Source organism: Protopterus annectens, chromosome 7.part0 (assembly GCF_019279795.1).
Source record: "Protopterus annectens isolate FY-2018-M chromosome 7.part0, PAN1.0, whole genome shotgun sequence".
Classification (NCBI taxonomy): Eukaryota; Metazoa; Chordata; order Ceratodontiformes; family Protopteridae; genus Protopterus; species Protopterus annectens.
The window spans coordinates 356,513,370-356,585,458 of NC_056739.1; the positions used below are offsets into that span (position 1 = coordinate 356,513,370).

The 72,089-nt window shown below is 38.6% G+C and overlaps 1 non-coding gene across 1 annotated transcript; it reads left to right on the plus strand.

Moving 5' to 3' along the window:
* The first annotated feature begins 43,323 nt into the window (after positions 1–43,323).
* On the plus strand, positions 43,324–43,395 carry TRNAE-UUC. Its single transcript has one exon. It is a non-coding gene; the product is annotated as a tRNA-Glu (tRNA).
* Positions 43,396–72,089: the final 28,694 nt, after the last annotated feature.

Consider the following 72,089-nt stretch of genomic DNA (forward strand, 5'->3'; position numbering starts at 1 on the left):
AGACAAAAAACACTCACTTTAAAAATACTACATCAGGAAATGACATATTCCTGTTTCCTGTTACCGAACAGTTGTATTTAAAAACACATACAAAGTGCTAAAAAGTTAAAGACATCCCACATTTAGAATCATTTTTAAAAGTAGCACACAATAATAAGAAATGGATTCAATTATATGAAAAAAGATCTCAGCGACTTAACAATAATATAGATGACAAAAAACAGATGTATTTACTATTTACAATAAACTACTATCCAACATGTGTAAGTAGATCTATCGAAAAATATACTCTGATACCCACTTAAAACATTAAAAACAAATTTGCCTTATATGAGGTGTGTATAAGGGATAAATACTGCTCATATTTGCTCAGGCTTAGTTTATTAAACATTCTGTTTATGCTGTAACCATGCAGGACTAAGGAAAAAAGGTCGCACGTATTTTCCACAGGGCAAAGGATACTTTTCCCTTTCCTTTCCTCCCCCCCCCCCCTTTTTTCCTTTTTTTCCTTTTTTCCTTAGTCCTGCATGGTTACAGCATAAACAGAATGTTTAATAAACTAAGCCTGAGCAAATATGAGCAGTATTTATCCCTTATACACACCTCATATAAGGCAAATTTGTTTTTAATGTTTTAAGTGGGTATCAGAGTATATTTTTCGATAGATCTACTTACACATGTTGGATAGTAGTTTATTGTAAATAGTAAATACATCTGTTTTTTGTCATCTATATTATTGTTAAGTCGCTGAGATCTTTTTTCATATAATTGAATCCATTTCTTATTATTGTGTGCTACTTTTAAAAATGATTCTAAATGTGGGATGTCTTTAACTTTTTAGCACTTTGTATGTGTTTTTAAATACAACTGTTCGGTAACAGGAAACAGGAATATGTCATTTCCTGATGTAGTATTTTTAAAGTGAGTGTTTTTTGTCTAACTTGTTTCTCTGAAGAAGCTGCAGTGGTCTGTAAACGCTCTTTGGTTTGTTCAAAATAAAAGCGTTAAGAAGCTTTTTGACTCGGAGGCGTTTCTGTCTGCAAACAAGGTTCCTCATTGTTTAAAAACCAGTTTTCTTTTCCTGTTCTAACTTACAGTTTTGGGGTGATTGATTGACCCCAAAACGTATTGGATCACTTGGACACTAAAACAAGAAAAATGCTTCATGGTTAGCAAATGATAAGTAAAAACTAGTTTATACCAAGCTTATATAGTCATCAATCAGAAAGAGGTATGGGTCTCCTCATCGATCTGAAGGAGGTATGGGTCTCCTCATCGATCTGAAGGTGGTATGGGTCTCCTCATCGATCTGAAGGAGGTATGGGTCACCTCGAAGCTGATTACATGTATAGATCTACAATCATGGAAATGCATACATATCTGCTGAACTCATCAGAGCCAAACATAGTGAAAGTTTTAAAACATGACAAAACAAAGTCTACGATGGCATATTTGCTTAGTTTAGCAGAGGCATTTCAGAATCAAGCAGCAATAGAATTCAAACCAGAAGTAGATAACAATCAGAAAGCAATGAATGTGCCAAAAAAAAACAAAACAAAGAATACAAGAAAAAGGTTCAGACAAGAAGGAAAGAATTTGGAAAATCCACAAATAAAGTTGCAAATACAGAGATTTCTTAGAACAACCTCATATTGACCAAGATCTGACACAGGAATGGTTAAGGATTGGTGAACTGAAACCAAACAATGAATGGTTAATAATGGCATCCCAGGGTAGTGGACCACATACATGTTGGTTTACAAAGTCCATTGAAAAGGTGGGATCAACAGACAAATACAGGTTTTGTAAAACCGAACTGGAAATGGTCACAGATATTGTTGTTGGGTGTGATACATGCATAGCAGAAGGCCTGTATACTGAAAGGTACAATAATGTGTCAAGATTATTGCACTGATGATTGTGCAAACACTACAATATAGAAGTAGCTGAGAAGTATTGAAAGCATGAACCACAAAACATTATAGAAAACGATGAAGTTTATATCACATGGGATCACCTATTACCAACCATTCCAAAAATAAATGTAAGAATAACAGCTATTTTAGTTAATGTAAAGAAGACAAAATTAACATCGATCATTGAAATTACTACACTCAGTGATTACAGTGTGAGACACAGAAGTCATAAAATACCAGAATGTGCAAGCAGAAATGAGAGCACTGTGGAAGAAAGATACCCAGGCAGTTCCAATATTAGTAGGACCAACAGTTTTAATACAAAATAATTTGCAGCCATACTTAAGTCTGTTTACTATTATAATGTTTAATGGCAAAATGTATTTTACTCATAAGATGGAATTTATTTGTTGAATTTGGTAATACTGATAAGGTGGAATGTTGAAAACGAATACCACAAAGGTTGACATTCGAAAATATTCAAAATGAATGTAAAACAGTGCAAGTGTAACCAACAACTCCTGCACTTCAGTAACACTTGTTCTTTACTGACGATCACCTCTGTAAGGTGCATGTCAAATGTTCGAGTGTCCGGACACTCAACATCCTAGACCCTCTTAAACAAACATACAATTGTACTTGTTTTCACATTTTTGCAGGGGTGGGGGGCAAGCCACCCTGCACCACCTACACCTCTTGCAAATTACATATGCCAATTCCGGGTTCGCAGTACAGTGAGAAAAAGGGTACATTTCCCATTCCACATTTGTACCGTGATCATCATTCATAATGTTGACTTCACATCAGCAAATGCATACTCACCTTCCTTCAATTTCAGTTGAACACTTTCAGTTCGTAACTATGGAAACTTATAAATGCACATTCAATTAAACATTATTCCATCTAATGCAATTCACATTTCGATAGTAAACCAATTAAATATGTTACCAATACATGTAAGCTCATATGAATTACAGAAGGAGATCATTTTGGGCACATTGCAGGTACTGAGAAGAGCATTCTTGGCTAACATCAAAGACTGAGACAGTATATTAGTTGCATGACCTCTAATCATGGGGTCAAATCCTGTCATGATATTAGAAACCCAAAACACTTGGAGAAATTAAACTCCCAGAGCAAAAATATGAGACAAATTTGTGGACAGTTAAGAGGCATGGACAAATGTCAGAAATGAAGCTTTTTATCTTCTTTATCTGCTCTTTGCCAGCCAGAGTTATCTGTTGCTAGTACCTGCCATGAGACCTGATCAGAACAAAGTTTAACAGTTGGTACGTACCACCCCAAGCATTGTTATGATCAGGTATCACTCTGGAGAAGTGCTTAGCAAGTTTATCTTTTTCCAGAGATCATAGCATAATTTCAGCACTCCAAGCACTAAAACTCATTATTGATTAGTAGGGCAAACATCCCGCCCCCAAAAAACAATAAGCTAATACAACACATACTTTAAGCAGCCATCTCCAAATAGAATATTTATTTTATTTTTATTTTACATTTGTTTACTGGGTAGTGTCCTACTGGGCCAGAGAGCCCGTTTTCAGTGGCGACCCGGGGAGAAAAGCTCCGCAACATATAATACAATTTAGACAGTAGACAAAAACAATATGAATCAATACAAATTAATCAGTTTCAACAGACAACAGTACCACATTTATAGTATTTGAAATTCGAGTACACATCAGTGTATATTATATAATGTTAAAATTAGCTAATAATTTATATACATATAAATTAAGAATGTGAAAAAAAGACAGATAGCTAATATCTAGATAGATTTGTGAGAAAATAGTATTAGTGAGTATAAGATGGTAAGACTAAAGAGATGCAAAGTGGAAGAAAAGAAGGACTTCAAACAAGAGAAGACTGACAATTCATGCAAAAAGAGAGAAAAGCTACGGTCTGTATATAGGAGAAAAGGCGAGGTGGAGCTGAACCATTAGAAAAATTATCCATGAGAGCAACGGGGGCATAGCCAGTTGTTTTTAAGGTGTTCTTTTAGTTTTAATTTAAAAGCATGATAGGAGGGATTACTTTGTATGTTTAGTGGAAGGGAATTCCAGTACTTATCAATTTTGTTGAATAGAGGGAGTCTCCGTGCGAGTTATGAGACTGTGTAATTTTGAGCAGTGGTCTATTGGCAGACCTGAAGTGTCTGCTGCTGACATGTAGTTGGACAAGGGTTGAAACTGCAGGGCAGTCATTTGGGTTTTGAATAATTTTGTGGGTAAGGTTAAATTGGTTTAGTGTTAAGAGGTTTGGGAGTTTCAGCCAGTTCAGTTGTTTAACAGCAGTACAGTGATGAGCTTTATGAGGGAGATTGGTGGTAAACCAAGCTATTTTGTTGTAGCAGGACTCAAGGTTTTGGAGGTTGGCTTTGCATCAGCTGATGAAATTTTGTGATCATTATAATAGAATAGATAGAAGCTGAGATCTGGCAGTTGCTACCCTGTCTTGTGGTGTTCGATAAGGATTAGCCCTATAGAAAACACCGAGTTTAGCATTGACTTTTTTGATTGTTTGTTATATATGGATGTCAAATTTTAGTCGGTCATCTATGGTAATAGCTAGGAGTTTGGCCTGTTTTTTTGGCTCAGTTTTAGTGCCATTTGTGGATAGAATAGAGAGGGGCGGGGAGTTGTTTTTGTTAGATTTGTTTGTGAATATAATTAACTTAGTCTTTTTAGGGTTAAGAATGAGTTGGTGGCTAGAAAGGAAAGATTCAGTTTCCTGGAATGCTTTTTGCATCTTGTTTTGGAGTTCAAGGGAGGAGGGAGTTGATACAATAAGAGTTGTGTCATCGGCGTACTGTATGAATGAAGCTAGTTGGGTAGCAGACAAAAGGATATTTGTAAAGATGTTAAAGAGAAGGGAGCACAGTATGGACCCTTGGGGTACACCAGTGTTGACAATCAATAGAGGGGAGAGGTTATTGTCCCATCTAGTAGCTTGTTGCCAGTTTGATAGATAACTATGGAACCATGTTAGGGTTGAATTACTGAGGTTGTAAGTGGCAAGTTTGTTAAGGAGTAGTTGGTGGGAGATGGTGTCAAAGGCTTTTGACATGTCCAGGAAAATTACAGAGACTAGCTGACCATTGTTCATAAGGTGGTGAATAGAGTTTTTGAAAGCTATTAGGGCATTGTTAGTACTATGCTTGGGGCGGAAGCTATGCTGGGTGCCTGCTAGAAGGTTATTTGATGTAAGATGGTTTAGGAGTTGTTTCTGAATGCATTTCTCAAGGATCTTGGCTAAGGGAGGGAGGATTGCTATGGGGCAGTAGTTAGCAATTTCTCTAGAGGGGGCCAGCCTTGTGGAGGAGAATGATGTGAGCGATTTTCCAGAGGTGGGGCACATATTGTTCGGAGATAGAATGATTGATTAGAACTGATACAGGGTAGGCAATGGATGGGGCTGCCATTTTTAGGAACTCATTTGGTAACTGGTCAGCAGCAAGGCAGCGGGGTTTTAGTTTGTGTAGAAGATTTTTTATGTAGGAAGTTTGAATAGGTTAAAACAGAAGGATTCTATTGTGCCAGATACTGGGGAGAGGATTGAGAGTGGTGGATGTTGATGGCTTTGTAGGAGGCCGGAGATCGAGTTAATGAAGTATGAGTTGAACTGTGAGTCTAAAGGTATTTGATGTAGAAGGAGAGGGGGTGGTGGGTTTACCAGGGTTGTGGAGGTAGTTGATTGTTTGTCAGAATTTTATGGGTTTTAAAAGTGCCTTTGTTGGGAGGACTGGCAGTAGTATTGTTTATCACGGTTGATTTTTTTTCTTAGTTTTGTTTCTGAGTTGCTGGTATGTGGTAAGCTTGGTTTTGTCTTTGGAGGATAGGTGTAGGGCTCTGGCTTTGTCTCTTTATTCAATTAATAGTTTAGTATCTGGAGATAGCCATGGAAGTTGTTTTGCCTTGGTGCGCATTTTTCTGGTGGAGGCAAGGCAATTTAGGATTTCAAGGAATTTATTATTAAAGAGTTCTACTGCAAGGTCCAGTTGTAGGTATTTTAATGGTGACCAGTCACAATTTTGAAGTAGTTACTTAAATAAGTCAGGGGAGAAATGTTTTTTTTACTGTGGATGTATTTAAATAGAGTGTGGGTTTTGTTTTGCAGATTATTTCTTAGCAGATATGTAGGGGTATGCTCACTAAAGTTAATGGGTAGACAGCCAGATTGGTGACACAGGTTTGGCTTATTTGTTAATATCCAGTCCAGTAATGATTGTTTTTTATTGTGTTTATCAGTGTGAGTGGGACAATCTATAACGTGGGAGAAATTAAAGAGGTTGATGAAATTTGTAGGATTGTCAGAGGAGCAGGAGAGCCAGTCCAGGTTAAAGTCACCTAAGATGATAGTTTCTTGGCTGAAAAAGGAGGAAGATCAGAAGAAGAGAAGTTCTATGCTGTGAAGATTGTTTCCAGGGGACAGATAGGCGGCAATAATAATTGATTTATGGGCATTTATTTCTAGGCAGGTGATAAGGATTTCTGCAGTGGGGATATCTGGTGATGTACAGTCCAGTTTTTCTACTTTTAGGGAATCTTTAAACATGACTGCTACACCACCACCTCTTTTAATTAGTCTGTCTTGTCTAATTACATTATAACTCTTGTATGTACTTTCTGAGTCTTTGATGTGTAGTTTTAACCAGGTTTCGGTAATGACTACTATGTCTGGAGAGTAGGTGGCCAGGATAGCATGAAATTCAGAGATTTTGTTTACAGTGATTCTTAGATTAAAGTTAGTTATTAGTAGGTCACAGCCTGACATTTTAGGTAGGGAGGAATGAAACATGGAATCAGAGAGATCTTGGTTAGGTGAGTATAGCTGGTGTGGTAGAGTAGTGGGTAATACATATTTAGGGCCTAGGTTGGGATGAATGTCTGTCTGTAATTTTATATGTGATAGGGAAATTGAGTAGAACTTTTTTTAGTTTGGAGATAGCTAGATGGAATCTGAGTTTGGGATGGTGAGGTTGTGGGAGTTGTGTGTGTTTGAGAGAGAGAATATGAGGGAGTTTGGAGTGTGGAAAAGTTGGGGGCATATGTCACTATAGTGTAAAAATGGTTGCTGGTGAGTAGTGTGTGTTTGTGGGGGGGTTGTTGGTTATATATTTCATAATTGTGTAGGCCAGAGGCAGTAAAGGTTATGTAGAGAAGGCATGATAGGATAAAGATGTAGGGAAGTGTGAGATGGAGTTGCATGTTTGGAGTAAGATTGGGGATTGAAGTTGTCCAGAGATTTATGGGAGAGATGGTAGAGTCCTAAGGTAATGTAGGGGTAGGGATGTGGAGTCAGTAATGTAAATTGGGGAAGGCAGGTGGGGAAGAAGAAAAGATCTAGGGAGTGTGGGTTGGGTGACTGGGTGGGGAGAAGGAAGAAAGAAGTTGCATAAGCAGGAAAGGGATTGGCTATGAGACTATAAATCTATGGAAAGTGGGGGTGGGTGAGAATAGGGGTAGGGTTGGGGAGCAGAATGAGCCCAAGTGTAGTGAGGGTGAAACAGAGCGTGTTGGAACCTCACTGAGTAAATGAACGGAGAGGAAGAAAAACAATCAGTTACTGCTGTCTGCACAGGTTACCACTGTTGCAGAGTTGTGGAGGTAAGTTCACTTGGTTTGTTGGTCATATTAAATGTATCTAAGACTCTACAGCAAGGAAATGTAGAGAGAATAAATGTGGAGGGTGTAGAGTAATCCCTTTTGGGAAAATATATAATTGTGGGGAGAAACTCACAGATATCCCCTAATATTACATTAGAAAGGTTGCAAAAGACAACTAATATCATTTGACCATCATGAACTGTGGAACATATGTAAAACAAGTAAAATAAAACTATATTACATCTGAAATGTAAACCAAAGAATCTTTGCAAGCAGGCTTCAGTGTGTATATTGTATTATTCCTGAGATGTTGTGGCCTGTGAGTTATTTGACCAAGTCATTTCAGTTTCTTGAACTACATCTGTGGTGGGTTCTGGGGTTGAAAGCTGCATTATATGACTTTTATTGTCACCCTGCTCAGTAAACAGTTTTAGATGATCACACCTATTTTGGATACACTCTGTAGATTGAAATAGCTGCTGTTTACCCCTAGATATTTAGCAGGATTCACATCAGACTTATTGATGGATGAAGCAAACTTGCCCTTTTCTCTGTATTTAGAGGGAGACATGGAGCTGAGTCTATGTTGTCTCTTGTTGCCAACTCATTGGATTTCTGGAACTTTTAATTTCCTTGCAAAAGAATAACCACTATTAGCTTCCCAGTGTATAATAAAAAGTCCCAACATCAGATTGCACAGTGAAGGAAAACATCAGAGGCTTTACACAAGGATGGTTTGGATTCACAGTGGCACCATGACACCAGGGTCTATAATTACAGTAGGGCAAGCCAAGGTCTCAGGCCCAGCATAGCTAGGGAGTAAGGATTTTTATCATAGCAAACAAGGAGCTAGTGTAGTCCAGGATATCTTAACTAGATAACCACTTCTTCTTCTTCTTCTTCTTCGTTTGGCTTTTCCCAGTTAGGGTTCGCCACAGCAGATCATCTGTCCACTCATGACTGGCAGTGGAGTTTTACGGTGTCAAGTTGCCAGCCTGTCACCCAACCTTCCACAGAAGGCACACACACACCTAGGGCCAATTTAGAGTGTCCAATCCACCTACTGCATGTCTTTGGGATGTGGGAGGAAACCAGAGCACCCAGAGGAAACCCACACGACCACAGGGAGGACATGCAGACTCTGCACAGAAGGCACCTCAGCCAAGAAAATAACCAGAGAACTTCTTGCTGTTGGGTGGCAATGCTAACCGCTGCACCACCGTGGCCACCCCTTAACTAGATAACCATTAAACGTTAGATTTCTTCTTAGCTCCCTTACCTTCTGAATGGTGTACTTTCTCTCCTTATAGTCCAGCCTGTAGTCCTGTATTATATGAAGTATTTCTCATATGTGTAAGATTCAGTACTTGGGAAAAAGTCTGTGAAAGATAAATATTATGGCATCAGTTAGATGGTATGCAATACGTCAGTCTCTGGGTATGACCCAGTAGGATCTCTTGAAACTGAAATGTCAGAGATATGAAGGAGTACACAAAGTTCTATGAAGAGAAGTGGATCAATCACTACTACTGTTGTAGGAAGACCTATTGGTTTCAAATAATTATAACTTGAATTTTCAAGATGGTCATTATGAAAATTAATAATTAATTGATAATTATGGATAGTTTTGATTACTCTGTCAGAATGTTTGAATAATTATCAGATGAAACAACATATAGAAGGGTATCAGTTAATGATATTAACATAGCTTATGGTAAGATTGATTTTATACTATTTGATTTGGTATTACAGGGCTCAATGGATCATCATGTATGGGAATACTTGAGTCTTACTAAACCACTAATGTATAAAATATTTGGTATCCCCAAGATTCATAAGAGTAATTCAAACCCACCCTTAAGAGCAATTGTTTCATTGAAGGGTTCGAAGACTGAGCCACTAGCAAAGTACATTGATTTTAAATGGAAAGGAATACTTGAATGCAAACCATATATTCACAGAGATTTTTGGCATTTGTTAGAAATTCTTAATGGTGTTGACAATGGTAAAAGTATAATATTCATTACTGTTGACGTTGTTAATTTATATTCTGTCATCCCTCACAGTATTGGATTAGAGTATTTTTTTTTACAGTTTATGAGAGATCAAAAATAAATTTCTGCCCTAGAAATTCAGGTATTAACATTGATTTTGGAATTAATACTAACCAATAGTTTTATATATTTTGAAGGTGAATACTTTCACCAAATTTCTGGGGTGGCTGTGTGGGTAGCTTGCACCCTACTACATGCCAACATTGTTTTAGCTGTGTGGAAAGAAATGGCAGTTTTCAAATCTGATTTTATGGCTCTAATGCATAGTTACTACAAGATTTTAGATGATATATTGATTCTCTGGAAAGGTACAGTTGAACAATATGATGAATATTGTTGTAGATAGGAGCAATCAGCATCTTTTTTGAGATGTACTTATTTAGCAGATCCAGTTAGGATCAATTATTTGGATGTCTTGTTAGAGTAAAACAGAATATATAACTGCTATACTTCTAACATATATAGAAAAGGAACTGTTCCCAGTTATTATCTATATTACAGTAGTTGTCACGCTTTGCATCAGAAGAAGGTTATTGTTAAAGGACAAATGGTGCATTTGTCAAGGCTGATATTTGATGATAAAATGTTCGATAAAGATGCTCATTATTTAATATGTATGTTTTTGGATAGAGGTTGTCCTATCAACCTGTTAAGAGATATTAAAGTTGAAATTTCTAACCTGTGGTATAATAGGTTTGCACCTATTTTAAGGATCAAATGCCTTTGGGGTAATTTTCCATGTAATCCTGGACAGAAAGCCTGGATTTCAAGAACTAAAGAAAATTTTACTCCAGTTTTTAGTATTCCTTATAGTACAGATGTTTTCAAGCATATTGGATCCCCAAGAAACAACTGGAATTCAATATTTTCAGAGGAGACAAAAAGAATATTGGGGATGTTCCTTAATACAGTATTTAGTAAGGGGAGAAATATGAAAAGTATGTTAAAAATTAATGCCCCAAATATAAAGGCGAACTTCAAGCAAGGTATTGTGAGGAAATGTGGGGGTTGTAAATTTTTCAGGTTTATACAAGATGGACCATATATGGTGGTGCATGGTTTCAACAGAACTATTTCATGCGTGGGTAGTTGCAATTCTAATACTATGCATGTATTTTATCTTGCTAGTTGTTCTTCATGTGATGCACTCTATGTGGACAAAATGAACAGGAAGTTGAGAGAGAATGAAGAATCACTTGTATGATATAAGGCTGAAAAAACTACTACTGCTTTATATAGATATTGCTCTGACTGAGTTTTAAAAAGTTCACATTTTTTATTATTGATAGAATTTGCGAAACACAATGGATGGGGTGATCTGGAAACTCAGAGTATAAAGAATTGGTTTGGCAGTTGATATTGAATGCCTCTATCCCCTGCCCCCCAGGTTTGAATGATTATTCATCAGTTATGAGTGCTTTAAAAAGGAAATCCAATGCACTGTAAGTTCATTTTTGTTTTATTGTAATGGTGTTTTAAACATGAACCATTGTATTTTGTTTTTATTTATTTTTTGTATATGACAATATTTCATGGGCTATATTGTGTATAGTATTTGTATTTATTATTTATGATATGTTAAATAGACTGCTGTGATTGGTTGATGATTAATATTTATTAGTGCATTTTAGTTCAATGAAATACATGTGGGAGATTCCTTTGGCAAATTCCAGTTTTTGTTTTTTGATGATTTTTCAAGACGGTCAGATTTAGTTTCAGAAAGATATACACTCATCTGCAGATCTGTAATTGATTCATAGTTATGTACTAGGCTAATGACCACTGGGACCTTTTAAGCCCAACCATGCATCCAAAATCTTTGACAAGTTCTGGTACCACTGATATGTATAATCAGCAGCTTGTGAGATAAAACATTTACATGCAGGGGCCTGGAAAACTAACCATTTTCAGGCTACCTGCATCCATTAGCGATACACATGCTAAACCATCCACCCCCATCCAGTTGTCCAAGTAACACTTGAATTGGGTTAGGGAGGAACTCTGAATCACATGGATGGGGAGTCTGTCCAGAGAAGGTGTAGTCTCTGGGATACATAGCTGTCTCTGCAGCAGGTCCTATTTACATCACAGACAAGGTTTAAGAACAGGTAATTTTGGTGCTTTTGTTTCTGCAGATACACGGGTCTACCAGAGTGTGGGTCTAACAATGCATTATATGCTAGGCACTCCCATAAGCAGCATGTAGGAGACAGAATATAGGTATAGGGCTTTGAGGCTGTTCGCATAGGATGTGTTACTTACACCCTTATTTCTTTTGTTGATGAACCTCTGTGGAAATTGCAGTTGTTGGATATGCCTGGTTAGGTACATACCAAAGGGGACATTGTACTCAATGATATGTCTGATAAATGCTGAATACAGTGGAACAATGACCTTCTTGGATCTAGATGCCATACTTTTGTTTATAAGTAGTACAACATATAATGAGTTCCTCACAACTGCAGACACATGATGGTCAAAGGCTAGATTACTGTCTACCTGTGTTCCCAAGTCCCTACTTACTGGGTTGACTGTTAGGAGTGCATTATCAATATGATACTTGCCAGGGCTGGATGACTTTCCAAAGGATGCTATTATTCATTTCTTGGCATTTAGTTTTAGTCCATGCTCTGACACAAGTTGTTTGTCTGTGTCTGACCTTACTGGAAAACATTGTTGTTGGCATGGGATACTATGACTGCTCATAATTTGCAGTCATCTGCAAACTGGGTCATAAAAAGGGCCTTGACATTGGCTTTGGCTACAGTGATGTAGATGCCAAAAAGGAGCAGTCTTAGGACAAGTCTCTGAGGGACTCCACTTGTGACAGGCCCCTTTGTAGAGGTGGACTCCCCAATTCTAACTTCCTAGGTCTTGTCTGTGAGCCAGCTGCATATCCTAAGGGTAACATAAGGGTTTAACCCTAACCTCTTGAGTTTGTCAGCAATGCTCAAGTGGGGTATTGTGTCAAATGCCTTGGCCAGGTCAAGGTAAGCAATATGAACCATTTTGGCCTCATCCATTGCTTTGGTGACAATGTCATTATTTATCAATTCCATTATAGTTCTTTCCATGATTTTATATATGAGATTAGTGATATTTATTAGTCTGCAGTTTCTATGGTCTGTAGATACCACACCTTTGTGCAGAGGGATGATGGTGGCTCTTCTTCGGCCATGAGGCATGAAGCCTGTTTAAAGGCTTTGGTTAAACAGTGATTCCACATGGCCCGATAAGTCATGTTTCATGATATTTAAAAGAAAGCATGCAATATTCTGTGAGCCCATCTTGGCAGCAGAGATAGCATTGAGGACCTGTTCCCTATGATAGTAAGGGACGTTATATTTGATGTACCTCTTACACTGAAACTTTGAAAAGATTTGAAAAGACAAACAGTAACATCTTTTCAGATACTCTGTATATAGCTGCACTTATAGTTTTGAAAAGAGAAACTGTAACATATTTATATATATTTCTGAATATAAACTGTATTCTTCATAGGCTTGAAATGTTTGAACTTGTATGTTAATACAAAATGTTTCTGCATATACTGTAATTTGCTTGTCTTTATCTGTTTGTAAGTTTGGAGCTTTTCTCCCTGGGCCTTCGCTGAAAATGGACATGTATCCAGTCAGACTATCCCAGTCAACAAATGCAAAATAAAATAAAATAACTAAATAAATGGTATTTTCTGAGGGGAGGCTAAAGGGAAGTGAGGAGTAAAGATACAGATGAATTTGTCTGCCTGTATGTTTGCTATATCTTCTGGCGCATTATAGGTATCAACATTAGCAGTGAGATCTACACACAGTTGTGCATTATTGCCTTTAAGGTTGCGGACATTGCTAGAAAATGCCTTGTGGTTGTTCTTGGCCTAGGAGGCCTAATTTACCTCACATTTGGTTTGGGTAGATTTTATTTGTCCTCTTGAGTTGTTTGTTTAGTTTGATGAGAGTGCTTTTATCTTGCTGGGCACAACATCTCCTATGTTTTGCCATGATTTTATTTCTTCTGTTATACAGTCTATTGATGTTGGGATTCCACCAGAGTGCCTGTTCTTGAGTTACTTCTGTGCTAATACACACTAGATACACCTGAGTCTTCTATGCAGTTATTAACATGCTTGTATAGGGTTTTTGTGAAAAGTTCTATGCAGCAGTGTTCTCAGGGTTTAGGGAGCCTTGGTTTTGCTTTCCTGATATTCCAGAAACTCAGATTTTTGTCCATGACACATTACTGCAATATTTGTAAGTGACTTTTTCTTTAATTCTTAGATGTCAGCTGTTGTGCAATGCATTGTTTCAAATGGATTTGGTTGTTACAATGACTGCTTTCACATTTTCCATGAGCGTGTTTGGAGTGGAGGTTATACTGCCTCATGGCATTGTTTCCAACTTAATCGATAATTTATGTGCAAAACAGTAGCAAATGGTGCAAGAAAAAACTTAAAACACTCTTTAACATGTGAAACACTTGCTTCTTACATTCCTGAGTAACTCCCTTAAAAAATGCTGTTTCAGGACACTAAGAGAGGAATATGTTCAGATTAGATGTGACACTCTCCCTTGCCTTTGATTATTTATATAATATTTGTTTGATTGCGACAAAATGATTTCTATATATAAAATGATTATTAATGGTAACATACAAGTATTTTAATGGTACACTTTTGCCTATTTTGGAAAGTCTGACATGGAAGGATGGTCAAATCATTTGAAATAAAAAATACCATATATTTACTTTTAGACTGTCGGAATTTGCTGATATGGTTTTGTACTAGTTACAAATACAATATATGACCTGTTGTAAATACACGCTTGACCACTGATTATTGGAAATGCTTTCTAGTTTGTAGCAAAAATGTATTCTTCCTTAGTGAGATGTATACCAGACAAGAACTGTTAGAAAAGTATAAGGTTCAAAAATGAACCCAGAGTTCAGCCACTCACAGATTACAGCTATCCCTTATCTGACCTCTTCTGATTATATGTTGAACTCTGACAGCTAGTCTTGTGTTGAGCCATCTAATTATAGTCAGTGCACACATGCTATCAATTATTGCTTTGTGAAGCACACTATCAAAGACTTTGGTCACATCCAGGGAGATGAAACTAACCAGTAGGTTCTTATCTAATTTACATTACCAGTTTCAAAGAATTCAGTTTAATCTGTGAGACATAACTTACTGTTTCTCAACCCACGTTGGTGGATTTCATTAGCTAGAGGGTATGTACTTCATCCTTTGAAGTAGTGCCTAAATAACCTGATCAAACACGTTAGCAGTCAAACAGTAAAACTTACTGGCCTGTATTTGTTACAGCATTGCTTTTAGCATTTTTTAAATACTTGATTAGTAGTTATAGTTTTCCATTCGTGAGGGACATAACTAGTCAGCAGCAGAGAACTAAATGACTACATCAGATCAGCAAATACTCTAATTCTGCAAATAAAGGATGTTTTTTTTTCCCTCGGACCATTTTCCTTTGTGTTAATGGTGGGGACAGCTTATTAAAGTATTGTTTATTTCCTCTGGATAGTAGTAGTGCCAGGCTTTAGTCACAAAACTTGGGTAGGTTTTTTATTTATTTCCTCATTTCATTAAAGATGTGCTGATTTTCCTTTTTTTTGTTTAGCATTTATAATAGCATATTTAAAGTGACAAGATTATTTAAGTCTAGGGGAAGAAATCTATGTAATCTACTGCAGACTCCAAGTAAAATGAGCATTGGGAGTCAAAAATGTCGGGCACTGGCATGCATATTTATACGTGTGCATATGTTATACAGCTCTGCAAGTAATTAGATATTTCTTCACATTATTAAGACATTGTGGATATTTTCTCCTCAAGCCTATGTTGAGAAGAGGCACTTTTTGTCCCAGTCAGGCTTTAATAGTAAACAAAAACAAACAAACAAACACATAAATAAATAAATAATAAATATTAAGTATGTTTGCACATTTAAATTTGTGGAAGGAAAAAAATAACAGAAAGCTTTTTTACCAGGTTATATTTTTAATCTGTACACATATATTGTACTAAATAAACACTTAGTTTTTAATAATAGTTGTTGTTTGTCTTTCGGCTTTTCCAGGTTAGGGGTCGCCACAGTGGAACTCCGGTCCACTAATGATTGGCCGTTGATTTTTATGGTGTCAAGTTGCCAGCCCGACGCCCAACCTTCAACAAAGGCACACCCATTCAACGCATGTCTTTCGAACACTCACTCGACCACGGGGAGGACATGCAGACTCCACACAGAAGGCACTCCCTACCCAAGCCGAGAATCGAACGGGAGAACCTCTTGCTGTGAGGCAACAACGCTACTGCTGCACCACCTCAGAAGTTAGTTTTTATTAATAGTAAACATATAGTAGACAATAAAAACAGTCTGGAGTCTTGTAACAAGATGAAAATTCAGTCAGCTAACATACAGCCCTCCTTCTGGGTCTGATGCACTGTAACGTGAAGTACTGAGTGTAAGCCACATGTTAATATAGCAGTCATTCCACCAATGCTCATTCAAGGCTGCATACTTGGGAGTGGCTTATGATAAATTCATGCTAGAACATCAGCCAGATGGGGTTCCATATGCCAGGCTTTATATAACTCAGCAGTGGTCACATTCAGTACAGCCATAGTATATTTAACTACTGGTTGTATGGGTAGTGCAGAGTGAATTGCTTCCTTGCTAAAAATCATCCTTTAAATCCTATTATTTTGGATTATTATTTGTAACTGTAATAGCAACAAAGGCATGCTTTTCATTAGTTTCTGTACTCAGTATTTATAATTTGACTGTCGTGTCTGCTTCAGGCATTCACTTTTATTGTTCTGTGATATGTCAGTTAGGGAATGGGTGCTCAATCACAGAGATCTAAAAAACATAAATGCTTTATCTTGCTGGAAAGAGATCTCAAACTCATCGCCCTTGGACTTCAAGCAGGCCTCAAACCAACATAATTATAGATGAGGGAAATGACTAAACTACTTTTCTAGCTATGCTACCTACATTTCTTTTTGTCATTGAGATGGTGTCCCTTATCTGAGTTTGCTAACCTCATAAACCACCAGTAGTCTTATGAGTTTGAGACCCTTGGTTATCAGTCCAAGAAACAGTACTTTTTTATCTCTTATATTTTAAGCTTTAAATGTTAATTTGGAAAATAGGTTTGTAAATTAAAATTTTCACTCAAAAGCTGAAAATGTTTCTGTTCATTGGCTTCGGACAGTCTACATTTCCAGTACATTTGCCCAAAAATTCCATAGAAAATTTCAAACCATTTGTGTTATATTGCTCTTTATATGTTTCAAGCAAAAATAGTCCAAAGTGATCATCTATGGGGAACACATCCCTCATATTCATGAACTTTTTGTTCAATTGTGCACAGTTGCTGTGTACTCTAAGTTTATGTTTATGTCATTAGCATGATTCATAGACATTGATCATAATCTTGGCAGAAAGACATACTATTTATGCAAATCATGCAGTGATTTCCCAAGTACACAGCTGTGTACCAAACTTACCCTGTTAGTGGGAAGGCAGTAGGGGAGTTAGGCCAAACATTCATTGTTATTCAGTTAGTCCTTCATTTTTATTATGCTGCAGGATGCGTTTTCATTGCAGGTTGTGATGCCAGTGCCCTGGCCCACCAATCAAGGAGCCTCAATCCTCACCACTAACACCAGTGAGGGGTGTCTCATACAGGAGGAAAGGATAACAAATACACACAGTAAACTGCAATTTCCCTTAAGAGCACACAGAGATCACAGTCAGTCTGGCGCTGGTTGCTCCCTTGCTCTCCAGGGCACCAATAAGACTCCCCACTGACACAGCTATAGGATCCAGATCTCAGCCTAGTGGGCAAGCTAAAACCACCAGCACTCTCTCTGTTCATCCAGTGCTTCATGTCCCTGGCCAAGTAGCTGACACACACACACACACACACACACACACACACACACACACACACACACACACACACACACACACACACACACACATACACACACACACACACACAAACACACACACACACTTTGAGAAGAGTTTATACAACCACACAGGCAGTCCTGGGGAAGGCTGCCACAGGTTCTCCAGCTGTGGCCCTTTTTCCCAGACTATACAGCCGTACCAGCTGCCACCACCCACTAATATGTATCAGCTACTCAAAGGCCCTTAAAAGGGTGTCCAATTATTATTGTGCAATATTATTATGTAATTGGTAGTATATCCCAGGGCTAAAGCTGTTAGAGTGGCTTTGTACAATATTACCAAAGGCATGCAAGTACTCTAAAGAGCTTACATTATCACTACAAAAACAGCCACAGTTGAAAGGGTTTAAAATATTTAATAACAAATAGTCAAAACAGAAGACAATACATTTTACTACACAGTGCTAGCCAAGAGTTCAGAGATCACAGAAAAATACTTAAAATAATTCAATAGTACTGTTCTGACATCACAGAAAAACACTTAGTCTAATCTTTCTAGTTTCTAGCTATTTCTAAGAGAAAAAGACAAGTCTAAGATAAACTTACATACAGAGCAAGACAGTGCTGGAGATTTGGATGGTCAAGACAAAAATGCTTCATGCTCTCTGATTCTCTCTGTTTAAATTGATATTACAGTCCTGATTCACATTACGTCATTCTTCACACTTTCCTGGGATTCTCAGGCTAACAGACTACATTCTTTAGTAAGCTCACACCAGGTCAGGAAGCAAAGCCATTAAGGACATAATAGTGATGAAAGTTTGTTATATGGTACCATTTTAGAAAAGGTTGAATGCATTGAGAAGAATGAAAATGTATTAAAACAAAAATTGATTAATAAGGAAAGTATATACATTTCAAAATATAAAACTTTGGTACCTAGAGGCATAAATAATGGGCTGAATTGAAAGTGTTTGCTTTAAATGAATAATTTTAAGTAAATTGATTGCTTAATTAATTGAATGTAATTTATGGATGTATAAGAGGGATGTGTTTTTTGTACTTGTGTTATTCCTTGAAGGTGGTTACACCGAGAAGCTAGAATAAATGTTTGCATTTTACTATATGGTCTTTTGTTTTCCTGTAGTTTTCCATTGTGAGCAGAACTGCTGATGCATTTGAAACATTTGGACAATAGTTGCTGTAATACATTCTTTAGTAAGTTCACACCAGGTCAGGAAGCAAAGGCATTAAGGACATTAATGCATGTAAATTCTGGCCATTAACTGTGGCCTTAAAACAATAGCAGGAATTCCTTCATCTAGACTGGCCAGAGCCGTATTTACATCAAAGGGACACAACATGCTTTACTTGGTCAGCAGAGTGCACTGTTGTTACATTTTTGGAGTTCCACATGTAAAAGCATTTTTTCCATTTAAGACAACAAACCTGTGGCTTACATTAATATTTACAAATGACAGAATTATCTATAAAATTCTATCTGGCTAGGCTGGCAGCCTTCATCTATCTTCACCCAATCTTCACATATCTCCTCCCCCGGAGAACTCAAGCTAGTTTTTCAAGTGACCCTTGAGAAACACTGCTTGAGGGAGTTAGGTCTATCTGAGTATAACTTACCCCATTCCCTGTCTTGAGAGCCCAACTGCATTGACATTGCTAATCCCACTGTGGTGCTGCATGGACATATCATATGCTTGCAACCCCAGGCTTGGCATTTTGCTGGCTGGCTCTATTTAACCATGTTAAAGGGGTTGTGATCTGTCATAACAGTGAATTTCCTTCCATACAGATAAGGCTGAAGTTTCTGCAGTGCCCTCACTATGGCTGAACATCCCTTTTCTACAGTTGTATAGCATTCCTCCCTGGGTTGGAGCATATGACTGAGATAAACCACTGGTTGCTCTTCCCCCTCTGAAGAAATCTGGCTAAGTACAGCCCCCCCCCATGGTTTGAATCATCCACCTGCACAACAAATTCTTAGCTGTAATCTGGACTGGCTAATACAGGGGGTCCTCCCAAAGCTTCTTTAAGCTTCTGGAATGCCTGCTCACATGCCAGGGTCCACACTACCTTAGCTGGCCTGTTCTTTCTTGTCAGGTCTGTGAGGGGAGCAACTATGGTACTATAACTGGGGACAAACTTTATGTATTACCCTGCTGTCCCTAAAAATGTCCTCACCTGCTTTTTGGTAACAGGTGAAGACCATGCCTGAATGGCTTCCACTTTGGCAGGTTCTTGCCTTATCTTACCACTCCCCACTCTATGTCCTAGGTAAGAGACCTCTGCCATACCCACCTGACATTTGCTCGGCTTAATGGTCAGTCCTGCTCTCTGTAGTGTTCCCAGCACCTCCCTGACATGCTGAAGGTGCTCTGGCCATGAATGGTGGTAGATGGCAATATCATCTAGGTAAGCAAGGGCAAACCCTCCTGCCCCTGCTAGGATATGATCTACCAGCCTCTGGAAAGTTGCTGGGGTATTTTTCATCCCAAAGGGCATCTTTGTGAACTCATACAAGCCAAAAGGAGTCAAAAAGGCTGACTTCTCTCTAGCACTGGGAGTCAAGGGCATCTGCCAGTAACCCTTGGTAAGATCAATGGTTGTAAGATACTTAGCCCCACCCAGCTGCGCTAGGGCCTCATCTGTCCTAGGCATGGGGTAAGCATCTGACTCTGTGTGACTATTTAATTTCCTGTAGTCCACACAGAACCTGGTGCTGCCATCCTTCTTTGGCACCAGCACCACTGGGGAGGCCCAGGGACTGCTGGAATCTTGAATCACACCTAGTTCCAACATCTCCTGTACCTCCTCCCTCAGAGTCTGTTTGACTCTCTCAGGCACTCTATAAGGGGCCTGCCTAGTAGGCCTTGGGGTCCTGTATCCCCCTGGTGCTTCTCCAGTTGGTGTCCCCTGGTTTCCCAGTGAACATGTCCCCAAATTCCTGCAACACTGCTTGGATTTCCCGAACCTGGATAGGAGTTAGCTGCTGGGACATTGCTACCCCTTCCACTGAGGTGTCAGCCCAAGCCTCACTGAGGAGATCAGTCCCCAGATCTCCCTCAGACTCCTCCTGCAATTCACTGCAAATACTCAGCACAAGGACCTTCCTATCATGGTAAGGTTTCATCATGTTAATATGGTACAATTTGTGCCCTAGCAGTTCCACCATGTAGTTAACATCACTTACCTTTCTTACCACCTTGTAAGGCCCCTCCCAAGCTGCTTGCAGGTTGTTGTGCCTGACAGGAATGAGAACCATTACCTGCTGCCCCACAGCATACTCTCTAGCTTGAGCATTCCAGTCATACCATACCTTTTTCTGTTGTTGGGCTTCTGCCAGGTTCTCCTGGGCCAAGCCCATGAGTTCCTTGAGCCTTATCCTGAGGTTTAGGGCATATACCACAACAGACTCCTTGTGAGACTTGCACTCACCTTCCCACTCCTCTCAAATTAAATCTGGAGGTCTCCTCACCTTATGCCCATACAGCAACTCAAAGGGTGAAAAACCTGTGGATTCCTGGGGAACCTCTCTGTAAGCAAACAACAGATGGGGCAAATATCTGTCCCACTCCCTCTTAAACTGATCTGCAAATGCCCATAGCATGGACTTGATTGTAGAGTTTAACCTCTCAACAAGATCATTAGTCTGGAGATGGCAGGGGTTGGTCTTCATGTGCTGCACCCCACAGGACTTCCACAGAAAAGCCAGCAGGTCTGACATGAAATTGGCACCTCTGTCAGTCAATATTTCTTTTGGGAAACCTACCCTACTGAAAATCTCTAACAAAGCATTTGCCACCTTATCTGCCTCAATGGAGGAAAAAAACACTGCCTCAGGGTATCGTGTAGCATAATCGACTACCACTAGGATATATTTTTTCCCTGTGGAACTTGGGGTACTCAGTGGACCCACAATATCCATAGTTACCCTCTGAAATGGCTCCTCAATAACAGGCAAAGGCATCAAAGGAGCTCTCACTTTATTTCCTGCCTTGCCTACTTTTTGGCATGGCTCACAGGTCCCGCAGTACCCTGTTACATCTCTGGAAATTCCAGGCCAATAGAAGTTCTGCATAATACGCCTCTGTGTGTGCTTTATGCCCATATGGTCTTCGAAGGGAATATCATGGACTATGGAAGTGCCAGATGGTAGGCTCTAGGCATTACCAACTTCTGTACTCTCTCAGCTTCTAACCCTCTCACAGCGGTCCACTGTCTGTATAGTAACCCTTTGTCCCAGTATACAGATTCCTGCTTTCCTTGATAATCAGGTGCCTCCCTAGCTACCCACCTCAGGCCTTGCAATGTAAGGTCTGAGAGCCGAGCCTGTCTCAACTCTCTCCTTATAACCCTTCCCAGCTCCCCTTCCACAGGAAATCTGGAATTCTCTGACAGTGTTGCCTCACTGTCAGCCTGGATACTACTACTCACCTCTACCTTTGCAGTTACTCTGTCCAAGGGACCATCAGTACCCCCAAGCAGATGTGGCTCACCTTCAGTCTCACTGCTACAGAGTAGCTCCCTCCCTGAAGTAACCACCCCACCAGTCCTGGCTGCAAGTATGCAGTCTGTCTGGGTCTCCCCTAGGTTACCAGACTTACCTGCTTGTCTCCAAGCTTGACTGCGTGTAACTGCACAAACACATGATACTGCCTCATCCAAATCCTTCCCTATCAGGACATCTGCAGGATGGTAGTTTGATACCCTTGTTGTCTCAAGACAACCTACTACTGGCACTTTGTCTTTCCCACTTACTGGCTCCCTCACTTTTTGTTCCCCACCTTGCCTCCATGGACAACTGTATGCCACATGGCCCCACTGGTTGCATTCAAAATATTTAACCCTAGCTCCTGGACATGTACCTGGATTAGTGGCTTCCCCTGCTACTGGTATATTCTGTTGAGGCAGTCTGTGCTGCCCACACTGGGTTCCTTTAGACCCATGAGCAGTACTAGGGGTCCCTTTCCTGTGCAGGGCTGCCCTGCTTGCCAGGTATAGGTCTCCTTTCTTCCCCAACTCATATGAAGTGGCACATTGTCTATCAGCTAACCAGATCCTCATGTCCTCAGGCAAAGTGCTAAGGGTTTCTTCCCTCACCAAAAGGTCTGCCAGCCCTTCAAAAGTAGTGACCTGACATACACTTATTCACCTATGGAAATAAGTGCTTGAGTTCAGCAACATATTCACACACACTTTCATCTGCCTTGCGTCTATGCTCAGAAAACATTTTCCTATATGTTTCAGGTGTTAGCTTCAACAATTCTAACAAGTGATTTTTAACAGCAGTAAAATCAAAACATGCAACATCAGACATTTTTGACAAAACAGTTACAGCTTTACCATGGAGTAAGGGGGTCAGGAACCGTACGCAGAGCCTTTGGTCAACACCATACTGTTTGCATACCTTCTCAAACATATGAATGAAACTATCAAAATTATCCCCCTCTTTAAACTGTATAAGAAATTTACTGACCTTTTGTGCTTCTGGGGTCCAGTTACTCCCTTCCCCATTACCTCCATGAATCTGGCAAAGAGTCAGCATTTCCCTCTCATGTCTGCTGCTCCTTTTCCTCAGCTTCCAGGTATAGCAGTTTCTCATTCTCCTCAGCCTGTAGACTACTCAGTCTCTCAGCTTCTTCTATTTCCAAACTCCTGACCTCCAACTCAAGTCTCTTTAGCTAGAGATGGATTTTTAGGTCTTCTGTAGAAAGGTTGAGCTGTCCATTCTCAGAGGGTATTATATCTCCACTGCCAGTCTGATTGTCCTCCTGGTTGTTGTTTTCTGATGCAGCTGTAACAAAGGCTGCAATCAGGTCTGCCTTAGTCAGGTTTCCATGCACCAGTCCCCTAGCCTGGCACATCTCAGCCAGCTGGCCCCTTGCCAGCTTTCCATACTCTGCTGCTGACATGCTGCCTGCTCACCCTGACTAACTAAACTAACAAAAGAAATAAAACAATTATGATCTGAACTCTGAGTATTCACTGCATGGCTGATTTAGAGTACAAAACATCTTCAAAGCTCACTGTACACCAGCTGCAGGAATTCACTATACCCACACCACTTCAAGCCAATTAGTATTTGCCAACCAATTAATATGTGGTGTGGATATCCCACCACTGCCAAATAATTAATATGTGATGCCCATACCCTGGCCCAGCAATCAAGGAGCCTCAATCCTCACCACTAACACCAGTGAGGAGCGTCTCATATAGGAGGAAAGGGTAACATATATACACAGCAAAGTGCAATTTCCCTTAAGAGCAGACAGAGATCACAGTCAGTCAGGAGCTGGTCGCTCCCTTGCTCTCCAGGTCCCCAGTAAGACTCCCCACTGGCACAGCTATAGGGTCCAGATCTCAGCCTAGTGGGCAAGCTAAAACCTTCAGCACCCTCTCTGTCCAACCAATGCTCCGTGTCCCTGCCCAAGTAGCTGACACACACACACACACACACACACACACACACACACACACACACACACACACACACACACACACACACACACTTGGGTTTATACAATCCCACAGACACTCCTGCGGAAGGCTGGCACAGGTTCTCCAGCTGTGGCCCTTTTTCCCAGACTATAAGGTAGTACCAGCTGCCACCACCCACTAATATTTCTCAGCTACTCAAAAGCCCTTAAAAGTGTGTCCAATTATTACTGTGCAATATTATTATCCAATTGGTAGTATAGTCCAGGGCTAAAGCTGTTAGAGTGGCTTTGTACAATTTTACCAAAGGCATTCAAGTACTCTAAAGAGCTTAAATTATCTCTACAAAAACAGCCACAACTGAAAGGGTTTAAAAATATTAAATAACAAATAGTCAAAACACAAGGTAATACTTTTTACTACACATTGCTAGTCAAAAGTTCAGAGATCACAGAGAAATACTTAAAATAATTCAGTAGTACAGTTCGGACATCACAGAAAAACACAATCTAATCTTTCTAGATTCTAGCTATTTCTAAGAGAAAAATACAAGTCTAAGATAAACTCACATATAGAGCAAGACAGTGTTGGGGAGTTGGATGGTCAAGACAAAAATGCTTCATGTTCTCTGATTCTCTCTGTTTAAATTGATATTACAGTCCTGACTCACATTACATCATTCTTCATACTTTCCTAGGGTTCCCAGGCTAACAGGCTACATTCTTTAGTAAGCTCACACCAGATCAGGAAGCAAAGCCATTAAGGACATTTATGCATGCAAATTTTGCCCATTAACTATGGCCTTAAAATAATAGCAAGAATTCCTTCATCTAGACTGGCAGGAGCTGTGTTTACATCAAAGGGTCACAACATGCTTTACTTTGTCAGCAGAGTGCACTGTTGTTACATTTTTGCAGTTCCACATGTAACAGAATTTTTTTCCATTTAAGACAACAAACCTGTGGCTTACATTAATATTTACAAATTACAGAATTATCTATAGAATTCTATCTGGCTAGGCTGGCAGCCTTCATCTATCTTTACCCAATCTTCACACAGGTATTCATAGGATTGCATTCTCCTTGGCCATTTAACAAGAAGTAAGGTTTATAGCGTGCCAGTTCATAAGCACTGTATAGCAGGGGTACTCTGATTCACAAATTCATGAAGCTGAAAATAAGGCTATTAACAAAAGAGGAAGGTCACAATATAGAAGGAATGCTCATCAAGAAATGGTTGAAGAGAAAGTGGGCAATAAAGGTAGGTTGTTTTTTGTATCTAAATTATAGTTATTTTCATCAGTTATGGAAAGTATTATTAGACATCACTGGTATATCAATCACAGAGATGAGCTAGCAGGTTCCTTTTTTCCTCAGTTTGTGACGCTTTCTATATGAGATATAGCAGCTTAAAGGATTTGCTCATTTATAAGTCTTTAACACAGCTTGAAATGCATAAGACCATGGATATGTTTGTGTGTGGTCATTGCAAAGTGTGTTCTAAAGTAAAAAATCTTCATGGGGAAAAAAATTAAAGGCAAATTTTTTTGTTTCTAATGGCTGTTTTAATTGAGAGCCCATGTAAGAGGTGTACATTACTGGGTGCAGGTATTAACCTTCAGAATGGAATGCCAAACAAAAAAAGTTTAAATTTGAATTTTGGAACACTTGAATGATGTCAGAAATAAAAACATGAATAACCAAGTTGCTGGACATTTTGTGGAAAAGCATCATAGTTTAGATATTGGGTTATTTTTGTAGTGTGCTGGTGCAACTTTTTTCTTGCCTAGAGGTGGGGTCTTTTTAAGTTAATCATTAGGACTGAAAATGAGGATGATTCTCAATTATAGGACATTAGTTAGAGCGTCTTCTGTGTGGAGATATGCATGAGTGGGCGTACCTTCATTGAAGGTTGTGAGTCAGGGCTGGTAACTCTGCACGTAAAAATCAACTACCAATCATTAGCGGACCGGAGTTCTGCTATGGCGACCCCTAACCGGGAAAAGCTGAAAGACACAAACAAACAAACAAACAAAATAACCTAAGTGGTTAAATCAGGAAATAAGTTTATGAATTTTGTAGTATTATTTATGTATTTATTATGTTAAATAAAATATCTGTTTGTGGAATGAATGCAATTTTATTTTGATAAAAAAATATGCTCCAGTTTATTAACTGGTTCTCCATATATAAAAACAATAAGAGATTAAGTGATGTAAGATCCTGCGAAGGTGAATAGCCAAGGTACCAAATTTAATCAATAAAAACAATGCTTGGCAAGTGACTGGTGGGTTATTTTGATTTTTTTGTTTTGTTTAAAATACACCATTCTCCCATGTTTGTGAGTACCAGGTTGAGTATGTTTTCACCCCTAATGGGCATATGGACTATCTGGTCCAAGGGGTTTGGGACCCTGCCAGATACATTGTCCATCACTTTCAGGGGAGTGGTTGTATGGCTGCTGGCATCTGCAGATGCACCACCCTCTCACCAGACAATGTTGGTCATGTGTTTTCCCTGCTACCTGTGTGTGTGTGTGTGTGTGTGTGTGTGTGTGTGTGTGTGTGTGTGTGTGTGTGTGTGTGTGTGCGTGTGTGTGTGTGTGTGTGTGTGTGTGTGTGTGTGTGTGTGTGTGTGTGTGTGTGTGTGTGTGTGTGTGTGTGTGTGTTGTGTGTGTGTGTGTCTGTCTATGTGTGTGTGTGTGTATAGTCCCATTGTACCACTCCATATTTTATAATTTCACTAACATATTACGGAGTATGAAACATTGCTTTCTTATTTATTTATTTATTCTTGTTTTTTTGTTTACCTGGACGTTCCATCTCGGCCAAGCACAACCCCTTTTTAGCTGAGACCCAGGAAGAAAAGCTCCAACAACTTACAATGCAAACAGAATAAATTATATACATAATAACCATAAATTGACATAGACAGATAAGTATTTAATCAATTACAGAAAACAGAATCACTGTTTAAACAAAGTATAAAAAATAGTAAAAGTGCCCTTCAGACTGTGTCAGGATGAAACTGGAATCCACCATAGATACGTTCAGGTAATAAAAGTAAGCACTGAGCTGGCTGAAGTTATGTGTGGTGGGTTCTGCAAGGGTTTCATAAGCCAGGCTGTAGTAGGAATGCAGCATTTCCTACAACATAGTGTAATGACTTGTTGGAAGCTAATACATTTTGATAAACTATAAATGTAGGTGTGATGATATGAGGTATTGGCAGTTATGCCAGAAGAATTAGGCCAGTGGATGTATAGAATATGACAGCACAGCTAGCTGGAATTTTGTAAAGAATTATATGTCATTTGTATATCAAATTGATTTGTACAGATGCTTGTGTTGAAAATGTATTTTTAGAGCTGATTGTGTTAAAAATGTACCAAAAGTGTGCCTTACTAGACAGAAAAAGAAATATACATGTATTATTGTAACTGTTTAAATGTATATGTTTTAACAGAGGCTACTAGAAGAGAAGTGGTTAACCTTAATCCACCTGACTTTAGAAAATAGTAAGACATCACATTACTGGGCCTAGACCATAAAGGTGTCTTACAGTTCTCAATGCAGCCAGAGGCAAAAAGTGTGTACTAGAAAGCTTCCTGAATTATCAATGGGGTGAATTAATTGCTACTCTGGAAGGGTGGAGGTTTGAAATTGTTTTATGACTTCCAGGAGCTGCAGCTGATCTTAGCAAAGCTCTGTGTGTGTGTGTGTGTGTGTGTGTGTGTGTGTGTGTGTGTGTATTATTGACACATATGTGATAAATCCTGAGAGCTTCTAGCAGTGGGGGGGGGGTTGAATGGGAACCAGAAGCTAAATGACCAGATGTATGTGATGTCATTCTGTAATCCATCACTGAAAATAATGTTTAATACTAGGTGAGGCTAATGTCTCACAGCACTCTGTTTTTGTAGCCTGACAAAGAAGGATGTCTCACCTACTTCATCTTGCCTTGCTTTAGTAAGTAACAAGAAAATAAGGTCAGGACAGTGATAAAGCTGAAACTGCTCATAAATCCAATAAATATAATTCCAAACAAACGCCAGATACTTTAATAAAACAACAAAGCTTTCGGATTACAAATCCTTTATCAGTGTTAAAATACCTATGCTGAATTCTAAAACCTATATACGTAGGAGAATGGAAAATAATGCCTTAAGCATGTAATAGAAAATGGAAGTGCCCATGGCTTTAAATTCAGAGTAATAGACATAGTACATAAGCAGATTAGGGGTGGGGACCTAAACAATGTTCTAGAGAATAGAGAATATACTTGGATAATCAGGCTGAGAGCTGATATGAAACCAGGACTAAACAATGCACTGACTATTAAACCAATATTAGTTAAAAAGCAGAAAGAAATAAGATAAGGAATGGTTTTATGAATTTTAATATATACATTTAATATATACTTTTTATACATAGAAATAATTTTAAAGTAATTAAATGATTATTGTAATTATTTTTGTGTTTATAGGCTGGTTGTTATCATGTGACTGTTTAATTGACTATTTAAGGTTTTAGAATTCAGTATAGGTATTTTAACACTGATGAAGGATTTGTAATCCAAAAGCTTTGTTGTTTTATTAATATATCTGGCATTTGTCTGGAGTTGTATTTATTGGATTGCTTTAGTGAGTAACCAGGAATAATAATTTTTTAGATCATTCAGAAAAATATAATGAGTTTAGTTAAGCATTGTTTTTCTGTAACTGTGCGAACGTGTCCACTTGTGTTATTTTTTAAATATTTCTTGTGATTAAAACTCTTGTGTTTATTGTAAACAGATATTTAGTATTTTCATGCACTTTTATTATTTATTATTAAATATATTTAAACTTTTCACTGTGGGTGGTCTTTTAGAGAATATTTTAATCTCTGACAGTATTTATATATATATATTTGGTGACAGCTTTGACCACTCCTGAAAGCCTAATTGCATTGGCCAAACATTACCATTTGTATTAATATTAATTTCACTCTGTATAATTGGATACCCTTACAGTAGCCTTAGAGTAGCTGGCTTTGGGGTTTGTGGTAGCTGTGTAACTACCTTATAGTCTTGGCAGAAGGGGGCATAGCTAGTAAATCTGTGCCAGCCTTTCCTAGGTGTGTGTGCGCATGTGTGTGAAAATCAATTCTCAAAGTGTGCAAGTGTCAGCGACTTTGAGCAGAGACATGAAGCACTGGTTTCACAGAGAGGGTGCTGGAGGACTTGACTTGGACTCTTGACTGAGGACTGAACTCTACAGCTGTACCAGTGGAGATCCTTACTGGGGACCTGGGGAGAAACAAAGACAGACACACAGACTCAGAGCTAAGTGTGTTCCCTGTGTGCTCTTAAGGGAAATTGTACATGATGCAGAGCGCTGCATCTGAAAATACCAGATGTATCCATTTTGTTCCAAGTGAACATCCCTCTCCAGTGTCAGTAGTGAGGCTTGAGGCTCCTTCATTATTGTCCCAGAGTGGGGCCATCACATATTGATGAGCAGTGCTGTGGATATTAATTGAACTTCTGTAGCCTGTAAGCAGTTCTCACTAAAGGTGTGTCCTCTCAGCATTCACAAGGTGAACATTCAGAGTTTTATTTCACAACAGTTTTTTTAATTAGTTTAGTTAGTTTAGTGAGCAAAGATATCAGCAGAGGATTATGGTAAACTGACAAAGTACCAGTTGGCCAAGGTGTGTAAAGCCAAAGGATTGGTGCATGCAAACCTGACTAAAGTGGAAATAATTTTAACCTTAATCAGAGCTCAGACCAGCAGCTAGGATGATAACTAGTCTGGTGATGGTATTTTGCAGCCCTCAGAAACAGGAAAGTTCACCTTCTCTTCACAGGACTTAAAAATCCATCTGGAGCTAAAGAGATTTGAACTGGAGGCCAAACATTTGGAATTAGAATCAGCAGAGTCACTGCGGTGTTTGGAGGTTGAAGTAGAATCAGCAAAGAGACTGTGGTGTTTAGATGCTGAAGAAAATGAGACAGATGAGAGTGTGTGTGATTATATTGCTGAGTTAAGCACTTATTTTCATAGGTGGGTGAGTGGGTGTCAGGTCACCACTTTTGAAGAGCTGGCAGACCTTTTGTTGAGGGAACAAGCCCTTACCACTTTGCTTAAGGATATGAGAATCTGGTTGGCAGACCAAGAGTGTAACTCTGCAGATGAGCTGGGGAAAAAGGGGTTCTCTACTTAGCAAGCAGGCCATTACTTTACAAGAAGGGGGTACCTAGTTCTGCTCATGGATATAAGCACACCCATGGTGGGAAACCTAAACCACCCCAATAGAGTCAACCAGTAATTAAGGAAGCCACTAGTTCAGGTACATGGCCAACATCAAGGATTGCATGTTTTAAATGTAACCAGTGCAACCCAACCATGTATCATATAGATTTCCACATAGGCAAGGTGGAGAGCACAATATGGGGGAGCCAGCAAGTAGGAATAACAGTATGCCAGTGGTAAGTTACTGGAGACAGCAGGAGTACCACCAGAGGTTACATCCTATCTTAGTAAATGGAAAGCAGCCCACTGCTAAGAGAGACACAGCCTCTGACATAACCATTGTGAAGCCTGCAGTGGTTAAGGAGGAGCAATACTTGCTTGGGCAGTTGACTCCAGTCAGAGCTTTAGGATGGACTCCATTCCAAATACCTTTGGCTAGGTTTCACCTTGACTGGGAGGGTGGAAAAGGAAGTAAGCAAGTAGGTGTGTTTGAGGATATCCACACAGATGTCTTGATAGGGTATGGTTTTGATAATGCAGTACCTTATGTGCATGCTGTTACATGCAGTCAGGCTCGGAGACAGGCATGTGGGTCTGGTAGCCTGGGGGAGAACCAGTCAGACACCACACCTGAAGCCAGGGCTGGTGAGGTAGCTATTTTAGGGGAGGAGCTACCCTGTAGTAGTGAGTCTGAAGGTGAGCCACAGCTGCTGGTAGGCACAGATTTTCCCTTGTACAAAATGACTGCAAGGGCAGAGGTGAGTGGTAGTACTCATGCTGACAATGAGGCACCACTATCAGATGATACCAGACTTCCTGTGGAAGGGGAGCTGGGAAGAATTTCAAAGATAGAGTTGAGACAGGCTCAGGTCTCGGACCCTACACTAAGGCTTGAGGGAGGTAGCTAGGGAGGCACCTGATTCTCAAGAAAAACTGGAGTCTGTATACTACAACAAATGATTACTGTATAGAGAGTGGACCTCTGTGGGAGGGCTAGAGAGTGAGGTAATACAGCAGTTGGTAGTGCCTAGATCCTACTGTCTGGCACTTCTAGCCATAGCCCATGACATTGCTTTTGCAGATTATATGGGCAAAAAGTGTATCAAGTGGCATATTATGCAGAACTTTTATTGGCCTGGGATTGCAAAGGATGTAACAGGGTACTACAGGACCTGTGAGCAGTGCAAAAAAAGGGGGCAAGGTAGGAGACAAGGTCAAGGCTCCTTTGATACCTGTGCCTGTGACTGAAGAGCCTTTTTAGAAGGTAGCTATGGATATTGTGGTGCCTCTGAGTACCCCAAGTTCCACAGGGAAGAAGTATATCCTGGTGGTAGTAGATTATGCTACTAGATGCCCTGTGGTGGTGGCTCTGTCCTCCATTTAGGCAGAGAAGGTGAAAAAATGCTTTGTTAGAGATTTTCAGCAGTGTAGGTTTCCCATGAGATACACTGACTGACAGAGGTGCCAATTTTAGATCCGACCTGCTGGCTTGTCTGTGGAAGCACTGTAGGGCGAAGCACATAAAAAACACCCCTACCATCCCCAGACTAATGGTCTTGTGGAGAAGTTAAACTATGCACTAAAGACCATGCTACAGGCATTTGCACACCAGTTAAAGAGAGTATGACAAATATTTGCTCCATCTGCTGTTTGCATACAGAGGCCTACCCCAGGAATTCACAGGTTTTCACCCCTTGAGTTGCTGTATGGGCATAGGGCAAAGTGATCTTTAGAAGTGATTTGTGATGAGTGGGATGGTGAGTGTGAATTGCACAAGGAGTCTGTTGTGGCATATGTCCTGAACCTTAGGACAAGGCTTAGGGAGCTCATGGGCTTGATCCAGAAGAACCTAGCAGGAGCCCTACAGGAGGAATAGGTTTGGTATGACAGGAATGCTTGAGCCTGAGAGTATGCTATGGGACAGCAGGTGATAGTTCTAATTGTGTCAGACAGAATATGCTGCGGGCAACTTGACAGGGGCCCTTCAATGTGGTAAAGAAGGTCAGTGATGCTATATACACTGTAGAATTACTAGGCAGGAGGTAGGTATGCAAACTATACCATGTTAACATGATGAAATCTTACCATAATAGAGAGGCCTGCCTGCTGAGTATCTGCAGTAGGAGGCAGGAGGAGTCTGAGGGGGATCTATGGCTACATCGATCCAGCCAGCAGGATGCCCAGTTACTAAGGCAGAGCATAGGATTGCAGGCATATGGCATGACAGTGCAGCATTTTATTGAGGTCAGCAATGCAAAGCAGATGGGCTCTCAAGACATTGTATGGGTTAATGTGTACCCACATAGTCTCATTCCTCTCAAGCAACATTTCTCAAGGGTCACTAGAAAAACTAGCTTGAGTCTTCAAAGGGGGGGAGAGATGTGATGATTTGAGATATTGCCAGCTGTGCCAGGAGAAGCAGGGCAGTGGATGTGTAACATATGTCAGCACAACTAGCTGGAATTTTGCAAAAAAATGTATGTCATTTGTATATCAAACCGATTTGTACAGATGCTTTTTACTGAAAAAAATGTATTTGTAAAGCTGCTTGTGTTAAATATGTACCAACAGTGTGTCCTGCTGGACAGAAAAAGAAATATACATGTATTATTGTAACTGTTTAAATGTATATGTTTTAACAGAGGATACTGGAAGAGAAGAGATTAATCACAATCCTCCTGACTTTGGAAAATAGTAAAAAATTAAATTACCGGGTCTAGCCATAAAGGTGTTATCTTAAAGTTCTCAATGCAGCCAGAGACAAAAAGTCTGTACTTGGAAGCTTCCTGCATTGTCATTGGGGTGAGCTAATTGTTAATCTGGAAGGGTGGAGATTTGAAATTATTTTATGACTTCCAGGAGCTGCAGCAGATCTTCACAAGGATCCGTGTCTGTATTATTGACACATATGTGATAAATCCTGACAGCTACTAGCCATAGGGGTTTGTATTGGAACCAGAAGTCAGATGACCAGATGTATGTGATGTCATTCTATAACACATCACTGAAAATAATGCATAATACTAGCTGAGACTGGAGTCCCAGAGCACTTTATTTTTGTAACCTGACAAAGAAGGATCTCTCACCTACTTCATCTTGCCCTGCTCTAATAAGTAACCAGGAAATAATAATTCTTTAGAACAGTCAGGAAAATATAGTGAGATTAGATAAGTATTGCTTTTCTGTAACTGTGTGAATGTGTCCACCTGTGTTATTTTTTTAATATTTCCTGTGATTGAAACTCTGGCGTTTATTGTAAATAGATATTTAGTATTTTCATGTTTGTTTATTTATTATTAAATATATTTAAATGTTTCATTGGGGTTGGTCTTTTAGAGAATATTTTAATCTCTGAGAGTACTTATATATTTTTTGACAGCTCTGTCCACTACTGAAAGCCTTATCACATTGCCCAAACATTACCTTTTGTATTAATATTAATTTCACTCAGTATAATTGGGTACCCATACAGTATCCTTAGAGAAGCAAGTTTTGGGATGTCTGGTGGCAGTGTAACTACCTTATATTCTGGGCATAAGGTGGCATAGCTAGTAAATATGTGCCAGCCTTTCCCAAGTGTGTGCGAAAATCAAATCTCAAAATGTGTGTGTGTGTGTCAACTACTTGAAGCAGGGACACAAAGCACTAGTTTCACAAATAGGGTGCTGGAGAACTTGCTTTGGACACTCCATTGAGGACTTAATGCTACAATTGTACCAGAGGGGATCCTTATTGGGTTCATGGGGAGAGATAGGGAGAGAGAAACCCAGACTCCGGGATGAGTGTGTTCCCTGTTTGCTCTTAAGGGAAACTGTGCTTGATGCAGAAGGCTGCGTCTGGAAATACTGGGTGTAGCCATTTTTCTTCCAAGAGAATGTCCCTCTCCAGTGTCAGTGGTGAAGATTGAGGCTCATTGATTACTGGCTCAGAGCAGAGACATCACAGTAGGTGCATGCCTTAATATTAGCCACATCACCTTTACTTTTCATCTAGATTAGCATGTTGAATTTCACTGTGAATAAAACATATATGTCAAACATGTGAACTGCTTGGGTGCTGTGTGAACATGTCATTTATGATCCCAAGCATATCACACAGTACCTGGCAGATCATGGAGTCCTAGCCCTTCCTTTTCACAAGCCTTTGTTACTTTTGACTAAGTATGCCTTTTATTGCAATCTGTATGCAGTTTATGACATCCAGTACCATTTTTTTTTAATTTCTCCAAGACTTGGGTTTCTAATACCATGACAGGAATGAGGTCATGAAATTAATATTGTTTCAGTCTTTGATGTTAACCAAAAGTGCTCTTTGCAGCACCTGCAATATGCCTAGAACTGACTCCACCCACAATTCATATGGAGTTACATGTATCAATAACATGTCTAAATATGACTGTAAATCCTTTTTATGAGACCCATTGCTCATACTACTATTGGAACTGTCTGGGTATCCTTTTTCCACACTGACCTTGTTTCCGCCTGCAAATCCTGGTATTTTATGGGTTTGTGTCTCTCTTACATAAGACACTGTAATCACTGGGTATAGTATTTTCAATGATGAATGCTACTTTTGTCTTCTTTTCCTGGACTAGTATATCTTGTTTTCTTGCATCTGTTTTTTGAACTGTTGGTAATGGGTGATCCCAAGTGATATAAAGTTTATCATTTTCTATAGTGATTTGTGACGCATGTTTCCTACGCTTCTCAGCTACTTCAATATTATAATGTTTGTGCAAAGATAGAGTCTTCCCATATTATTATGCCTTTCAGTATACAGGCCTTCTGCCATTAGTGTATCACACCCAGCACCAAGATGTGTAACAGTTTCCAATTGTGTTTTACAAAACCTGTATTTGTCTGTTTCTCTGACATGTTCAATAGATTTTGTAAACCGTGTATGTAGTCCATTATCCTGGGCCACCAGTTTTAACCTTTCATCTTTTGGTTTAAATTCACCTCTCCTTAACCATTTCTACATTAAATCCTAATCGACAAGAGGTTGTTCCAGGAGTTCTCTGTACTAGCAGCTATATTTACGCATTCTCCACATTTCTTGCCTTTTCATCTGATCCATCACCTTGTATGCTTTCTTTGTTGTTTGGCACATTCAGTTGCTGCCTGATTTTTATCTACTTCTGGTTTGATTTCCATTCCTGCTTGACACTGATATGCTTCTGCTAAACTGAGCTGGGATGTCCTCTTAGACTTGTTCTCCTCGTGTTTTAAAGCTTTCTCTATGTTTGGATCTTTTGAGGTCAGCAAATATGTATGCAGTCCTACGATTGCAGATCTATCTATACATGTAATACATTTCCAAGAGGCCCATACCTCCTTCAGAATGGGGAATATATAATCTTGGTATATACTGATTTTTATAAATCATTTGATAAGTAGGAAGCATTTTTCTTGTTTTCCTGTCCAACTGATCCAATACCTTTTAAAGACAGACAGTCACCCCAAAACTGTAAGTTAGAACAGGAAGAGCAAATTAGTTTATAGCTTGGACTTTGCTCCTAGATGTCGGAGCTGTTTTCAGTATTACTTTTACTCTTATAAAATATTCCTTACTAGTTTTATTCATATTTGTTCATGTTTTACTGTTGATCCTTCATCAATTCCCAAATATGTATACACTCCCTTTTACCCAGGTTCTTTTATATCACATTCCTGTCTGAGACTGATATTTATTTGGTGCTGCAGCTTTCCTACTTTAAAGATAGCTTTTGCTCATTTATCAAGACCAAATAACATTCTTATATCATCTGAGAAAGTTTTGACTACTTGCAGTTGTGCTTTCAGTTCCTCATCTGATGTATACAGTTTTAAATCTTCCACAAAGAGAAGATGATGAGTCTTTACACTTTGTTGTTTTCTGGGAGCTAAACTGTAGTCATGACCTAATATGTTAAGTAGACAGCTTAGTGAGTTAAGGGCCAGACAAAAAATCAGCAGTGACAGAGTCACTATGGAATAACCCCCTTTGAATTTTTATCCCTGGGATAATGATTTGTTCTTTATCATGGCTTAGCTGCAAAGTGGTTTGCCGCTATTTCATGGTCACTGCAATATAATTGATTAATGCAGGGTGTATCTTATACATTTGTAAGCAGTCTTTTATCCAGTTCCATAGAGGAGTGTGTGATGTCATAAAAGGCATGCATGGTGATAGCTTTCTCCTGTGATGCACTAGGAGATCCTATGTACACATGTATAACTGTAAAAGGATTATGCTGAGGGAATTGTTCAGCATTCTAGAGGCAGCGGCCTGTGAAATATGTACCATGTCCCCACATGGTATCAGAAAGTTCCTTGTAGGTAGAATTGAAAGCCATATACATACCTTGGTTTCCACATGTATGAGAAGGCCATGCACTCCTAGTGATTACATCTGTGCATGTGTGACACATTAACCAAGGCCTGTACGATCCACCAGTCAACCCTAAAATAATCCATTATATCTTGATGTCTGAAACTATGGCATGTCACTTTCTAACTGTAATGTTTCTGATGGCACTGAATGCCACCTCTTGCATGCCACTGGAAAACAACTGCACTAAGAAATAAGTCATGTTGCTGACCAGTGGTAGCTGCTGCTTTAAGCATTCAGTCTGCTTCCCTGATGTTATTAGAGTAAATTTGGCCTTTTATGCTTAGGCAGAAATTGGTAGTACCATTTCCTTTATCTACAACTATGAATCATTACTGTGTTAACCTAACATTGTTTTGTATACCTTCATTATGCAATTATTTGCATTTATCTCCTATTGCTCATTTGTGGTCACTGCATTAGAGTGCAATGTGAGACTATCAATCACAAATGGCCTGTACCACATTAAATGTGGCCTGTTCTGGCACAGATACATGCTGCATACTATGCAAAACATTTATTGTAGCAAATCCTAACTGAGTAGTTTCAAGTGTCTACAGACAGGAGTCATTAGGGCACAGCCTCCCTGGACCTCAAACAATTACTACTCAACAAGACAGACCATCAGATTTTTTGAAATAGTGAAGTACATTTGCATTCATGTTCTCTGTAAAGACAAAACTAAACCCTTCAGTTCTGTTTAAAGGCACAGCCTTGCTACCCCAAACAATCACTACTCAACAAGACAGACCATCAGATTTTTTGAAACAGTGAAGTACATTTGTATTCCAAGTTCTCTGTGAATACTCAAACTTTGCAACTTTGTTTAATGTAAGCAGACCCTTTCTCATTTTTTATCTTATAGGATCACAGGATCATAGGAAGTTACTAGGCTATTGAGCCTGAGGCCCTTACAAGCCTAGCCAAGAATTTAGCCTATGTTCCAACAAGTCAGCACTCTATGCCCCTATCCAGCAGGGACACAGGTGTAATCCCAGGGGTGTATTTTCTGTTCCCCATCCAGTTATCCAGGTTGCTCTTAAAAAGGGTTAATGAGGTACTCTGCTTGAAGTAGAGAGGGAGTCTGTTCCACAAAAGGGGGAGTCTCACGGACACAAATCTGTCCCACCAACAAGTCCTATTGATGTCACAGACCAGGCTGAGGTCTCATGTGTGGGTTAATTGAGTGGAGCTTGACTTGCGGATATGCAGCAGTCCCATCAAGGTTGCGTCTGAGATTGCTTTGTATGCTAGACAGAGGTCACCTCTGAGGAGTCTGTAGGAGACTGAGTAGAGGGACAGGGCCTTTAACCTATCTGTGTAGGGTAGATGATGTAGATGTTTGAGGCCCTGGATTCTCCTGGTGAGGAACCTCTGCAGTTTCTCCAGCCGCTGCATGTGCTAGTGTGAGGTACATGCCGAAAGGGGCATAGTACTCAATAATGGATCTTATAAGGTAAGAATACAGGGATGTTATGACCATCTTGTCCCTGGATGAGATACCCTTACTAATGAGGTGGACCACGTAGAAAGCTTTCCATACAACGGAGGCAATATGGTGGTCAAAAGTGAGTTTGCTATCAACCTGGGTGCCCAAGTCCCTCATGACTGATTGCATACTTAGGACCTTATTATCAATGTGATAATTTCTGGGGACATCACGTCACTCTCCCCAAAGGGGATGATGATGCATTTCTTAGCATTCAGTATGAGGCCATGTACCAGTCATTTGTTTGGGTGAGACCCTCTTGGAGGATGTTCACATCACTAGGGGAATTGATGACAGCACCCAGCTTGCAGTCATCTGAAAACATGGTCAGCTATAGCCCATTGGCTTTAGCCTGCACCTCAGAAATGCATATCCCAAACAGCAGAGGCCCCAAGCCTGATCCCTTGAGTACACTGCTTGTTATAGTTCTACTACTTGAGGTGCCCTACTGTATTTTGACTAGGTAGGTTCTTCCAGTAAGCCAGTTTGCTACCCTTCTGGGATCATATGGATTGATGCCTAGTTGAGAGGGTTTATCTATTATACCTGAGTCGGGAATAGTATTAAAGGTCTTGGCCAGATCAAGGTAGGTGGTGTGCACTGTCTTCCCCTCATCTATGGCCTTGTTGACTGTCTCAAAGATGTCAACCAAATTTAACAGGCATGACCTCCCCTTGACAAAACCAAACTATGTCAGATCAAGTGTCTGGAGGTTGCCAATGTCCTTGTTAATGATGTCCATGATAATCTGCTCCATGGCCTTGCAGATCAGACTAATTAGGCTGATGGGTCTATAATTTTCTGGATCGGTGGATGCTCCACCTTTGTGCAAAGGGATGACAGTAGCTGTCCTCCAATCGGCTGGGATGAAGTTTGTACTCAGGCTTTGGCTGAATAGGTTGCCTAATGGTGCTGCAAGTTCCTGCATGAGTTCAAGTAGGATGCAGCCTAGGATGTTATCGGGTCCCATGTAGGCTGTATTTTTTGCCTTTGAGAGGGCAGTGATGACTTGCTCCCTAGAGATAAGGGGAGGGGGTGATACTGGGGATGTCCTGTTTAATGATGGGGGGGACAGAGGGGTGAAGTTTTTACTGAACCTGTCAGCCAGCAGATTGGCTATATCTACAGAGTTTGTGTATGTGGTGTCCTTGACCATCAGTTCTGAGCAGATCTGGGTGCTTCCCTTGAAATTGCAGACATATATGAAGAAGGCCTTATGAATATCTTTAGTAGATGTGGCCAGTTTGGACTTGAAGTTTGCTTTGATGGATTTCACTTGTGCTCTTATTTGCTAGTTCAGGCTAAGGAGAGATTGCTTACAATTAGGCACCTGTTTCTTCTTGGTCATGGACAGCAATTTTTTCCTTTTATTACAGAGTTTACTTATTGCAGATGTCCACCAGACAGGTTTATTCTTCCTCGGGGAGGATGATTTCATCCTGTTGGGTATTCCTGATTCCATGCAGCTACATAAATGTTCATATAGTACTTTTGTGTAGGTTTGGACATAGGTGCCAGCTCTTATGGGGGGGGGGGTTATGAAGCTGTTTATACCTTCCTTCAGGAGGTTGTAATCAGCTTCGTAGAAGTGTTTTTTCTTTGACGCTAGCTTGGGGGGGGGGTGAGTTTGAGCATGACCACTTACCTGGAACTTTATGAGGGATGATGACACTGTAGGGATGCTGCAGTGGTTACTCATGTTTGTTAATACCAAGTCCAAGATATTTTCACCTCTTGTGGGGGTGTTGACCAACTGGTCTATGGCATTTGTATTGACAAAATCAAGGAATCTCTGGGCATTTTGTTTTGGCATGAGTATTTCTTCCTGTCTATGGTTGGATAGTTAAATTCGCCTAGGATCAGGGTAAGGGGTTGAATCCTGATAGATTTGAAGAGGTCCAGATAGGTGGAGTGGGCATCTTGAGTCAAAGTTGGAGGCCTATACCTACCTATGATTTGAATAGAGGTCTTGTCAATTGTTAACTGCACCTGGAGTGTTTCCTGTGTCATACTGTTTGACCAGCCTGGATGTGTGTATGTCTTTTATATATATTGCAACTCCACCTCCTTTTCTTTGCTGCTCATGGCTAGAGGTCTGAATGTATGATAGGATGAGTAACCTGGTATGCCTGCCTGTGACACATATTCAGTGAGCTCGATCATGTCTCTCTTCATATAGTCCAGGGAGGAACGTCTCAAGTTGTTCATGCCAACATGGACTATCACAGAGTCAGAACAGTACCTGTTGAGAGACTTGAGTACATGGGTGATATGGTGGATTCTGGCACCAGAGAAATAACTAACCATGACTTTCTCCTTATGTAGCCTGATGAGGGGTACATCTGTGTGTCTCACAATGGAGTCTCCTATGACTAATATACTGGGTTTATGTTTAGGCCTTAGTGGCTGTGAGATGCTTGGAGTTATCTGGGAGGGATATTAGTTATTGCACAAGGAAATTCTTGGATAGTGCTGCCTGTAGATTTCCTTAAAACAAACTGTAGTCAGCACCCCTCCCCTCCTTGCTATATCTACTCAGTGAGCTGCAGACCAAGAAAAACTGCTGTTGCTGCTGCATTCCCAAGAAAAGGCCAAAGAGTATAAGAGTATAAGGACTCCCTCTTTAATGGAGTAAGAGTAGGGAATGTTAACCTCAGCTGTGAAACACAATTCATCTCTTTTGTTTCTACATTGTTCTCTGTGGTGTGCTTTTCATATTCTCCACTACTGTAATTTAGTAATACCACATTCCTCCTTCCCTTCAGACAGCACATACCAATTTTGGATTGTCCCTAGCTGTATTGTGCTAGAACATCTCTCAGTTCTAACGTTACACTCTATAATTGCCAAAATATTTGCCTACCTTCATTTTAGGTATTTGTCTTCACCAGAAAAGCTTACCTTCAGTGCCACAGATGTTTTTTTTTTTTTTTGATGAAATAAGGTTACATTCATTGGGGTGGCCTGCCCTATTTGCCCTCACTATGGTCAGACTTACACCACTCCCCTACCCTACCCATAATGCCGCTCACCGCCTCTTACACTATGTTTAAACTTGGTTATCTCAACCCATTAACTCAATCTGCCAGTCACTACTAGCCTCCTCAACCCCTATCTTTCTTCTATAAAATCACCTATAATTACATAATCGTAACAAACTACTTCTACTGAATTCACTAATACTTTTATCTCTTTCCACATCACACTTGTAATGCAGATGCACTTCATATCTTGCATAATCTCTTCTAACATTTATATTCTATCTGTATTCATAACTCTGTACTGTTCTTATCAGCTTCATAACCTCAGTGTAATCTTTTGATTCCCCCCCTTTAGTCACGTAGAAACTTATTCACACATGTGTTCTCAGCCTTTAACCCTTCCATACCCTCTCACCCTTTGTTCTAAGTAGCAACACTCCCTCCATAATTTGGCAATCTACTCTCCTTTCAAGAAATCAGAAGTTAGCTTAATCTCACATGCAGTCACTTCCCTCCCACTCAATTCCCCAGATACGCACTCTTATACTGGAAGATCCCCACCCATTTTTATCTACCCAGTAAGCATACCTTAAAAGAATACTGCCTTCCTCCCCATACTCCACATTCTCTAGATCTTACAACCTTCACTACAATTAATTCTCATTAGGAATACATATAACCATGAAATTCATTCTCCTGCTATCTGTTATTTTCTTTCCACCCTCACACAAAAACCCACAGCAGCTACCTGAGTGCTATTGCCTGGATATATCAGGCTGCATTAATACCAGTACACATTGTACCTACCCATGCCACATACATGCGCACATACTACCTACCCAAACCCCATATCTACATACATACTACTTACACACATACTACCTACCTACCCATACTCCACATACAGCCTACCCATACCCAATACCTACATACATGCACACATATTGCCTACCCATACCCCATACCTACACACATACTACATACCCATACCCCATACTTACACACATATTACCTACCCATACCCCATACCTACACACTTACTGCATAATCATACCCTATACCTACACACATGCTACCTACCCACCCACACCCCATACATACACACATATTACCAACCCATATGCTGTACCTCCACACATACTACCTACACATACCCCATACATACACACATACTACCTACCTAGACCCCATACCAACACATGTATTACCTACACATACCCCATATCTATACACATACTACCTACCCATTCACCCTACCTACACACATACAACCTACCCTTACCTACACACATACTGCCTACCCATATCACATACCTGCACACATACTACTCATCCAAACCCATAACTGTAAACATACTACCTACATACACACAAACTAACTACTCATATCCTAGACCTACACACATAAACACATACTATCTTCACATACCCTTACCTATACATGTACAACCTACACATACCCCATACCTATATACATACATACTACCTTCCCATACCTACATACATGCACACATACTGCCTACCCATTCCCTATAACTACACCCACACTAAATACCCATACCCCAAACCTACACACATACTACCTACTCATACTCCATACCTACAAACATGCTATCGACATACCCATTCCCCATACCTACACACATACTACCTACCCTTACTCCATGCCTACAGATGTACTGCCACCCATACCCCATACCTGCGCACATACTACCTGCCAATACCCCATACCTACACACATACTACCTACCCGTTGCCCATACGTACACACATACTACTACCTACCCATACCCCATACCTACATAGATACTACTTACTCATACCCCATGCCTACACACATGCTGTCTACCCAGACTCCATACATACACACATATTACCTACTCATATCCCATATCTACATACATACTACCTACCTATACCACATACCTATATAGGGTCATAGGTTTATAGGAATGTGCTAGGCTATCAACCCTAGGGCCTATATAAGCCTAGCCAAATGAGGTTCCCTGGCTTTCGCCACCTGAGAACATTATTTTCCTGCTCCCATGTCGAGCAGAGCCACAGCATACCTACACAAATGCTACTTACCCATACCCCATACTTACACACATACTATCTACTCATACCCCATACCTATGCACGTACTACCTGCCAATGCCCCATACCTGCACACATACTACCTACCCATATCCCATACCTACACACATACTACCTACCTATAGCCCATACCCACATGCATACTAAATACCCATATCCCATACCTACACATGTCCCATATGGTCTAGTGGTTAGGATTCCTGGTTTTCACCCAGGTGGCCTGGGTTCAACTCCTGGTATGGGAATGGGTTATACTTTTTTGGAGGGTGGCGTAATGGTTAAGCTGTTTACTTAAGGAAACACAAGGTGCAGGGTTTGATTCTCACAGGGGGTGATTGGTTAGGCTTAAAATTGTCTATGAGGGCAGTTAGCCTAGTAATAATCTATGAATCTATGAATTTATGAATCTATGAATCTACACATATACTACCTACCCACACTCCATACCTACAGATGTACTACCTCACCATACCCCATACCTACACATATACTACCTACTCATACCCCATGCCTACACACATACTACCTACCCATACCCATTACCTACACACATACTACATACCCATATCCCATACCTTCACACATACACACATACTACCTAACCATATCCCATACCTACACATTTACTACGTACCCATGGCCTATACCTACACACATACTACCTACCCTTACCACATGCCTACACAAATGCACACATACTACCTACTCATACCTACACACATATTACATACCCATACCCCATACCTACACACATACTACCTACCCTTACCACATACCTACACAAATACACACATACTACCTACTCATACCTGCACACATATTACATACCCATACCCCATACCTACACACATACTACCTACCCTTATCACACTCCTACACACATGCTACATACCCATACCTCATGCCTATACATGTACTACCTACCCATACACCATACCCACACACATAAAAACATAGTAATTACTGATACCTACACACATACTATCTACCCATGCCACATACCTACACACATGCTACCTACACATATCCCATACCTACACACATACTACCTACTCATACCCCATTAAACATTAACATTACATCATACCCATGCTGGCACCCAAGTCAGATACACTAAACATATCAGGATCCCAATAACTCATCATCTCTAATTTTTATAGAAAAAACCTGTTATTCCCCAAACTACAAATTCCAAAAGCACTATTCTAATTTAGTCCCATTGTCCTTATACTTCTGCTAAGAGGCAACATTGAGCCCAATCTGGGACCTTTTAATAATAATTCCTTAACTCAGACCAATAAACAGCATCATATTACCTGCTCCCGCTTTAAGAAAAAAAATTACCAAATCAATGCCCTTTCAATACGAAATAATCTTGACATTATATCGGTTTCAGAAAATCCTTGAAACCTGACACCCCTAGTCTTCATCACCTCATACCAAATTGTTCAATCATGTGAGATTACAGACCAGACAAAAAAAGCATTAATTCTCTTCAAAGACAACCTTAACCCCACCATTGTTGCACAAGCTAACAGTGACAACCAATTGGTTTCTTACTGGGTCCTTTTAAAATTTCCAGGAAACAACCAAAAACTCCTCATTATAACCAGTGCATACCTAACTCCCCCAGTCTCACTAGCAAAATTCAATGCCCTCATCCAACAAATAGATTCCAAATCTCCCAAAAACTGCAACCTAATCAGTCTTGAAGACTTCAACTATAATTAGTTTGGACCAAAAGCCATTGATATGTCAGACCTCCAGGCCAGCTTAAGTCTTACCCATTGAAGCCACTAAACCAAACCTTCAATCCAACAGGCACACCTTACTAGATCTTGCCATAACTAACAATCTTACAATGATATATCACCTCACAATACATGCCCCTCCTTCAGTGATCACTGTCCCATAATTTTCTCTGTACATAATCAAATATTAAAATATAAACCTTCAGACCCCAAACCATTCAGAATATTACTAATCTTAAAAAACACCTTGCTACCATTGACCAATCTCACATATTTTCCATAAAATACTGCAATGAAGCGGCTAGCGACCTTACAAATACCCTACTCCACTTGTAAAACAAATTCTTCCCCTTAATACAACGTCTCTTTGGACTCATTAACTTGACTGGGCATCTAATGGACTCAAACACCTGAAATTACATGAAGAAGCATGGTACAATTGAAAATGCAATCCCTCCATAGATTCCTGAGGCAAATATATCTCACTAAGCAACCCAGCCAAGCAATCCATCTGCAGACATAAAGACAACTACTACCAAAACAAACAAATCTCATTCTTAGCCAAATCCAAAAGATTCTGGAGAGAAATCAACATGTTGATTGCTGAGAAAAACACTCAGTAACACAACTCCCCTGTCCTGAGCCCCTCTAACACTACAGCCAACAATCTCTCATGCACTGACTTCCTCAATGAGGTCAGGAGTGTGCCACACATCAACATCAACAAAAACAATGGAAAGCTACAACCTCAACAGTCCCCGCCTCACCTCTTTACATTCCACTATTCCACTTCAAAAAGATTAGAGTAAAAAAAATATAAATACAAATGTACCAAATATAAATAGATACTTCCCCAGGCTCACATGACCTAGCCCCTTGGTTCATTCACCTTTGTAAGGATGTCATCTCCCACCCTCTCACTCGCATATACAGCCTCTGCTTAACTAATAAGATTATGCCTCAGATATGGAGAAGAGCTATGGTCCCTTCTCTTCCAAAATTGCCCAAGCCAACTACTGATAGGATCATAGGATCATAGGAAGTTACTAGGCTATTGGCCCTGAAGCCCTTACAATCCTGGCCAAGAATTTAGCCCATGCTCCAACAAGTCAGCACCCTATGCCACTGTCCAGCTGGGACATAGGTGGAATCCCAGGGGTGTATTTTCTGTTCCCTATCCAGTTATCCAGGTTGCGCTTAAAAAGGTTTAATGAGGTACTCTGCTTTACATGGAGAGGGAGTCTATTCCACAAAAGGGGGAGTCTCTGGGACACATATCTGTCCTGCCAACAAGTCCTGTTGATGTCACAGTCCACGTTGAGGTCTCACATGTGGGTTACTCAAGTGGAGCTAGACTTGTGGATATGCAGCAGTCCCATCAGGGTGGGGTCTGAGATTGCTTTATATGCCAGAGAGAGGTCACCTTTGAGGAGTCTGTAGGAGAGTGAGTAGAGGGACAGGGCTTTTAGCCTATCTGTGTAGGGTAGATGTTATATATATTGGAACATTTATTTTTGGAAAGAGGAAACCCTATCAGTCTAATAAATGAGGTCAAGACAGAGGTAATTAGAGGAAGAGCTGGAAGATTTTTCCCACTATTAGGAAAGAAAACTTTGGTGTCCACTTATAAAACTGATAAACCCACTGAGTCTAGGGAAAATAAATTTAGTAGGGCTTTCATCATGGAATTCAATGGTGACACATATCTGGTAAAGGATATTATCAAAAAAGAGTGGGATAGGTTTATTGAGCTGATGAATTTGAACATTTTTGATGAGCACCATTAAAAATAATATATAGGAAAGGTCAGAACTTAAAAGAATTATTAGAGTATAACAATGGATGTAACATTAGGAAAGACAAAAAAGGCACATTTAAATGTGGGGCTTGTTCCCAGTGCCCCTACATAACGAATAAAGAGAGTGTGGATTTAAAGAGTAGAAACAAGAACATAGTGGGAACAGCATTTAACAACTGTAATACTTCAGGGGTGTTATATATGGCCCTGTTCAACCTATGTGAAGCATTTTACATAGGGAAAATGGAATGTAAATTAAAAAGACGGCTATACGAACACTATTATGACATCAGAACTTTTAATGAAAGAAACGCTTTATATAAGCACACTGCAGTTTGTTCAGGGGCAAAGTTTTCATTTTTTTGTCATTGAGAAAATACCAGTGGACATGAGAGGGGGCCATGGGAAACAAGACTGGAGTATAGGGAATTATTTTGGCAAGTTAGTCTAGACGCAGCCAAATTTCTACACCCAAATGAAAACATCAGTTTAGCCCCTATACTTAAAACGAGGGAGGCAAAGTTATAATTCAATACAATATATATTTTTTGCCACACGGTTGAAGTAATAAAATAAACAAAGAGTATCATTTACAAGAAGCAAATACCTTAAATTTATGAGATTGACATTTAGAGTGTCTTCTAGTATGGTTCAAAACAAGTATCTATATTACCCTGGATATATGAATTTAAACCACACGGGATATAACAAAGAGGTAACAACTGGAATCTTTTATAGGTGACCTTAGTTAACATTTTAGGATGTTACTGGGTTTAATGACTTGCACAGAAGTTTTGTTCATTAGCAGATGGAATTACTGACCATGGAATATTTTTATGAATGCTTTTAAGAATATTTTTACAAATGTGTTTTTAAATGATGCAGTTTAACAGGAGTTTCATTAATTTTTTAATACTTGACACTTGAAATTAGTTTTTTAAATAACGTTGGTAAAGTGAATGATTTGACAAAGGCATTTATTGGTTGGATTACGTGTGTATAAATGGCATTACAAATGATGGTTCAGTCATCTGAAGAAGTCTTTGTAGTAAGGATGAAAATGTGTTGAATTAGCTAAGCGTTAATTTGATTTAATTCGTGCATTTTATAAAGAGTGGTGTCCATACAAGTGTTTGTTTTTTTGCTCGATTGTGCCTGCTTTGGATCATTGTGGTTTGAGTTTTGTTTTGGCACTTTGTCTTCTTTAATTTTCTAGTAATAACTAATATAGGGTGGATTTAGCATATTAGTTAATGTCTTTACCTCATAGATATAAGGTCCGATGTTTGATTCTAACCACAATTTGTTGGCTAGGCTTAAAATTGTCCTACAGGTCAGTCAGTCTACCTAGTTAGTATTTACCTATGAAAAGTGTTTAGTAACTATGATTAATTTTCAATGGATTCCTGTCTATGTTTGTGGAAGACACTTTTTACTTAGGATTCTCTGCTGCATGGAGTGGCTTTCTATCAATCTGGAAACTTTTTACTTGAAAGATATGGTAAGGACCCTATGAGAGCATTGCAGTTGCCTTTCATAGAAATAAATCTATCACATTTGTAGCCATACATTATCATGTATCTATCCAGAACTGAAGATGCACTTTGCTGACTTGTATGGGGAAAATGGGTGTTTCTTAAGGGAAGCCTATTGCTGAAGTGATTTATTTTGTTATGTGATGTTTTCTAACAGACGTCAGTTCTGCTAACTGGAAAGTCCAGGTACTTTTACTTGTTCTATATAAGATCCATACTGATTTGGTGACTTGAATTGATTATAGCAATAGCCCATGAGGGGGATGAATAACAAACTGGTCTTTATGTCTGTAAGAGCAGTGGAGTACTGAACATGACAGTTCCATGCTGGGGCACTGTCACCTTTATATATCTGTTAAGCTCCTGTAGCCCATGAATCAAATAGCAATGCAAGTTTTATTTTGCATGTATATTTTACTGAATATGATAAGTACCAGAATTGTCTCTGCTGTGGTCCAACCCAGATTCTTACAATACTACTTTATTTTGCAATTTTCTTCCAAGACTGGACCAGAAACAGAACTTAGATATAGTGCTATTGGTCAAGAGACTACTTTTGGCATAAGTTGAATATAAGGTGTGGGGCAAGTAGTTATGATCACGCAATTTTAATTCTGGGGGGTTTCTTTAGATGAAAAAAGCAAATACCCAGGTATAAGCCTTAAAACAGAGCTTCTATAAGCAGAATATGAAATAAATAAATAAATAAACAAATGAACAAATGAATAAATAAGAAGCATGGCCTTTTCATTGATTTGAATGAAGTATGTACAAGCTGTCAGTCAAAATTTCAGAGACAGTGCACTACCAATCTATGTATAAGGACTCATGGCTAGATTCAAAAACAGCCTCTGCACACCCAAGCAAGAGCTGCAGATAGACCTTAGAGTCCATAGAATGTCTGGGGCATGAATCATGGAAAGAATTACACTGTTGTATTTTGCATATAATGCATCATTAAGGCTAGTTGTGTCTGTTCTGGTAGGCAAGACTGGGGTACACTGAGAGGCTGAGAACCACAGTCGTTTTGGCAGTGCAGATAATGCCATAGTTACATTATAGCAACTCTGTGAGCTCTCCACTGGTATAGCATTTATTTTACATTTATTGACTGCGATAGTCCAATTGGATTCATGCCCATTTTCAGCAGAGGCCCAGGGAGAAAAGCTCCAAGGTAGCAGATACAATAAAAACAATGAAAACATATTACAAATGTGGTATAGACAAAGAATACATAAGCAAACATGAATAGATAAGTTCAACAGGTTAGAGTTACTCTCTGGTGACAGTCAGGGGTAAGTTCAACAGTAATCTGATTAATAGATTTTTCACATTCTTGATGAGAGTTAGCCAGGCTTGTTGCAGTGGCAAAGCCAGTTTAGTGCCAGATGTTGTTTGAGTCTATTTTTAAATTGGCCTAGAGAGGAGAGCAAAGTAATATCAGCTGGAAGTGAGTTCCAGGCTCTGCCTTCAGAGTTAGCAAAGAGGGAATCACCAGCTGCATTGTTAATTTTGATTGTCTTAGTAGTTTGTTCGAGGATCAAAGCAGTCATGGATTGTTATAGGGGGTGATAATATTTTTAAGTGCCGGAGTATTATCCGGATTATAAAGGATTTTATTAGCCATAATCAGTAGGTTATATTGGATTATACTGGGTAGTTCAACCTACCCAAGCTGGTTAAGATTGATGCAGTGGTGTGTCCTAAAATGCAGGCCAGTGGCAAACCTGGCAATGTGATTATAACAGGTTGAGAGTTTATTAAGTACAGTCGTGTTTAGATTAGAGAGTAGGGGGGATGTATATAGAAGTGCTGAAAGTAGGTGAGAGCGAGCTACGGCAATTTTGGCTGGAGGGGTGAGGAAGGCTTTTATTCTGTAAAGTGACCCTAGTTTTTTATTGATGGTTTTGATTGATTGGTTTACATGTAGGTTGAATTTTAGGTTATTATCAATAATGACACCTAATAGTTTTGTAGAGGGGTTGGGGGAGATTATTGTATCATTATTTGCATTTATGGTAAAGGTAAAAGCAGCAGACCTTTGTGTTGGTGAGAATAACAGCATTTTAGTTTTTTGGGGACTTAGTATCAATCAGTGTTCAGTGAGCCAGTTTTCTATAGTATTAAAGGTGGACTGGGTAGCAGACCATAAATCCGTAGGAGATGTTGCTGAGCAAATCAGGGTGGAGTCTTCAGCATATTGGATACAGCTGACATTTGGGATGATAGTATACAAGTCATTAATAAAGATGGAAAACAGTAGGGCCCCTAGTATGGAGCCTAGTGGTACTCCAAGGGTGTTAGGTAGTATGTTAGAGAGCTTGTTCTGACAAAGAACAGCCTGCTGTCTCCCATTGAAGTAGGATTTAAACCATTGAAGGGCTTTAGAATCTAGACAGAAAATCTGCAGGGTGTGAATCAGAAGTTGGTGGTCAACCATGTCAAATGCCTTGGAAAGAACCAAGAAGAGAGCTGAGGATATGTGATTATTGTTACAGTTATTGTTTATGGTATTGGTAAAAGCTAGTAGGGCTAAAGTAATGCTTGCTGTGGTGTGGATGGAAGCCGTGTTGGGTATCTGCCATGAGGTGATACTGGATTAGGTGGTGCATGAGTTGTTTCTGTATACATTTGTCCATAATCTTTGCAAGTGGAGAAAGTATATCTATTGGTCTATATTTGGAGAATTCAGTGGAGGAGCCTCCTTTATGTAGTGGAATTACGTAGGATGTTTTCCAAATGGTGGGAGTTTTAGCCTCTGCTATGGTACGTTTAATTAGTATTGATACGGGGTATGCAATAGCATCAGCTGATTTTTGAAGGTACTTGGTGGTGAGTTGATCCGCGAAGAGTGTGGTGGGTTTAAATTTTTTGATCAAGGTATGGATAAGTGATGTGGACACTGGTTGGAAGCTGAATGAGAGTAGGTTCATAGGGATGGTACTATCAGGGCTAGGAGGTAATTGGCTAGCTAGGGCTTGGATTGTCTCAGTAAAGAAATGGTTAAAACTATCTGAAACATCCTCGGGAGGGGGTTATCAATGGTAGCAGCAGGGATAGGGGTAGACATTTTTCCAGGATGAAGTAGATTATTCAGACTTGCCCAGAACTTCTGAGGATTGTTCTGGTTTGCTGTTTGTAAATTACAGTAGTATTGTTTTTTGTCTTATAAAATTGATTTTTTAGTTTCATTTCTAGCTTGCCTGTATTTAACATGATCTTGGGGGTCTTTAGTAGAGCGCTATAGAGCCCAAAATTTGTTTCTACTGGTAATTTTTAGTCCAGACTCTTTAGAAAGCCATGGTGCAGTTTTTGCTTTTGTTCTCTTTGAACAGGCAGGTGCATGCAAATCAAGGATTTCAAAAAGTTTGTTGTTAAAATATGCAACTGCCTCCTCTAAGGGGAGGTGTTTTAGAATACAGCAGTTACAGGATTTAAGTTTCTGTTGGAATTTTACAGGGTCAAAGTATTTTTTGTTTCTGACTTTTCTGAGCAAGGGTTGTTGGGGTTTAATGACTTTTTGCTTAACTATATAAGTGAGAAGGTGGTAGATTAGGTCATCGGGGAGGGTACCAGTTGTTTACAGCTGGGGGTTACTATTTACGAGTACCCAGCATGGGATATGTATAGGTGCAGCACAACATAAACTGACAAAGCAGTCATAAAATAAATAAATAAATACAAACTATGCGCAGCCATTTAAACATATCTATCACTTACCTCAGTAATACTACATAGTGGACTCAACCAACTAGCACAGGTAATGGTTTCCTACACATGGCCACATAAAAGGAGGGCAGGTTCCCATACTTGTGCTCTTAGTATGGGAGACACAGTGACATCCATGCAGTTGCAAACAGTCAGAGACATCATTGCTGTTTTTGTCCCTTCAAATGTGTAGTAATTTATTGTGCAATATGCCACATTAATGTGTAGCACTGGGGAATCATACTGTATCCCATACTGCAGTGACATATAGATATATACAGTCAGTGTTTTTTTTGTAAGCAAAAAGGTGGTGGTGCACATATGTTGCATCATTTGGGTCCATCCCCCGCCCTGCCCAGTCCCACCCCCTGCCCCACCCCATCCCACCCCCCAAATACTTCTTTTTTTCTGCAAATCCTCTTTCATGAAAAAATAAATAAATAATATCTTCTCTCTTAATAATGCAACAATTGAAGTCACTTCTCACAGCAAATTGTTAAGCATGATAGGGGACAGTAATCTTAAATTTTACCTGTAGTCCTGCATTATCCTTGTGCTGAAAGGTCCACCTGTCCCAGTTATGTTGTTTTGAAGAGCTCCTGTTATATCCTTTATTCATGGGGTTCCAAATGAAATATCTCAATATTCAATATATCACATAACGGGTTAAAATTTGAACTTGACAAATTGTCAATTGTACGTGTACTGTGTTGCAAAAATCCCACAGCTGTATTTAGAAATAATTGAAATGAGGGCCTGGCAAGTTTCTGGACATAAGGTCAAGGCTTGCAGGAAACAGATATCCATAGCAGGGGTCAAGATGACTGGCAAGCAGGTTATGCTCACTGGGAAAATATGAATTAATGCAAAGTCCCATCACTTCTATGAGTAACTTTACTTAGAAATCCTTTGCTTGATGATTGGGAGAGTAAGATGAGTGAATTATTTGACAAAATTAACCCTCTTAAACTGTCACTGGAAAAGTGAAGTAGAGTTCTCTCTACAATTTCTCAAGGGGAGGTGTGCAAGGTGATAGATGGCATGCCTTGTGCTTAAGCCTGTGACCTGGATGGGGTAAATGTAGAACTGTATAAAAGCCTTGTATCAAATTTTACATGAGTTTTTGAATATTTTTTAGATCTTTCCAAACTTGCAGGATGATTAACCTTCTCTTGTACATCTACCATAATAATGGTTATCCCTAAACCCAGGAAAGATTCCTTACTGGTCACTGGTTGCAAACCATTGCCTGGTTTCTCTTATTAATGTGGAACTTTATATATATGTTAAAGTCCTAGCACAGCAGATTAAATCTCTTCTGTCAAAATGTATCTTTCCCACACAGGTTGGGTTTGTACCAATTTGGAAAACTGAGGATCTCTTAAGGAGAGTGCTCCTTTACATCAAGACTGCAAGGGATAGTTGAGCCTGCTCTGGTGGTTTTAGATGACTTTGAGAATGTTTTCAACTTGGTTAGATAGTTTTTGAAGATAGCCTCCCAATCTGTAATTATGTTGCAATGAAGCCCCCTCCTCAAGTATATGTTTTAAGTAATGGTTTATTGTCTAGTCCCTTTAGTTTGTACAGGGGCACTTGTTAGGGTTGTCAATTTTCTCATTCTTTTTTCTTTTGACTGTATAACCCCTAAATAGGTTCCTTCAGCAGACTAGGACCATTTCTGGGCTATCCATATGTGGGATAGAGGTAAGGGCTGTTCTTATGAATGATTGTTTAGTCCTTATGCAGAACCCAAGAAAGGATCTTACTGAGATTGCTGGATGCCTCGATTACTGAAAAGCTTTGATATCATTTCTGGGCAGTGTCTCAACAAAGCCAACACAGAAATACTTGTGGACAGCTCACAGACTGAGACTGAAGGATGAGGGTCTGGATTCCCCATTTTCATGGTCATGGTCCTGTCCCAAATATTTAGTGTTATACTTTCATCATGTGAATTTTAAGATAATTTTGGATGCCAAGATTCACTTTTTAAGCTTTACTCTCAAGGTGAACCCCTTGGCATCAGTGTCTGAAACATATTATAAAGAGGTTATGATTGGAGACTAGATCATAATCTTCAATGCTGTAATTATTTTTATGAATTAGAGTAATATTTTAACAAAATTGTCCCTGATTTTCAGTTTTTGTCCCCTCATTACTTGTTTTCTCCAGAATTCTTGATCAAAGAAATTAAGATGCATGTCCTATTTTTCTTGCTAAGAATGGGCATCCTCAAGACTTTAGAGTACAGAAAAAAGATTGCTTCTGCTTGTACAGAAGTCTCTGCTGTCTGTATTCATTCTATAGTTGTCTGGGAAGTGGAGAACAGAGGGTAGAATGAGTGTAAGGAGTGGAAAGCACACATATTTGTCAGGAAAGAGTCACAATAATTCACATTGAGACAGACATATAATTAATGGCACAAATGATGACAGTCTCAGATGAAAAGGTGGAGATATGTAACATACAGTATGATTAGTGAATGATCTGAAATGTGAAGAGCCCCAGTCACATGGAAAATTTAAAGCAGTATGAACCCAGTACTGCTTGCTCTCACTTAATTGTTGATTACTGAAGACATCATGTCACAGATAAGTACTGCATAATATTGTGCTTTACAGAATTTCCAAAATTGAAGAATATCAACTGCAAATTAATAATGAGCTCTACATCCTACAAAAAAAGTTATATAGTCCCATAAAACAATTAGTGCTTAAGCTGATAGAGTTTTAAAGAAAATTCCAAACTTTTTGCATATTTTCATCAAATGAAGTATCCCTAATTTGTTCTTTGCTTTGAGTTTCAATGGCTGATCTTCGTCCTTGTAACAGCCATGAATTAATGTATCTTGCAGGATTGAAGGGTGTGAGTGGAGGGCCAACCAATCGTATGAAGAGAAGTGTGGAAACAGTTCTTGCAAGTAATGAGGCTCTCATTTTCAGACTGTTTTTCGATGAGGTACTGATGGAATCCATAAATTGCATCTCTTTCTGATAACTATAGTTTTCTACAGATGTCTCTAATTTCCTTTTCACCAAAGGTTAAATGATTATGTACATCCTTGGGCCATTGCTTTTGATCAAATATGCATGCCTGTTGTACAAATGTGGCATTGTCACAGTCAAGTAGCCTTCTAGACACTGAATCATGAAGTTTTATGCAAAACACAGTTGGAGCAATTGGAGGATCATTTTTGCAATCCTCGCTGTGAAGCAACATGCCTCTGAACTGGAGATTTTGCACAGCCATTGCAGCCATCTCATAACAGTGATCTGAATTTGTTTGCCTTTCTTTGAAAAGTTGAATGAACATTTGTATCTTTCCATTTGCTTTGCACAAATAGATGTTGCGATCTTGGAATTCCAAGCTTAATTCTGACAGTTCTTGAAGGGTATCACACATTAAGCCAAGATCTAGCTCAAACTCTGTTGATGGGATTTTTCTTTGCAAACCCTCATACATGCACCACTCTGTTTGATCATGTGATGGACATTAGCTTCCTTAACCAGAACTTCGTACTTTTCCCAAAGTGCAGACACAGTATGGTAACTTGATTTGATGCCACCCATCATGTGCTTAGAATCTGACCAATTTTTAACATCTGAGTGGCCTGCTCTTTTGCACACATCTGTAATTCTCTTTTATTATTTGGTGAGGAATGGTATAGCACATACAGCTTGTCAAGGAATGCCTTAAATCTGTTAATGCCCAAAACTTGCTTGATTACATCCCCGGCAGAGAGTCCCAATCTGTGATTCACACAATGCTAAAAGATAACTGATTGAAACTTGCCTGTCATTAGTTTCTTAACACTGCTTTTACATCCTAGCATAATGGCTGCACCATCCCATGCAACACAAACCAAGTTACATTTCAAGTGATCCTCTGTTAAACCATGATATTTAAAGCACTCAAGCCAAGAATTAAAAGTCCCTTCCACTGTTGTGTTTTCCAGTTCAATTAATAAATTTACCGCTGGGTTCATTCCACTGTCAGCAAGACAGGTATGAACATAAACAATGAGCTTCAATTTGTTGCTCAACATTATTGACTCATCAATAATTAATGATATTTTGCCACTGGATGTGACAATCTGTTTTGTAAGAATTTTTCTCAGTTCATCGCTTATGTGATTTATGATGTTGATGCATGCATTAGTAGAATGAATAATGCATCCCATATCAACTCCATTTAGTTGTTGTAAATAAATTTCAGACTTAAAATTATGAAAGCTTTGGTTTTCTTTTACCACTTTATAGGCAGTACAAAAAATGTTTATTGTGACAGTTTTTTTCTTTTGCCTGGGGCTTCAAAACCATCTTCTCCAGAATCTGTTTGTCTGCTTCTTCAAGAAGCTTTGTGGCAGCTTTGTGACTCACAGATTCCTTGTGGTCAAATATTTTTTTTTCAAAGGGATGTTAACTGTTGCTGTCAAGTTTCACCAAAGGAAATTATCAAGTCATTGGTCCATTCCTTTGCAATTTTGAGACCCTTTTTAGTCTCTACGGCAAGACTCCCCCAAACTACGACACGTTTTACATCCAAGTTTCTTATTGTGAATTGACAGCCAGCTGTACTTACTGCAGTCGTCATTTTTCTGGTTCAAACTTCAGCAGTCAGCCCAGTCTGTGTCACCAGCAGCCTCCTGAATGGCATTAGTGCATAAAGCAGAAGCAATACTCTGTAAGGATTCCATCTCCATAGCACCATCTAGCTCATCTGCAACATTACTGTTTGAAGCTCAAGCAACATTTGGCATAGACACCATCCTCATAGCATCACTGCAAACTGTGACATTTGGATCACCGTCACTCAGTCACAGTCATTTATTTACAAGGTGTTCTGTCCCAGAAAAGTAACTAGAAATTTTGGCCATCATTAAAGGGTAAATGGTCCAGTATTTAGCAATGTACTTATATGTTTGAGTAGAATGCACAGTGACTCACTGAAGTATATTCCTGACTTTAAACAAGAGGACAATGAACTCTTTTGACAATGAAGAAGCTATTAAATGTAATTATTGCTCTACCAAAATTGTACTGGTTGAGAGGTACGAGTTCTGACCCACATTGTTGTCATATGCAGCCTAATCAAAAACACTGCTGTACGTGCAGAATGAGAAGTACTGACTTTCACAGTACAGGAGCTGTAAACATTAGGCACTCCATTCACAATACCATTATACAGCTGCTTATATAAATTATATTTATTTTGATGATTTATAATATTCCAAACATCTGTTTTAAAAGTTGGAACTCGGGACATTCATAATAGCATCTTTTTGCTGAAGAATCTAAAGAAACTGGGGATAAATTGAAGAAATAAACTGGTTAATATTACAGTTGTATGCTGCTGTATTAAATTATCTACAGGCTACAGCCAAGCCATCCCCCCCAAAGAAAGAATTACATTTCACATATTTAAAAAATGTGACACAGTCTTCTGAGCTTCTGACAAAAAAATTTTAATGGAAGTAATAGGCAATAAACATGTAAAACACTTTATATTCAACTTTCTACCCTAACACCCTTCTACCATGTCCAAACTGACAATACTGTTAGCTGCACCCCTACATGATATACTCATTAAAATAACATACATCAGACTGTTACATTACATCATGTATAAACGAAATATGTAACAAGGTACTGTTGTTGTCAATAAGTGGAACATCACATCATTTCTCATTTCCATAAGTTCCAGATGGTGGCTATAACATAGATGTGGGATAAGGGATGGCATAGTATTAAAAATGCTTTAAAATATTCAGGCTTGATAGACAGACTGACCCTTTTTTAAACTATGGTCGACATATCACAAACAGCGAGTCTCATTAAAATGATTAAAAATGAACTGCAAAATGTTTTGCCTCACATATCAGAAGAACGAGAAGGTGAACATTTAGCAAATATAAAAAAATATAAAAAAGACTCTAAAAGCACACTTTTCATCCAATGAGAAGTGAGATGAATATCAGAATGTCCGGTCATTTATGGAAATCTAAACCTCCCTAATGTAAATATGAGCTTATAACAGAATGAAGTCAAAACTGAAATTATTTAAAAACTCATTCATAATAATATTAAAAATACTACCTTTTCCAATAGATAAGAACTATGCCAAATCTACAGTGTACTAATAAATCAAAAAGTTATGCCTTCTATATGATCTCGCTCAAACCATATTTAGCAATCACGTGATGTTTGTATCACAAGTCTGAAGACAAATCCCTAAAGCCGCCCCTGTATCTCTCATCAGGAGTTTAAACATATCCATCTTAACTCTTCAACCTGCAAACTCATGCTGGCAATCTCGCACATGCTCAGACCTTTATATGCACATGCTAGCTAACTACGGTGGCTGAATCTGTTCAACACTTTATTTTATTTTTTTTATTTTACATTTGTTGACCAGGATAGTCCAACTGGATGCATGTTCATTGTCAGCGGAGGCCCGGGGAGAAAAGCTCTGATCTACACTATGTACACTGGACTTGAAACCTCAGCATGCAACAAACCAACATATTCAGTTCAAACAACTATAAACACCATCATTTGTAGCCTGTAGCATGGGATCTTATGCAATATTTGTGTAACAAACAAGTCAACAATGGACAAGGGAATCAGAACAAAAGACAGTGAAGCAGTACCAATAAGAAGTCCAGAGCAGATAGCACAATACAAAACCAGTATAGACATAACAACTCTCATCGTCAACAACCTGAGCAACATGTGGTCTTTCCTAAAGCTTTCCACAACCTGGACAACAATGACAGTGGAACATGGACATGCAGTTTGGTGTTGCCAAAATGAAAAACCTGAGTATGAAATACAAAAAGCCAATCATGTAAAAAAAGGGAAACACATAGCGTTTTACAGTGATGGCAGTAAAACTGCTATCGTCTTGCATATGCACAGCCCTGCAAACAGGAAGATTAAAATGTACCAGTTCTCTCAATATCTGTTAAAACTATTTTTTCCTTCTGGATTTTCTTTAGCAATGTACACATCCTGGTCCAGTGTTAACATTTTTTACATGTATAGAAGTGCTGCAGCCACCTCAGTAAGCAAAATAAGGTAGGTGAGGGAACCACAGACTATGTACCCTTAATTTTCCATAGAAGTAAATGAACCAAAATAAAATCAGTGCAGTTAAGGTACTATAACAAACATTTGAAATAATTCTGGTCCTCTCAATGTAGGAATATTCTCTCAAGTTACACCATAATAAAATCCCTGTTTCTCTACACTCTACTGCATTGATTCAATGCTATATGCTTTTTTGGGAAGTCATCTATCTCAATATTATATGCTGTTCCTTTCTGCCTACTCTGGTACATGTAGCAGTTTAGCACTGTTTTAATTTTGAAGCTGAAGCATGTGTCTTTTTTTCAGCTGGAGCAAACATCATTGTCTTAGCTGGTGAATTTTTGTAAACCTACTACAGTCAACTTCATAGCACCCTATCTCATATTTAGCAAGTGTAGTTTGAGGATGCAGCTTTGGTACAAGTTTTATCAGTTATAGTAAGAGCCTCTAATTTTCCTCCACATTTCATTGTATATCATGTGTAAATATAGTAATTGCTTTACATATAGATAATAATTTTGCACATTAGATATACATTTTGAAGCAGAAGGCACTTACACTTAACAGACGTTTTATATTGCTTAGCTTGCATGACACTGCATTGCTCCTTAATGCCATATAGATAACTGGATCTGACAGAAAAAAAAAACTTACAACTAACGTTTCTGCTGAAGAGTTTAATAATTTTGCATGGATCTTTCAAAACAGGATTTTAGCATATTAAGATTAAAGAAACCCCTCATCCACTACAGTGTACTTCTTAAAGAGGCAGTCTTGATGAAAATAGTAATTAAAAGTAATAGGTTCAGAAATATGGTAAGGTGCTCTGGAAGGTTCAGTGAAACAGTAAAATCCATACTTCTCAAATGCCCAGAATTTCACAGAATATCCAGATTTTTGGCTCATAGTTTTGGTTTGTACTTCATAAAATTTGTGGTTTTCTGGCAAATCACTGCAATGATCTGAGGACTGAAGTCACTAAATAATAACATGCATTTGAGTTTCAGACTTCAAATCCTTTAGAACATTTTTGTTAAAATGAACCCTGTTACAATTATCCGCCAAAACTTACCTCAAGAAACACTGCTACAGCTGCTCATCTACTGAACGTACCACCAGACAAAGACTGTCATCATCTAGGATGACTACAAAAAAAATTGTCAAATATGTACTTTTAAAGCCAAAATTATTATTATTTTTAACATGCTGAAACTTTTGCTCGTTGATGACAGAATGCCGATCACCGAGAGAAATGCAACATACACTGGTGGTGCATGATTGCATCATCAGTATGAAAATACAACAAAAAAAAAAACGCAATCAGGATTTCAAGGGGCCATGGACTGTATGGTTGAGGGGTAGGAGTCATGGGAAAGGTGCCAGTATGCCATACCGGCGCATACCGTCACAAAAAAAACCATGCACACAGCCATATATGTTTCGATATATGTGTGTGTGTGTGTGTGTGTGTGTGTGTGTGTGTGTGTGTGTGTGTTTGTGTTTGCAGGTAGAAGTGTGAGTGTGAGAATCACTATAATTGTAGAGAGTATTAGAGACAGTATACAATATGGTACCCCATTCTTAATGGAGCACTAAATGTTACCTTAGAGTTTGCCATGCTGTTCAAAAACAAAAGCCTTATTGTTCAGTCCTATATACAACTAAGATTAGCATCTCAGTATATTCCTTGGTACTTCCTGCTTAAGGAAACTCTCCTATGCTTTGTAAAGCTGCTGACCTATGCGTCAGAAGGGCAGCTGCACAGCAGGCTGTAGGCCAGTGGCAATGCCGTTAAGCCACAGTAGCACCATTGGTAGCCATTACACTACCCAGGAATATATCTTTTTAATGAAACAAGCCTTGTTCCTGATATGTCCAGCATATGTCTTTATCTGTATTCATATATCAAAGTTCTTAAAAAAAAATCTTTATTCAAGTTCCCATATACATTTCAATAAGTATGTTTACATATTTGGCACCTGTGTGATAGAGATGTCTATGTAATAGCTGAGCACTGCTTTGATCATGGAATTCTGTATGGACAATAGCCCTCCTCTTCTGTATGGTACAGTCATGCAGAAAATCTGGTATGAAACTTGTTCTGGTACTGCCTGAATTCCAGTATTTATTTATTTGCATTTGCTCTGTATATAAGTGCTGCCCTTGGTTTGCTGTAATATATCAGCTTATGTATGGTTTCCAAATGTATTATCTGAATTATATTAAAGATCTTTTCTCGTTTACCCCCAAACCGTTATCACTATGCAGTGCTTTCTATGCTGCTGGATCTCAGCCTCAGTGATATAATATAAATATGGCTTCTAACCTATGTACAATATGTGAACCAGCAACTTTATGTAACAGGTTCACAGAATTTTAACTGACATAAGAGAAATAGCCCCATATGTTATACATGAAGATAAATCAGTAATGAAAGTTTCATTTGGACTGATTTTAAATGATGCTATGTTTTATTAAAACTAATATAATATTTAGCTATTCTTAAACTGCTGTAGATCTGTTATTCTTTACAATGGAAATATGGTAACCTAATAATGAAGAGATTTGGCTCAAATGGCTTTCCTTAGTATCCATGATGGCTAAGTTAAGGGCAGCAGTTAGTTATTTTTAACATTCCGTTTTCTTTGAGGAATCAGGTAAGTGTAAATACTATGACATTCTATTTTTTTTTTTTTTGACAAGGGGATCCTTACATAGGAAATTGTGTCCACCACCTAAAACTGAAAGAAAATTGACAAAAGGAAAAAAAACACAGGTGAGAAATTGGAACTGCACAAATCCATCCATCCATCCATCCATCCGTCCATTCATCCACTTTCAATATCTTTTTTATTCAATTCAGAGTGGCAAAAATCTGGAATCTCCCCTGGCACAGAATGGGCATTAGAGACGGATACCTGTCCATCTAGGATGGCTGAGAGTCAGTTGAAAAAAAAAAGGAAACAGCATATTACTTAGAAAATTCTACCATAGCTAGTAATCATGTGAACAAAAACGCAGTATCCAAGATGCAGTTTATATCGCTAAGAATATGACTACATTCAGACACATGCCACATTAAAATTCAAACGCAAAATGAATTATAATGCATAAAGTACCTTTAAGGTACTTTAGAAATTCAGACAAGACAGAGTAGATTGAACTATTTCATAATTTTTGTATTACATATCAAATAAAGTTAATCTTTTGTAACTTAGCATTAAAAGCTACTTGTGAGTAACTCAGACCCATAAATACTCTTTATCTTCTCTTAATATAATATTGTATTAGAGTTTTGCTACTCTTTGTTGGAACAATTGTAAATGTACTCCTGATTCATTTTTGCTTTGCTCACCTCATTTATCTTTCATTGCAGAATGGTAGGGTCTCACTGGTACAATGACTGATATAATGGTAGCCATGTTGGCAGTAATAACAATAACTTAAGTTTGCCGTTGAACAGGAAACAACAGCTTGTTTATAAATTGGATAAATATTGAATGGATTTCATTATTAAGGCAGACATCTTTCTCCTTCAGTGAAACAATTGTCAAGAAAGACAAGTTTTCATGTTTACTGAGGCTAGAAAGGCAAGCTGCAAAGGACTACTCACTGAGATGCTAACATACCCAGGAATATGGATAAATCCTCACTGTATATCATGTAGGCATTTTTGAAGCATCTTAATTGTCCTTATATATTCCACTTGATTTTAACATGGTGCATGTCTCTACCTCAGTTGCCTTAATAGGAGCACCTTGTGAAAAAGGATTCATGATACAACATTACAAACACAACACTCAGATCCCACAGCATTGCAAAATTAACACTGATTTGTCAAGATTATTTATGACATTGTGGAAAATTGTCAGGAGGAGTCACCATCCAGCAAACCATACCCCCTCTTACCTAAATATATTAACCCCATGAGTTCTTAACAATGAAGAATGGGCAAAGAGCGCAAGAGTGAAAATCAGATGCCATCTACCACAAGACAGAAACCTATGCTCTCAAATACAGCAGGGAAAAAAACATAAACCTTCAACATAAGCACTGAAGTAGCAAAACACACTATTCATTCATAAAACAGTGATATTTGCTGTAATAGTACTTCTGTGTTTCGGTGCCATGTTCGTGCAATTAAAAAGGGCATCTAAGCAGGCATTGTGTTCCCGAGGAAAACCACATTACTTGGTAAATACCTAATCATGTCTTTCCTAAGAAGTAATATAAACTACACTGACAAGAAATTCATCTGTGTAAAACTCCAGATTATGTCCCTAAATTAGCTTATAATTTATTAAGATTTTACTGTCTTACTTAGTTGTTTACTTATTTTTGACCACGTAATCCCAGTAGGCCTGTGGTCCCTTTCCAGGAGAATCTGAAGTGATCCTCTTGCTAACTGGGGGAAGGTTGACAATAACATAAAGGAAATTTCACTGTTCTTTTCAATATATGTTGTGAGATATGTAATATCCATCTGTGCTGGCATGGCAAATTAGAAGGGTTTAACTACACAAAAAATTACATATAAAAATTTCCACAAAGTTTTGGAAATAATCAGCCCATAAAAACTACTCCATCATTATGTACCATTTTCTATCTAAGGATCATATAGATAAGAATACTTCCCAGAGGGTCTTTTTGAAGATGTTTTAATATAGGTAGAGATGTGTAGGTGTAGGTATAACACTACTCTAAAGACTCCTTGTTATAAGTATGCAGAATATGTGAGATGCTGACTCAGAGTAGCACTTCTTTAGTCAAAGCTGCTTTACTCTGAGAATCTGCACGTCTGCTGAAATCTCTTTGAAAGCAGCAAACTAGATTCTAGCAGCATTAAAGTACTAGAAAATGTTACCACCTTTGTGAAGATTACCATGGAGTCTTCAATCTTTTATCAAAGTACAACAACCTTGCAGCCCTAACCAGTTATAAAAACATGCACTTTATCTTAAAACAAACTTCATGGAAATTTGAAATGATTCTCAGGGTCTATTTTCTCTGCAGTTTGTTGCATTTTCTGCTGCCTTATGACAATACTGGCACAAGTCCTGGCACCAGTTACCCATACTAACACCCATCATATGGCTTCATGCTCATGCACAGCAAACATTATAAGAAATAAACTGTTGATCACAGACCTAATCTGTTTATAAAATTTCCCAAAAAGAACAAATGTGGATACTTGGGATTAACATGGCTAAGCATGTAATAGCTCTCGGGCCACTAGCCTAGAAACTTCCTATGAACCTATGAACTGCAGCTATAAAGTTAATATATCAGTTATCAAAATGTGTTATATCAAAGCACCTGACATACCTGCTACTTACAGATACCAACTCTGGGATCCATATACCCCAGAGTAGATGTCTGAGGTATTTTCCCCCTTTTCCTCATATATACTCACTGCTCTGTAGATCACAATTCTGATCCTCAGAATTTTTGTCGAAGAAACATGCAGCCTTCTCCAGTAATCAGTGTCCATTTTTTGCTTGAGTTACGTCAGACTGCTGTAGTGTCCCTGTGCCATCTGCAAAATTCACTAGGTTAGTCAGGAATGGAATTAGATTGACAGGCCTTTCTTTCATATCACACAAACACATTTATGTGCGCACATACACACACATGCATGCACACATGCATATTTAGATTAGGTAAATGCCTACATAAGAAAACATACTCTTAGAGAAGGCACCCGTGGCAAGAATCAAACTAGAGAACCTCTTGCTGAGAGAGGATATTGCTGCTGACTGTACTACTCTGCTCTTCCAGATATCACGGTTCAGTGTGACATATCTACCAAAAAACATATAAAGACAGATTCTTAAAATAACTCACACCCTCAGTCTAACTATCTCCACCAAGATTTTAACCTCAGATCATCAGTGCCTTGCACTAAAATCTTTTCTTCAGTTTCAGATTTTTTTTTACCTGTATCAACTTGGTAACAAACTAAATTGACTAAACCCAGATGTCTAATTTTTGAAGACAGTCTGGGTGAAATGTCTGATTAAATGATTTTCTTTGAGTCAAAGTACATTTAAGTTAAAGGCAGTCATCTACAGATACAAATAATGAAATAAGAAAATGCTTAGAGGACTTGCACATAGTTGATAAAGATTAGCTTCTAAATATAGATATTTTCTTTAAATCTAGAAATCCCTGAGATCTGGATTAAGCCTCTCAGAAATTCCAAACGTATTATGAATAATTGTTTCATCTACAGGAAAAAGAAATAAGACAAGAAGACTGAAGTCTTACCATCAGTGGATTTTAGTGGCCTTTCTCTGAAGATTAAAGTGACTTATCCCCTTTGGTATATGGTAGGTAAGTCACAATCAACTCCACACATATCAGTAAAAGTAAATCAATAAAAGCTGCCTGCATTTGCTATAAGTCATATTCATATTCTGTACACACACACACACACACACACACACATATCTATATCTATATATATATATATATATATATATATATATATATATATGTGTGTGTGTGTGTGTGTGTGTGTGTTTGTGTGTATGTATCTTTTTCATTACCCTAACTTGAGCTGTAATAACAGTGAAGTCATCATCCCTGGGGATATAAATAACCCTCATAAGACAAATATTGCAATTTTATTAATACAGCATTAGGATACTCCCATCTAATACTGGGTCCCTCAGATTAAAGTTACAGGTGGAGCAAATACCCCGGACTAGGTGCTTACTCAGATCTCTGTACATTGCATGGCCTTAGGAGCACAAGCAAATATATTAAATTATATTTTTCCATCTTTTTTTTCCAAATGGAACCTTAGTCAGCTAATACTCATTCCATGACTTACAGTGTTGGAAATTTCTTTCTTTTTTTAAGAAATGTTTTGTTTTTTTATTATATTTATAATATATACACAGAAAAGAAGAAAGTCAACATCACATACTGTTATATAATGTTAGGAATGCATTGAATCATCAAGGTAATCTTATACAATTAACACATTAAGAGACTTGGTATTTCAATAGCAACATTTCAAGGCTGCCCCTAATTTATAGATCTTATTCTGATCATTTCTTTTTCAGTTTTACATAGTATTGCTGTTAAATTTCAAAATTCTTTAAATGTAGGAACTGAGTTTAATTTCCAGTTTTTTTTAAATAACTTTTCTAGCAACTGCCAAAAGACTTTTACAGATACAGGAAGTGAAACAGTCACTAGTATTATTGATGTAAAGTACAATTATCAGACCATAGCCCTTAAAACGTACTTATATCTTCCCAATTTACATTTAATTTTTCACAATCTATAAACATGTGCCCAGTCAGCTTTTATACTTTACATCTCCAACAAACTGAAAAAAGTAATTTTACTAAAGTTAAAGCTTTTATAGGGAGTAATAAACATCCTAAGTATATATTTCCACATGAAAAACTTTCCAGTATAAACTTGAAAAAGTTTGACTAATGGATTTAAGAAATAAATGTTTATTCTTACTATCTATTGAGTCACTCAATCCACTACTATCTAAGAAGTTCTAAAAATTTGCATGAAAATTATCATTATTATTAATAATTAACTTATAGATCTTGGACACAATTCCTTTGTAGGTTAATTTACCGTTGATGATAGCATTCATATATTCATATAATGGGGGAATAGAGCTCTGTTCCTTTTCACCTGTATTATCTACAAATTCATTTAATTTCTTACTGAATGATAACATTAACTGAGTTAACAGATTAATCCAACTTATAATCTTTTATTAAAATTTATGGTGACTTAGCTTTTCATTTTTCAAAACAATCAAGACCATAATATCAATCCATTCAATTTTAGTACATTCCTTTTCAGTAAATTAATTTTAACATTGTTCTGATTTTCCTTAAATCTAGAGGTATATCCAATGAGAAAAGACTAACATTTCCATTCTGATATTAATGGGGTTTTGAAAACATATTTCTTAACTGTTTCAAGAACTGATTTCATATATGCAAAGTCTAAAGACTGACATGAATTTCCTTCTAAGGAAATGTTATTAACCAGATGAAAGGTGTGTTACATATTTCTAATGTATAATATTTGATAAACTTATATGAATTTAGTATAATCTGCTCCTTAATGATTTTCTAATGACTAGTGTAAGTTGAGTCCATCCAAAGTATAATATATTTAAAATTTGCAGTAATAGAATAAGATTCTACAACTGTGAAGCTAATACCACCATACTCCCACAATCGTATATGATTTCTATAAGCAATTCTCAGTTTTTAGGATACCATAAGAATAAAGTTAACATTTTTCCATTTTCTTTAAACTTTTTTGTCAGGTTTTAAAGCTATTGAATGCAATATATATAAGCTTGGGTAACATAATCATTTTAGTAAGTACTAATCTATCTTTAAAAGTAAAAAAAAAATATTCTCTCCATTTTTAAGTAAAAAGTAACACTTTTTCAATTATTTAAAAAAATGTTAATGATCTTACTCATATCTTGATACTTTTTAATATTTTAGTTATTTTCCCTCCCAATTATACTTATATTTAATTTTAAACTTACTATGTGGTAATTTATTTAACAGTAAATTTTCAGATTTATTATTTCATTTCAGCAGAAATACTTTTTGAAACTTTTCAACTTCCTCATCTATTTCTTCAATTGAATAATTTAAATATCCTGTAGTCAGTAAAATATCATCTGCAAAAAGCTGAATTTTATGTAAACAATCCTTGCTAATTGTGAATCCATCAATTTTTTTCATTGCTTCTTATACTATTCCATAACTATTGCAAATAGTCAAGGGGACATGGGACACCCTTTGTGCATTTGTTTAAATTGAATCAGTGAGAAATGTAAGATCCAATATCAGCATGCTTTGAAATCTCTATACAGGTTTTTTTAATACTTCAATAAATTCTTCTGGATTTTCAAATGATTCTAAAGTTTTAAACAAGTGGTTCTAATCTACAGAATCAAAAGCTCTCTCATTATCTAAGTTAATTATGACAATTGTTTGTTCATTCCTTTTGCTAAATCTAAGATATTTACTACCCTTTTTATATTATCATATGTTAATCTGTTTACCATAAATCCTGTTTCATCTTTATGAATTAATCTGCTATGTCTCTTAATCTTGTAGGGAAGATGGAAGTAAACATTTTATAGTTTACATTTAATAATAAAATAGGTCTATATGAGGGAACTATTATCTTCCTTATTTAAGTATATGTGAGATTACAAAAAAATTCCATTAGGGATGAATTATTTTGGCACTCTGAATTATCCTGAAAATGTGACTCTGAAATTCTAAAATATTTAATGGAAGCAGACTATATAATTCCATATTTAATAGGTTCATAGGTGTTTAGTAGGCTGATGACCACAAAGGCCTTTTTAAGCCTAGCCATGCATCTGAAATCTCTGAGAAGTTCTAGTATCCTTGATAAGTGTAAGCAGGGATTTAGGAAATGAAACATTTACCAGCAGGGGCCTGGGAAATTAACCATTTACAGGCTGCTTGTGTCCATTATGAGACATAAGTGACAAACCAGGGATGAATTTCCTGTTCCCCATCCAATTTTTCAAGTTACTTTTAATTGGTTTAGGGAAGAACACTGCTTCACATGGATGGGGAGCCTGTTCCAGAGACAGGGTAGTCTCTGGGATACATACCTGTCTCTCCATAGGTCCTATTTATATCACAGGCAAGGTTTAGACCTTTAGAATGGGTAATCCTGATGCTGCTTGTTTTGCAGGTATGCGGGAGGTCCATCAGAGTGAGGTCTGACAATGCCTTATATGCCATGCATATATCTCCCTTTAACAGCTTGTAGGAGACAGAATAAAGAGACACAGCCTTCAGATGGTCTCATAGGACATTTTACTTACACTTTGTATTCTTTTAGTGAGAAAACTCTGCCGACATTCCAGTTGTTTGATATGTCTAGTTAGGTACATACCAAAGGGGGGATTGTTCCCAATGATAGGTCTGATGAATGCAAAATACAATGGATAATGATTTCCTTGGGCATAGATGCCATACTTTTGTTTGTAAGTTGCACAACATAGAATGATTTCCTCACTACTGTAGCCATGTGAAAGCCAAAGGCTATATTACAGTCTATGTGTGCCCCCAAGTCCCTGACCACTGGGTCAACTCTTAGGGGGTGTTGTCAGTATTATAGTTACCAGGGGTGGATGACTTCCCAAACAATGCTATTATGCAGTTCTTGGCATTTAGTTTTAGTCCATGGCTCTGAAACCAGTTGCTTGTTTGTGTCAGCCCTTCCTGGAGAACATCTGTGTCATAGGGGATTCAATGACAGCTCCTAATATGCAATCATCTGCAAATTTACTTAGCCAGAGGTCACTGACATTGGTCTTGACTTCAGAGAAATAAATGCCAAAAAGGTGCAATCCCAGGAAAGATACCCAAGATACCCAAGGGACTCCACTTGTGACTGGCATCTTTGTAAAGGTGGATTCTCCAATTCTAACTTCCTGTATCCTGTTTGTGAGCCAGTTGGCTATCCACCAGATATCATAAGGATTTGTGCCTAACCTCGTGACTTTTTCAACAATGGCCAAGTGGAGTATTGTGTCAAATGCCTTGGCCTGGTCAAGGTAGGCAGTGTGAACCATTTTGCCCTCATCTGTTGCTTTGGTGACATTCTCAAAGAAGTCCAGCAGGTTGAGTAGGCATGACTTGCCCTTAATGAAACCAAACTGGGTTGAGTCCAATATCTGGAGATTTTCTATGTCATTACTGATCATGTCTAAGATAATTCTTTCTATGGTTTTGCATATGAGACTAGTGAGACTTATGGGTCTGTAGATGGCCCACCTTTGTGCAGAGGGATCACTTTTGTTGTTCTCCATTCATGAGGCACAAAGCCTATTTGGAGAGTACAGCTAAAGACCAGTTCCAGATGGCCTGATAGGACATATTTCATTCTATTTAGAAGGCATGGTGGGATATTATCTGGGCCCATTAATGTAGTGTTCTTGGCTTTAGCGAAATCATTAAGGACCTGCTCCCTAGAGATAGTAGGGGGGAGTTATATTTGATGGTATTTTCTGAGGGAAAGTTGAGGGGGAAATAAGAGTAAAAGTGGAGCTGAATTTGTTGGCCAGTAGGTTGCTATATATTCTAGCTCAGTACATGTGATGCCATTAACAATTAGTTCTACACACAATTGTGTATTGCCTTTGAAGTTGCAGACATAGCTAAAGAGTGCCTTGTGGTTGTCCTTGGCCTGGGAGGCCAAATTTATGTCAAATTTGGCTTTCATAGACTTTAGTAGTCCTCTGAGTTGTTTGTTTAGATTGATAAGAGTGCTATTATCATGCTTGGTGAGACTCTGCTTAATTTTTACCATGATTTTCTTCCTTCTGTTATACAACCTATTGATGTGATTCCACTAGGATGTCTTGTTTTTTTTTTTTTTTGAGTTAGTTCACTACTTCCAAGTGGGTACAGCTGTCTCTATGCAGCTATGAACATACTTGTATAGGGTTTCTATGAACTGTTCTGTGTAGGCAGCAATGTTCCCAGGCTTTATGGGTGCTTGACAATTTGCCAGGTTATCACTTAATAGTAGAAAGTTAGACTTGGAGTAGTTCCTTTATATTCTAGGGTTAGGTAGGGTTCCAGGTTTTATTTGTACTTCAAAGGAGAACATTTTGTTGTTGGACCTTACCAGAGAAGACATTACACAAGGGGGGATGTGCAGTTTTTGCCCATATTAGTAAGGACCAGATCCAGTATGGTTGCATCCTTGGTTAGTGTACTGAAAATCAGGTCCAGGAATTTTGTATTTACAAAATCCCAGAATTTCTGTGCCTGCATGTTTGGTGTTGTATAGGATTCCAAGTTAATTGTGGAGTAATTAAATGTGTTTGTGAATATGGCATTGGGTTGGATGGTAAGAGTTTCCAATAACTTTAAATACATGGTATGGGTTTACATGGTCATAAAGGGGGACCTATATCTTGCAAGGAAGTGGTATTGAATTTTGCCTATGGTGATCTGAACTTGGAGAAGTGCAAAGTGCATTGTCCCAATTGACCAGCCTTGAGATATATTTAATTTTTTATGTAAATCGAGACATCTCCACTTTTAATCCCTGTCTGTGTAGTAGCTGGTATAATGGGTGAAAGGCATTATAACCTGGTACTGTCAGTGTGCTCTCAACAGCTTTAAACAATGTCTCAGTGGACTGCACAGATGTCAGCATTCTCCAGGGTGAAAAGAGCTTCTCAGGAGTGGAGTTTTTTGTTTAGACTCCTAGCACTGAGCAGTAACACCTTTTGATTTTCTAGGTTTTAATTTACTGTGTCAGAAATACTTTCAGTTTGGCATTGCCTAAAAAAGGCACTATGGGGGAGGACAATGTTTTAGCTATTATTCTAAAGCCTAGAATAGAGAGGTGCAGACCATCCCTGGCAAAGCAACATGCTCTGTTTACCATCTCCTTCCATGCTAACAAATACTGCAGTATTTTAGAATGACACCAGAAACTAAGCCAATTATTAAAGTCAGTCATCTTTTGTTTGTATTGTGGCAACATTCTTGGAGAAGTTAAAATGTTGCTCATTGCTATGCTAATACCTAGCTCATACTAGCCTGGGGCACATATTCAGACAGCTCCATGATGTCTCTCTTCATATAGTCTAGGGAGGTATGTCTGAAGTCATTTACATCCACATGGACTATGACCGATTCACACTGGTACTTGTGGTTCAATGACCTGAGGGCATGCATAATGTAGCACATCCTAGCCCCTGTTAAGCAAATGACCGTGACTTACTTCTTACTCATTCTAGTGAGAGGGGCATCAGTGTGTCTCGCAATGGAGTCTCCAATAACCAGAAGTTTGGATTGTGTGGTGGTTTGACTTATGGACTTAAAAGTGGAGGCTGCATGAGATGTGTCTTTATGTGTTGATGTGGGTGGTGTTTTGAAAAAGTGCATTCAGGGCTGCTGAGGCTATTTTTATATGTACTTCATCTAGGAAGTCTTTGGGATTTAGGAAGGTTACATTTAAGTGCCTCAGCATGTGTGGATCTTTGTG